The following is a 72,089-nucleotide window of genomic DNA, read 5'->3' as shown; positions in this document are numbered from 1 at the left end:
TACTGAAGTAGTATATTTACAGCTTGGAAAACAGGTACTTAATGAATCCATATTTCGTTCATCTTTGAGATATCAGTTGGAAGGCTACTAGCATTTGGCAATTAAGAAAAGGGTAAGAAAATTTCACCTTAGAGAACTAAGTTATGTGTCTGCAACATTCGGTGGTTAATTATGAGCAGTAATGTTACCGAATGTTGACCCTTGAGTTTTCAAGATGACCTAACCACAAAAGACATAGTATATTTTATTTATCTTGTTGCAAGGTAATTCATGCTCGAGCTAAGAGAATACTTGATTGAAGATTAAAGGGGAGAATTAATCAAGATCGAAGTAAAGATGTTCGAGAGCTGAAAAATCAAGCATGGAATGAAGATTAGAATACATTAGGGTATTTATTAATCTTCTTGTTAAGGTTGAGTAAAAGCTTAATTAAGTTCGTGGTGAATTCTCAAAGGAACTTGGTTCTGTTCCCATGAAAGGAACAGACCTGGCACTATAGGAAAAAGGTTAGGGAGTAAGACTTAAAGGTTAGGGAACAAGACTTAAAAACTAATTTAGGAACTCCTAAGTGACTATAATATTGTGCGCCTAAGTGAAATCTGTGCCCAATATAGTTGTTAGTGTTTTTAGGGATATTTTTACTAAGATCCACTATTTTAGGAATTTAGTTTGAGTTTGTTAGGAAAAGATTTTAAAAAGATTTTCTGATTTTAATTTAACTGATTTTCAAATATTATCCTTTTATATTTTATCTTTTATATTTTATTTAAAAGATTTAGTTTTCGAAAATTTAATATTTCCGGTTTTCAAATGTTTCGGATTTTAAAACTGTTTTTCCGGTTTTATAAAAGATATTTTGAAAAAGATATTTTTCCTAAAAACTAGCTAAAAGATTTAATTTATTTATTTCCTAAAAACTAGATTGCACGCCTAAACCTACTGCTACACGTTTTATGTAGTTAGTGGATTTAGTGGCTTATTTAATTATCCTCCAAGTATTTATTTAATTAAAATGAGTTTAATTATTCTTCAAGTTTTGTAAAAACCACGTAATGTGTTACTGCTTCTTTTATGAAGTGAAGAAGTGGATTAGTGGATGCTTTACATGACATGGAATAATTAATTTAATTAATTAATTAAACATCATGGAGATCATGTGATAATGGTTAATTAGTGGAGAACATGTCTTTTCTTAATTGTCTATAAATAGGCGCCTAATTAATTTGAGCAACATGTGTGTGACTTAGTTAATTTGTCTTAAACTTATCTAAAGTGTCAGTGCCTTTTCCTTAAGAGAATTCATACTTACATTAATCGAGTTTATAACTCTTCCATTATTTTACAAAGTGTATTTTTGAGAAAAAGGGTTTGAGTGAACTCTTGTAAGTGTGAGAAGCTTTGAGTGAAGCAGAGAAAGAGAAAGAGAAAGGAACTTCGAGTGAAGTTTCAGAGAAACGTCAGTTGTGAGAACTGTCGTTGGGAACTTGAGTTGAGTGACTTAAGTTGAGAATCGAGAGAAAAGTAATAGGTTGTAATAAGAGTTCTTTTGGCCTATTATAGTGGAATGTTGTTTAAATTCCATTATGGTCGAGGTTGTTTCTTCCTACTAGGCCTAGGATGTTTTTCCTCGCTAAATCTCTCGTGTTCCCATTGTTTGTTCCCAAGTTTACTTTTAATTCCGCAAAAAGTATAGCTTATTCTCTCACTATAATTCACCCCCCTCTTATAATGCTCATATTATACAACAATTGGTATCAGAGAAGGAACTCTAATAATCAGGCAACCCTGTTGAGTTCAAGATCTTGAAAAATATGAATACTAGAGAGAAGCTGGAAGAAGGGTACTCTACGCAGAGGCCACCTATGTTCAATGGTAAGTTTTACAATTACTGGAAGAACATAATGGAGATCTTTATCAAAGCCGACAATTACCAGGTATGGAGAGTCATAGAGGTAGGTGATTTTGAAGTCACTACCACTAATGACAAGAATGAGGTAATTCCTAAATCTATATCTGATTTTGACAAACACTAGTAGAAAAAGGGCGATTTGCGTCCCCCTATGTGCGTCGCACTAAAACGGAAACGACGCAAAAACAAAATTTGCGTCGCATGCTCACTGGGGTACACGCAAAAGACAACACACAAGCACCAGGTATGAGTGATGTGCGTCGCATCCTTCCTACCTACGACACATACGGACCATATGCGTCGCACCATCATGAAGTACGACGCACATCACTTGAAAATAAATGAGACCTATCTGCAATGTGCGTCGGATGGTATGTAGAGTGCGACGCGGATAATTGGGCCCAATAATATAGACACGCGGATGGTATGTACACTCCTTTTTATTTACAAACCCTACTTCATTATTTCCTCATATCAGCCGTCACTCTTCTTTTCTCTCTCTCTCCTTCTCTTTTTCCTTCCTCATTAGTTCATTTTCAGTAACTTCTCTCCTTCCTTAAACTTCTCTCTCCTTCTCATTTTATTTTTCATTTTATCATCCCACATTTGTTTTTCTTCGCCGAAAAATCTGCAAGTTCTTCAACTGATTCGTCAGATTTTTCAAGTTTTCTCAGTTCGTTTTCCGGCCATTCGAACGACCGAACGAAAGGAGACACTCGAAGAAGAGCAGCGAAGAAATCTGATTTTCAGGTTCGTTTTTTTTTCATTTTTCGATCTGATTCATTTTTTTCAACTACTTGATTTTTCAACTACACTCGAAATCTCGATTTTCGGCGACTACACAATCGCCATTAAACAACTCGATTCCAACTACTCGAAATCGCCATTTTTTTTCATTTTTTAGATTTGATTTTCGATTTTAATTTTCAGATCTAAAAATACGTTTTTTTCCAACTACTGATGACCTTTTGTTTTTTTTTCATTTTTTTCCGTTTAAAAAACACAAGCAGCATGTGCTTGGTGGTTCACGAAACAGAGCGGCAGCAGCCAGGAACATAATGTGGTTTGGTGGTTCATGAAACAGAGCAACGCGCACTAGTATAGAACACAGACTTGTACTTCTTGTTGTTTCGATTCACATTGTTTCGATTGTATTTCGTATTTCGTTGTTCGATTCAGATTAATGCAAATCAGTTAGTACTCCCATATTTTGTATATCGATTTTTGTTGTGGAGTTGTATTTCTGTAATTTTATTTAATTGATTTTCTGTAATTTATGTATTCTTTTTCTGTAATTTATTTTATTGTTGTGGAGTTGTATTCTTTTTTTTATATCGTTTTATCTGTTTATTATTGCGTTTCCAACAGAACGTATCCTTCATTGATTTTCCAGTCATGAACGTTTCAGTAATTAATTTTCTTTTCCCTCTCAAAAAAAAAATTTTTTTAAGAAAAAAATACCAATTTGCGTCGCACGTATCCCAAGGTGCGACGCAAATCACTCATCTGCGTCACACCCTAGGAGATGTGCGACGCACATTACAGCCCTATGTTGGCTGGGCAGACTCATCTGCGTCGCACCGTATATAACGTGCGATGCAAATAACTACTTAATTTGCGTCGTATGTCAAAACGATGCAGATCGTTTCTTAGTCATTTGCGTCGAGGGCTTTGGCGTCGTACCAGGGTCCGACGCAAATAGGCGCCTCACATCCGACGCAAATTGCCTTTTCTGTACTAGTGAAAGCTGATTTCGAAAAGATGGAAATTAATGCTCTTGCTATAAAACTGCTTCATTGTGGTCTTCAACCTCATGAACACAATCGTGTCATGGGATGTGAAAACGCAAAAGAAATTTGGGATCTTCTTGAAGTCACTCATGAAGGTACAAGTGAAGTTAAGAGATCAAAAATAGATCTTTTGATGAACCAATATGAACTTTTTCAAATGAAATCAAAAGAGTCTATCCAAGCATGTTTACACGCTTTACTAATATTATTAATGAGCTAACATCTCTTGGTAAAGTGATTACATCTGAGGAACAGGTACGAAAGGTCCTAAGGAGCCTTCCTAGGGATCGATGGATGGCTAAGGTAACTGCTTTACAGGAAACTAAGGACTTTACTAAGTTCAATTTGGAACAACTTGCTGGTTCCTTATGACTCATGAGTTGCAATTGGACAATGAGAATGGAGAATATGTCAAGCAAAAATCGATTGCCTTAAAAGCTGATGAAATGAAGACTCAGAAACTGATGAAGAAAATCGCTCTCATGGTCCGAAAATTCAAAAGAATGTTTAGGAACATGAAGAATGGAGATTACAAAGGTAAGAATAAGAAATATTCTAACAAACTTGTTTGTCATAAGTGTGGCAGTTCTGAGCACTTCATCAAGGATTGTCCCCAATGGGAACAAGAAAAAGGCAAAGGAAGGGAACGAAGCAGAGATAGGAACAAGGAATACAAAAACTCCTATACTCGATCTGACATGAAGAAAGCTATGGTTGCTGCATGGGGAGACTCTGACTCCGAAGAAGAAGATGATCCTCAACCAAATGAGGAGACTGCAAACTTCTGTCTTATGGCTCTTGACAATTCCGAATCTGATGAAGAGATTGAATCTCTTGAGGCAAGTCTAGACACCATCAAAACTCGTCTTAATTCTTTAAGTAAAGAAAAATTATTTGAGTTTATTGTTGACGCTGTAAATGATTGCAAAGATGAGACCATTAAACTAAAACAATGTCAACATGCTTTAATGTTGCAAAGGAACATACCTCTTGGCTTAAAAGTGTTCGAATTGATATTGAGAAAAGATTTTTCGATTGTTTGACAAAAATCTTAAATTAAAAGAGAGATTTCGAAAATCTTAAAAATGAGAACTACTTGTTAAGTCTTGAGTTATCACAATAAAAGAGTTTGTTCCTGAAGTAAGTTCATTTGACATTAAGTCAGTTCCCTTGCAAAGTTTCAAATCTGAAATAAACGAATTGAAAAATCATGTTTCATTTTTGGAAATTGAAAATAATGAACTTGTAGGGGAACTGCACCAAATGAGAAATGAAAAGAAAATGCTACCTATTCCAAACTGGATTAAGAACCCTCAAACAAAACGAACTGAAGGTCTTGGTTTTAATCACAAAAAGAAATTTGAAAAACCTAAAAAGAGAGTTGATTTACCAAGTGGTAAAGTTTGTATGTTTTGTGGGAACACTGGTCATTTAGGAACTCTTGTCCTAAAAGACTTGGTCGCATTAATGAGAACTTGGAAACAAGTAGAGTAATTTGGAAAAAGAAATCTATTGTTCCTGAAGGAAAGGAACCCAAGAAAGATTGGGTTCCTAACTCTAACAATTAGTTTTCTTGCAGGTTGGAGTGAGGGGGAACAACACATGGTACCTAGACAGTGGTTGTTCTAAGCATATGACTGGAGATAAATCAAGATTTCTCTCACTCTCAGCCTATAATGGTGGAAGTGTGACTTTTGGTGACAACAAGAAAGGTAACATAGTTGCCATGGGCAAAGTTGGTAAGTCATCATCACATTCCATAGATAATGTTTTCTAGTTGATGGATTAAAGCATAACTTGTTAAGTATTTCCCAATTCTGTGATAAAGGGAACTGTGTGAAGTTTAATAGTGAAAAATGTTTAATTGTCAACAATAGCACAAAGGATTCATTTTGGAAGGAACAAGAATAGGGAACACATATGTTGTGGATCTCAACCTTGTTCCCAAAAACAAGTTCACATGCCTTAGTGTTATTGATGATGATTCATTTTTATGGCACAAGCGTCTAGGTCATGCTCTTTTCTTTGCTTGACAAACTGCGTTCTAAAGAACTAGTCTTAGGTTTACCCTACTAAGTTTCATTTAGATCATGTTTGTGATGCATGCGCTAAAGGTAAGCATGTTAGGTCCTCTTTCAAGTCCAAGAATGTGGTAAGTACCACAAGACCATTAGAGTTAATTCATATGGATTTATGTGGACCTATGAGGATACAAGAGAGTGGAAAGAAATATGTGTGGTAATTGTAGATGACTTCTCTAGATTTACTTGGGTTATTTTTCTTTCTAGCAAGGACGAGACTTATGATGAGTTCCTTGTCTTTGCAAAGAAAGTTCAAAATTTGAGTGGTCATAAGTTACTACACCTTAGATCCGACCATGGCAAGGAATTTGAGAATTTTAAGTTTGATGACTTTAGTAGAGACAACGGATTAGATCACAATTTCTCCGCCCCTAGAACACCTCAACAAAATGGTGTTGTTGAAAGGAAGAAAAGAACACAAGAAGAAGAACTAGGTGATGATACACAAGTGAATGAATCCACTATTGTTGAACCTGGTTCCCAAGTACAGGGAAATGAAGATGATCAAGGAAACCAAGTCCATCCAGGATTTCCAACCAAAGCCTTGGAAAACTCATTGTTCCCATCCTGTGGAACTCATAATCAGTGACATAAACAAGGGAACTCAAACGAGATCTCAATTGAAAAACTTTTGTGCTTTTCATATTTTTCTTTCTATGTTGGAACCTAGGAACCATGAAGAAGCACTCACTGATGCTGATTGGATTTTAGCTATGCAGGATAAACTTCATGAATTTGAAAGGAACAAAGTTTGGCACCTTGAACCTAAACCTAAACATAACAATGTTATTGGTTTAAAGTGGGTGTTTAGAAACAGATTAGATGAGTTCGGAACTATAATAAGAAACAAGGCCAGGTTAGTTGTAAAAGGATACAATCAACAGGAAGACATTGATTATGAAGAAACTTTTTCTCCAGTTGCAAGACTGGAAGCAATTAGAATTTTCATAGCATTTGTTGCCTTCATGGGTTTTAAATTGTATCAAATGGATGTAAAATGTGCCTTTCTAAATGGTTATCTTAAGGAGGAGGTATTTGTAGAACAACCTCCAGGTTTTGAAAGTAAAGAATTTCCTATCATGTTTTAAGCTTGACAAAGCTCTTTATGGGTTAAAGCAAGCTCCAAGAGCTGGTATGAAAGACTTTCTAAGTTCCTTCTTGAAAATGAGTTTAAAGAGGAAAATTGGATCGAACCTTGTTTTTAAAATCTAAAGGAACATTTATTAGTTGTTCAAATATGTTGATGATATTATATTTGGTGCCACTAATGAATCTTTGTGCAAGGACTTTGCTGATCTCATGAGTAAAGAATTTGAAATGAGTATGATATGTGAGCTTAACTTCTTCTTGGGGTTGCAAATCAAGCAAACAGAAGAAGGAATCTACATCCATCAACAAAAGTACATAAAGGAACTATTGAAAAAGTATGGTTTGGAAACATCCAAAGTAAATCATACACCTATGGGAATTTCAACCAAATTGGATGAAGATTCTATAGGAACAAGTGTGGATCAAACCAAGTATCGAGGTATAATTGGCTCATTACTATATCTAACTGCAAGTCGTCCTAATATTGCTTTAAGTGTAGGGTTATGTGCGAGGTTTCAAGCCAATCCAAAGGAATCTCATCTCACAGCTGTGAAGAGAATCCTAAGATACCTCAAGGGAACAGATGATTTAAGCTATTCTATTCGAGAAGTGATACCTTTGAATTAAAAGGATTTGCGGATGCTGACTATGCAGGAGATCTGGTCAATAGGAAGAGTACATCAGGTATGGTTCAATTCCTTAGTCATAGTTTAGTTTCTTGGAGCACCAAGAAGCAAAACACAGTTGCTTTATCTACAGCTGAGGCTGAATATGTTGCAGCAGCATGTTGTTCCCAAATGCTATGGATAAAACAACAACTACGTGACTATGGAATTTACTTTGAATGTGTTCCCATCTATTGTGATAATACTAGTGCTATTAGTATTTCTAAAGATCCCGTGCAATATTCAAGAGTCAAACACATCCATATTATGCATCACTTTCTGAAAGATAATGTTGAAAAGGGTCTTATTAAAATGGAATTATTGCTCAATATGATCAAGTTTCAAGGGTGGGAGCATCTCTTTGTGAATTGTTATGGAAATAGTTTCATTCCTAAATTAATGGATGAATTTTGTGAAAACTTTTCCATAGATGAAGAAGGAAATTGTTCCACTTTGGTAAAGGGAACCCAAATAGATTTTAATGCTAAAATTTTGGGTAAATTGCTTGGTGTTCTCGTGAGAGGAACTGATGTTTATTTCAAGAAGCAACGTGGATCCTATGCATTTTCGGATATCTCTTTTGATCAATTGATTGTTAAATATTGTGGTTAAAAGGGAAAAACATTTCTTGATCATAATCTTCTTTCTCCCTACCACAAAATTTTATTTCACATCCTATAGAAAGCTTTATTGCCTCGTCTCTCTAAACGTGCTCAAGTTAGCATGTTGGACTTGATTTATATTCATTGTTTAGCCTCTCATAAGAACATAAACTTTCCCTCTTTAATGATTCAACATATGAGTCATTATATTGAAAATGGTTTTGTTGTTAGCTATGGAGCTTTAGTAACCGAAATCCTACTTAAGTTCAATGTGAAAATTTCGGGAACTCAAACCATTGGTGTATCCACGAGAAATATGTTCAATGTGTGTGCCTTGAATAATTTGAATGTTTGTGTTGTGAATGGAGAAGTAATCAAGGGAATGGCTAACCTTGATGATGATGAGGATGATGATGTGTATGATGAAGTGGACGAAGAAGAAGAAAAATAAGTTGAAGAGAAGAAAAATGAAAAAGTGGAAAAAGAAAAAGAAAAGAAAAATGAAAAAGAAAAGCAAATCGAAAAAGAAAAAGAAGATCGCTAAGAAGAAATGGAAGAAGGTGGTTGAAGAAGTGGTGAAACCGGTTGCCAAAAGCACTAGAGCTAGTTAAAGAGTTCAAAACATGAAAGTGCTTAATTTTCATGTGCTTGATGCAGATGAAAGTTTTGAGGAAGATGAAGTTAGGGTGATTGATAGGGAAGATTATGAATCTAACCTACCTCCTTCTAGGGAACCGACTCCTGTTCCCATGGAAACCAATCCTCCTTTTCCTCCATCTCCACATAAATCTGCCTCACCATCTACACTAGCACACAAAGATCCTATCCCTCCTCTACCTCAAACCCTCCTGTTCTGTTCCTAAAGCTAAGAAAACAGATGATTTTTCCATTCCAGAGGAACAACCTGCTGTTCACAAACCTAAGGAACAAACAGCTACACCAAATCCTTCTCAAAATACTCCCTCGTCTTCTCAAAATCCTACTATTGGTTCTACATATACTCTAGCTCATGCTAGAAGATTGGATTCTTTGTTCTCCTTGGTTATGGGTTATTCGGAAGCAATGATGGAGTTTGCTACGGAAGCTAAGGATTTAAATGGGTTGGTAAAAGGGGTAATGCACAAAGTTGACAAAGCCTTGGACGGACAACAAGAGATCATGGGTCGGCTTGGTGAACTTTCTTCATCCATTCAAGCAATGAACTCTAGGTTGTTGAAGTTGGAAGATATCGTGCTCAAGGGAAATGATACATTGGCCGAAAATCATCAAGAAGTGATGGCTAAGCTTCATGATGTGGTGGAAGAAGTCGAGCAACCTCCCTCTCCTAAATCATAAACCTAAATCATGGATTATGTTCTCATATTTCTACTTTACAAAATAAAATAACGAGTCTATAATACTTAATTTAACTTGGTTACATACTTTGTTAAAATTATTTTTATATGACTTATGTGTATTATTTTTAGTATATGCCTTTTGTTGCCATCTTCAAAAAGGGGGAAATTGTTGACCCTTGAGTTTTAAAATGACCTAACCACAAAAGACATAGTGTATTTTCTACCGTAGCACCATGAATAGCGCATAGCAGAGCGGCGCCCAATACACCGGCAACTCCCATCATATGAAATGGGTTCAGCGTCCAATTATGAAACCCTTGAAAAAAGAGAATGAATCGAAATATAGCTGCTACACCAAAACTAGGCGCAAAGAACCAACCAGACTGACCTAGTGGATAAATTAGGAATACAGAAACAAAAACAGCAATCATGGAATGAAGATTAGAATACATTAGGGTATTTATTAATCTTCTTGTTAAGGTTGAGTAAAAGCTTAATTAAGTTCGTGGTGAATTCTCAAAGGAACTTGGTTCTGTTCCCATGAAAGGAACAGACCTGGCACTATAGGAACAAGGTTAGGGAACAAGACTTAAAGGTTAGGGAACAAGACTTAAAAACTAATTTAGGAACTCCTAAGTGACTCTAATATTGTGCGCCTAAGTGAAATTTGTGCCCAATATAGTTGTTAGAGTTTTTAGGGATATTTTGACTAAGATCCACTATTTTAGGAATTTAGTTTGATTTTGTTAGGAAAAGATTTTAAAAAGATTTTATGATTTTAATTTAACTGATTTTCAAATATTATCCTTTTATATTTTATCTTTTATCTTTTATATTTTATTTAAAAGATTTAGTTTTCGAAAATTTAATATTTCCGATTTTCAAATGTTTCGGATTTTAAAACTGTTTTTCCGGTTTTATAAAAGATATTTTGAAAAAGATATTTTTCCTAAAAACTAGCTAAAAGATTTAATTTATTTATTTCCTAAAAACTAGATTGCACGCCTAAACCTACTGCTACACGTTTTATGTAGTTAGTTGATTTAGTGGCTTAGTTAATTATCGGCCTCCAAGTATTTATTTAATTAAAATGAGTTTAATTATTCTTCAAGTTTTGTAAAAACCACGTAATGTGTTACTGCTTCTTTTATGAAGTGAAGAAGTGGATTAGTGGATGCTTTACATGACATGGAATAATTAATTTAATTTAATTAATTAATTAAACATCATGGAGATCATGTGATAATGGTTAATTAGTGGAGAACATGTCTTGTCTTAATTGTCTATAAATAGGTGCCTAATTCATTTGAGCAAAATGTGTCTGACTTAGTTAATTTGTCTTAAGTTATCTAAAGTGTCAGTGCCTTTTCCTTAAGAGAATTCATACTTACATTAATCGAGTTTATAAATCTTCCTTTATTTTACAAAGTGTATTTTTGAGAAAAAGGGTTTGAGTGAACTCTTGTAAGTGTGAGAAGCTTTGAGTGAAGCAAGAGAAAGAGAAAGAGAAAGAGAAAGAGAAAGCAACTATGAATCAGTTATGCCTCTTGATGCTAGAGGTTTTGATGGAAAATTTCATGCACCCATTGGTTAGACGTCCCTTAAATATTTTGGTTGCTTGGCAATAGGTGCCTCTTAATATCTATCTCGAGTTACCAAAACATGAAATTATGGTTAGGGTTATTTGGTCTTGTGCATGATTTGATGGCTGCAATTGAATGTTGCTACTGCTGCAAAAATATTTATTTGTTTGCCGGGAACTTTGTGGCCTTTCTACTCACCCCCAGCTCTTAATCTAAGAAAAAGAAGGCATTCCTCCACAGATGTTCAAGACAATTATTGCCGCCGCTAGTTGATCATAATTCTCTACCATGAGACAACTGGTTTGTCCATTTTCATTTTGATGTGCATGATAAGCAGTTGCATTATTGGATGACTTTCTTTGATGATGTGTTGTTTTTTCTCTGAAAATAGCGCAGGGTCTCCCATGTTTTAAATGGGGTCATACAGTTGTAGAAATGAAATTTATTGAGAAATTTTATTAATTTAATTAGTATATATTTGTAAAAAGCCTACAATCAGTGTCATATGACATTTATGGTTTGTGGCCAATGATCAAGGTCAATTTAGTTTTTAAGTGTATCTTCTACTTATGGTTGCAAGTTTTAGCTGACTTATGTCTTACATGTTGGGAACATTTTTTGGGACAATAATTGAAAATTCGTTACGTTAAAAGGAAAACTTAACAAGAGACTCAACCTGAAATTCAAAACAGCACACCCCAATCATAGTTATATACATGCAACACCAGCCCCAACTAGCATTGGTCTACAACTCCTTTGTTTGTTAACTGAAGGATTTATGTCCTCGACTTAAATGCAATTACTAATATATAATGGATCGTATTATAGAGATAATAAGTTCGTTATATTGGGTCGTCTATACGTCTTGCTAGAGAAAGCTATAGAACTTCGGATTAGTAAATAAATAAACCCGAAGCCCAATGTAACGGATCCTACAAGGTCACACGTTAAACTTGGATCAACAAAAGAAACCTAGAGCCCAAGAGGGCCCTAGGGTGGCCGGCCAAGAGATAGGAAAAGGGAGAGAAATCTGACCTAAATACTATTATATATTTGGGTTAGGCAGAATGAAAACAATCAGTTTATTCTCTTATTATTTCTCTCTCCTATTCTCTCTCTTCAAAAGTCACGTTATACTCCAAGAAACAAAGAAGAAGTTTCTTCCTTTCCAACTAGCATTGGTGGAGTGTTGATCCGGGTTGGTGACTAAGTAGAGGAATCACATCTGAGATTCTCAATCCGGGTTATTCAAGCTTTGTGGAAATTACGCTACAAAGGTTATTTCTAAACTTGTATGTGATCCTTAATTGTATATGCATGTGATCCTGATTTAAGTGCTTATGAATTTGATTCATGAAATTCCGATTTATAGTACTTATATATTCCTACAGTGGTATCAGTTTTAGCCTCTTGCATATAGAATTTTGGTCATAAAGTTTAGTTTATGTATGATTAATTTTAATTTGATTAAGGGGAGGAATTAAATTATGGATTGAATAATTAATTGAAATTTGTTAAAAAGAGTTTTAATTACTTTCTTTCTCAATATTTAATAGCCGAATTTTTAACACTCCTAAACCCTAATTTTCGAAATTTATAAAATTCTGATTTTAGATCTCTAAATTTCGATAATAAATTCATATTATTAATAAAATTTTCATGCTTAAAATCGTTTATGTATGAAGATAAATTCATATAAAAGGTGTTTTGTATGAATTAGTGATTAATTATATGAATAATTGAAAATTAATTAAAATAGAGATTTTGAAATTTGATTTTCTGTATTAAGCATAAAGAGTTATGTTTAATTTAATCAAGATCACCTAATTAAATTTACAAGAGATTGTAATTTTAATTATCCTTCAAGAAAAGAAAAGAAAATTTGAAAACAGAAAAATTGAAGGAGGAAAGATAAGGAGCAGTGGCTGCTCCGGAATCCGGTGGTCTGCCGGCGAAATGTCGGGGAAGGAAGACGCAAGGCAGGCGACGCGTCGGAGGGAGAACATGGCGGCAGGCGACGCACGTTCGACGTGCAAGCAGTGTTGTTCGCTGCGTTTTAGGAGGTTCGTAGGCTGGCGCTGGTGGTCCTTCTGCCGGCGTCGACCCAGGTCGCGAAAACCGGCGAATTGCCGGTGGAGTCGTCTGAATGGGGTGGCCTGAAACGGTCGCCGGAATTTTGGCTGCAAGCTTCTCGGTGAGGCTTGCGTGAAAGCAGCCTTTGTGCTGCTGTGTTTCACGTGTGTTTTCAAAGTTTTAAAAAAAAATAAAAAAAATAAAAATTTTTTTAAGGAAAACATGCCTAAAAATCTGGGCAGCAGAATTTTTTTTTATTTTTATCTTTGGAATTTTATTTTGAAAACAGAATTGAGAAAGATAAATTTCAATTATGTTAATTATTGACTTGGTCATAAATTTCAATCCATAATCTGATTTTTTAATCTAATTAAAATTAATTAGGCTAGTTTTAAGGGATAGAATCTTTAGGTGATTAGTATTACTTAAAATTTTATCTTCTTGCTTTAATTAAGAATATTTGATATTTTAATTGATTGGCAAGTATAATATGTGATATTATTATGTGGCTTTTATATTATATTATGCTATGTATGACTAGTATGGCCCAAATTAAGATAGAAAATACGATCTGCGTATCGTGATGTATTCTTGTAATTTTAAATACGATCTGCGTATCGTTAAGTATTTTTGTAATTTATTTAATTTAGTTATTATGTAAATTATTTTGATACTTATGTAATCCAAAGAAGAGTCCATCAAGAGAAGGCCCATGGAAAAGTGGATGGAGATCCATGAAGAGTCCAAGAAGGAGCCATTGATGCTTAGTTCTTAGGATTAGGGGCCATACTAGATCATTTTATTTTCGCATTTTATTATTCTTTAAAATGCTTATAAGTTTATTGTATGTTGGTTGATGCGCTAGAGTTCACTAATTCATAACAACATAATAAACTTAGGCCCCGTAAATACTAAGGTTTGCTTTTTCAAACATAAAGTACAACCCTTAATTAATAGTAATAGGTCATGCCTCCGCAGGGTGTTATCATTAATTTTGGGATATAAGGTAAAATTGCGAATTTTACAACTTAGTTTGGTTGTCCTTAACAAAATTATCAAAAGCGTTTTGAATTTTGAAGCAAGAGATAGTTAAACATGCGATGTTTATCCATCTAAACAAGAGTTATAAAGTGTTATAATTAGTAAAAGAGTTTACTTACCTTGATAATGTAACGTTATGATAAGGCCTCCGTCTGCTTAGTGTTACATGTTGATAGGATCTTGTAAAACACTTATTCATAGGGGACTTTAATTTTGAATAGGTGGTCAACCTAGAAACCTTTACATGTTTTAGGTTGCTTTATAAACATAAAATTGAACTTTGCCTTATTTTTCTGTCTGTAGATATCATGTCTAATAACAACAACAACAACTCCGGTTTCAACATTCGTCCTTTTCTGGAAAAGGACAGACTGAATGGTGAAAATTTCCTTAATTGGGAAAGGACCTTAAGACTCGTTCTGAGGTTTGAGGGTCGAGAGGACGTCTTAGATACCCCGCTTCCTGTAATAACTGATGAATCAACTGACGCTGAAAAACGTCGTGCAAAACAGGCTAGTGATAAGTCTATACCAATCACTTGTTTGATGGTAGCAGCCATGGAGCCGAACCTCCAAAAGAGGTTCGAAACCAAGGATGCCTACACGATCATGCAAGAGCTGCGGGCCATGTTTAAAACTCAGGCCCGAGTTGAGCGGTATGAGACTAACAGGGAGATCCTTGAATGTCACTTGAAGCCGGGTCAAGCTGTTGGCCCCCATGTGTTCGAAATGATGGGTCTTTTCGAAAACATGGAAAGACTTGGGTTCCCTTATAGGCTCGAGTTGGCTACTGACATCATTCTCCACTCACTACCTGAAAGTTTTAATCAGTTCAGAATGACCTACAATATGAATGAGTCTGAAAAGACTTTGCAAGAGCTGCATGGATTGTTGGTCAATGCTGAAAGGAACATCCCTAAGGTTGAACCAAAGAAAGAGGTTCTGTTGGTTCAAAAGGGAAAGGGTTTCAAAAAGAAATGGGCAGGAAAGAAGGACAAAGGCAAGCAAGTTGCCACGTCGCTGAAAAACCTAAGCCAACCGCCAAGCCCAAGGTTGCTGCGGAAAGCAAGTGCTTCCACTGTCACAAGATTGGACACTGGAAGAGGAACTGCCCGATATACTTGGAGGAAATAAAGAAGTCTGGGGCTTCTACTTCAGGTATATATGTTATAGAAATCAATTTGACTTCTACTTCTTTATGGGTATTTGATACCGGTTGTGGTTCTCACATTGTTAATGATGTGCAGGGACTAAAAAGAAGTAGGAAGTTGGCAAAAGGCGAGGTAGAGCTACGCGTTGGAAATGGAGCACGAGTTGCTGCACTTGCCGTCGGGAGCTATAGTCTACACTTGCCATCTGGGCTTATTTTAGAATTAAATAATTGTTATTTCGTTCCTACAATAACTAAGAACATAATTTCGGTTTCAGTTTTGGATTCTGAAGGTTTTTGCTTTGAAATAAAGAACAAATGTTGTTCCATTTCTTACAATAATATGTTCTATGCCAGAGCTAATTTGATAAATGGTTTATATGTGCTTGATAAATCATTACAAGTCTATAACATAGATAGCAAGAAAAAGAAATCAAATGATTCTAACCTAACCTATATTTGGCATTGCCGAATGGGTCATATAAACCAAAAGCGCATTCACAAGTTACAAAAGGACGGTATAATTCCATCATTTGATTTCGAATCATTTGATGTATGTGAATCATGCTTAATGGTAGATGACAAAATCACCATTTACTGGAAAAGGTGAAAGGGCCAGCGATCTTTTAGGACTCATACATACAGATGTATGTGGTCCTATGAGCACAAAGGCAAGGGGAGGGTTTAATTACTTCATCACCTTCACTGATGATTTGAGTAGATATGGCTATATTTACTTGATGAAACATAAGTCGGAATCTTTTGATAGATTCAAAGAGTTCCAAAATGAAGTACAGAATCAACTTGGTAAGACAATAAAAGCACTACGATCCGATCGTGGTGGTGAATATTTGAGCCAAGAGTTTGATAACATCTAAAGGATTGTGGAATTCTTTCACAATTAACTCCACCAGGAACACCACAGTTAAATGGTGTATCTGAAAGGAGGAATCGAACATTACTAGATATGGTTCGATCTATGATGAGTCTTGCTGATCTACCGATTTCTTTTTGGGGATACGCTCTCGAAACTGCTGCACACACACTAAATAGGAGCCCGTCAAAGGCTGTAGAAAAGACTCCATATGAGTTATGGAATGGAAAACCTCCAAACTTGTCTTTTCTAAAATCTGGGGATGCGAGGTCTATGTAAAGCGGTTACTATCAGACAAACTCGCACCCAAGTCAGATAAATGTCTCTTTGTGGGATATCCAAAAGAGACAAGGGGTTATTACTTCTATAACCGTCAAGAGAACAAAGTGTTTGTTGCTCGTGATGGTGTCTTTCTTGAAAAGGAATTTGTTTCTAGAAAGACAAGTGGGAGTAAAATAACACTCGAAGAAATTCGAGATGAGCAACAACTGGACGTGGCTCACACCATGTCAGAGACGGCCCAACAAGACGAAAGTCATGTTGAGGAGATAACGTATTCAACGCATGAACCTCCTACCGTCCCATTCGAAGTTGAATCAAGCGAAAATCTTCAAACTGTTGAAGAGAAGTTTCTCTTGATGCTCAGACCCCGCGTAGGTCTAGTAGACCAAGGATTCCAAACAAAAGGTTGGTTGATTTCCTAATGACTGAGATTCTGAAATTATGATTTTGGAAAATTCAGAACCTACTACCTACAAACAAGCTTTGACGAGCCCAGACTCTGAGAAATGGCTTGAGGCCATGAAATCCGAGTTAGACTCCATGTCTGAGAATAAAGTTTGGACACTGTTGACTTGCCTGGTGGGGTTAACCCTATTGGATGCAAGTGGGTGTTCAAATTGAAAACAGACAAAGATGGAAATGTCTATGTCTACAAAGCAAGACTGGTTGCAAAAGGATTCAGACAAGTTCATGGTATAGACTATGATGAGACCTTTTCTCCAGTAGCAATGCTTAAATCAATTCGGATACTTTTAGCGATTGCTGCATTTTTCGATTACGAAATTTGGCAGATGGATGTCAAAACCGCATTCTTGAATGGGTTCTTGAATGAGGATGTGTACATGACACAACCTGAAGGTTTTGAAGATCCAGAAAATCCTAAAAGGGTTTGCAAGCTTCAGAGATCCATTTATGGATTGAAGCAGGCATCTCGGAGCTGGAATCTTCGGTTTGATGAGGCAATCAAACAATTTGGTTTCATCAAAAGCGAAGAAGAGTCTTGTGTTTACAAGAAGTTTAGTGGGAGCAGCTTAGTCTTCTTGGTTCTGTATGTAGATGACATACTAATCATGGGAAACGACATACCAATGCTTGAGTCAGTCAAGGAATGGTTAAAGATTGTTTCTCTATGAAGGACCTTGGAGAAGCTGAGTACATACTGGGAATTAAAATCCATAGAGATAGGTCTCGAAGGATGATTGGGCTGAGTCAAGAAACTTATATTGATAAGGTTCTTACAAGGTTCAACATGGAAAACTCGAAGAGAGGTTTCGTTCCCATGTCACATGGCATATCGCTTAGCAAGAGTCAGTGCCCGACTGAGCCTGATGAGTTAAAGCGAATGAGTAGCATTCCTTATGCTTCGGCTATAGGGTCTATTATGTATGCCATGATAAGTACTCGACCTGATGTTGCATATGCCTTGAGCATGTGTAGCAGGTTCCAAGCAAATCCAGGAGAAGCACACTGGACTGCAGCTAAGAGCATCCTTAAGTACTTAAGGAGGACTAAAGGCATGTTCTTAGTATATGGGGGACAAAGTGAGTTGGTTGTTGAAGGTTACACGGATGCAAGCTTCCAAACCGACAGAATGACTACGCTCTCAGTCAGGGTATGTCTTTCGTCTGAATGGAGGAGCAGTGAGCTGGAAGAGCTCAAAGCAAAGCACTGTAGCAGACTCTACGACAGAATCAGAATATTTAGCAGCAGTTGAAGCAGCTAAGGAAGCAGTTTGGATAAAGAAATTCTTGACAGAGCTGGATATCGTACCTAGTGTTCTGGAAGGAATTGAGTTGTTTTGTGACAACAATGGTGCTATTGCGCAAGCAAAAGAGCCAAGGTCACATAACAAGTCCAAGCATGTGATGAGGAAGTATCACCTCATTCGAGAGATAGTTGACAGGAAGGATGTCAGAATCTGCAAAGTTCATACGGATGAGAACGTGGCTGATCCGCTAACTAAACGCTACCTCAACCCAAGCATGAGTGTCACGCTAGGGCTATAGGCTTGAAGCAAATGTTAGAGTGGCTTTAGATTGTACTAGGTTTAGAGAAACTTATTACAATGTAAAGACATGGTTTTGCTATTTATGTTTATGATAATAAATTTTGTCTTATTTAATTTTGGTTTGGTATTAAATAAAATGTCCAAAATATATCTTGAATTCTATGGTTTTGTCAAATATGTGATTTGATGAATGAAACACCATAAGTGAACAGAATTCATAGAATATTAAAGTTCCTAATCTAAGTCATTAAACTGGACATAAATGACTTATTAAAGGGATTAGCATATAAGATTGATTGATAGCGCCGTTTCATGGGCTATGGAAACATAGAGATGTTTAATCAATCATATGGACATGTATAGTTGATACATAGTCGAACTTGACCTACTTAGAAGTTTTATAACTTCGAAATTATATTAGTAGATTCCTGAGACATGAGTAGAACATTACTTAGCCCAATGATTAGTATAGCTTTGATACTGTCAAACGTCATGCCGTAAAAGGGGACTATAAAGGCAGCATTCAGGTTGTGCTAAAAGTTGAGTGGGAGTATTGGTTACTACAAGATTGGAAAAGTCCTCCTATATGAGATAGGATAGGTGTCTTGGCCCCTTGAAGAGTGAAAAATTGAAAATGCATGGCCGTGCTCAAATGGATCATTCGATGATCATTTGTTTGACAATTTGAACTCGGATTTCAAGGAATAATTTGAAAGCTAGTATGGATGATATGAAATATGATCATACTATCACATAAAGACATTAAGAGATTAGAGGAATTAAAACATTGCGCACTCGTCTCGGATAAGTGGGAGATTGAAGGATTTATGTTCTCGACTTAAATGCAATTAATAATAATATTGGATCGTATTATAGAGATAATAAGTTCGTTATATTGGGTCGTCTATACGTCTTGCTAGAGAAAGCTATAGAACTTCGGATTAGTAAATAAATAAACCCGAAGCCCAATGTAACGGTCCTACAAGGTCACACTTAAACTTGGATCAACAAAAGAAACCTAGAGCCCAGAGGGCCCTAGGGTGGCCGGCCAAGAGATAGGAAAAGGGAGAAAATCTGACCTAAATACTTTATATATTTGGGTTAGGCAAAAGAAAACAATCAGTTTATTCTCTTATTATTTTCTCTCTCCTATTCTCTCTCTTCAAAAGTCACGTTATACTCCAAGAAAACAAAGAAGAAGTTTCTTCCTTTCCAATTGAATGTTGCTACTGCTGCAAAAATATTTATTTGTTTGCTGGGAACTTTGTGGCCTTTCTACTCACCCCCAGCTCTTAATCTAAGAAAAAGAAGGCATTCCTCCACAGATGTTCAAGACAATTATTGCCGCCGCTAGTTGATCATAATTCTCTACCATGAGACAACTGGTTTGTCCATTTTCATTTTGATTATGATAAGCAGTTGCATTATTGGATGACTTTCTTTGATGAGTGTTGTTTTTTCTCTGAAATAGCGCAGGGCTCCCATGTTTTAAATGGGTCATACAGTTGTAGAAATGAAATTTATTGAGAAATTTTATTAATTTAATTAGTATATATTGTAAAAAGCCTACAATCAGTGTCATATGACATTTATGGTTTGTGGCCAATGATCAAGGTCAATTTAGTTTTTAAGTGTATCTTCTACTTATGGTTGCAAGTTTTAGCTGACTTATGTCTTACATGTTGGGAACATTTTTTGGGACAATAATTGAAAATTCGTTACGTTAAAAGGAAAACTTAACAAGAGACTCAACCTGAAATTCAAAACAGCACACCCCAATCATAGTTATATACATGCAACACCAGCCCCAACTAGCATTGGTCTGTTGAAAAACAAACTTTAAATTTAGGATGTTATATTTAGCTTTCTTTAATTAGCATTTGTTTAATTTAAATAGTGGTTTGTGATGAGAACAATTATCATCCTTTAATTATTTAGAATTGTATAACTATATATATGTAACATTTCTAATCATGAAATAACAATATAAAAAAAAAAGCAGAAGCCTGAGAGAGTTTAACAGAAATAAAGAAAAGGAGATATAAGGAGAAGTTTTGCATTATAACATATATCTAAAATTATATTTTTCTTATCCTGGGTTGTAACTCATATTTGTTTCTCTTTCATATACTCCTATAATTATTTGAGTTAGCAATTCGTAAATTGTTATAACTCCTACATTTGGTATCAGAGCGGACGATCCCGGTCCAGGGTATGTGGCCCATTGAATGCAAGATGGAAGGTTTGATCTGTTTGGAGCACGTTGCCCAACAGAATTGTGTCCGAAGTAGGGGCGCCCCAAGTAGGGGATTGTTGACCTCATGTTGGAAGCCCAAGTAGGGCCAACGAGGTGTATGCGACCTATCCAATTGCAAGTTTAAAGGTGGCACACATGTGAGGGGGAGTGTTGAGAGTGTAATCCACATGTGTCCCACATTGGAAGAATTGAAAGTATATGATTAATATATAAGTAATGGGTTACTCCACCTATCACCATATGGTTTTAGGATGGAACCCCATTGGGCTTGTATGTGGTCATACTCTTCTCTTGTGTGGGCTTGTGCTGAGCCCACCGAGATCTGTCATGGTATCAGAGCCACGTGATCGTTTCAGTATCAATACCTGAAAAATGTCTACCAACTTTGTCCAACCACAAGTACCCCAATTGGCCAAAGACCAATATGAAGATTGGTGCATAAAAATGAAAGCTTTGTTTGGCTCCCAGGATTTATGGGAAGTTGTAAGTGATGGTTTCGAAAAACCATCTGATGAAACAAAGACTTCTTTAACCAAAGAACAAAAAGAAGAATTGAAAGAAAATCAGAAAAAAGATCAAAAGGCATTATTTTTAATCTATGCAGGTTTGGATCGTGAAACATTTGTGAAGATATCAAATACCTCCACAAGCAAAGAAGCTTGGGATACTCTTGCAACAATATTTAAAGGTGTCGAGAGGTTAGAAAAATCCGTCTACAAGCCCTGAGGTGAATTTGAAGAAATAAAAATGAAAGATACCGAGACTATTTCTGATTATTTTTCTCGGCTTCTCACGAATGTGACACAACAAAAACAAAATGGTGAGAAGATTGAAGATAAAAAAATTGTTGAGAAAGTTCTTCGATCATGCAATAAAAAATTCAATCATGTATTACCAGCGATAGAAGAATCGAAAGATATTGATACATTATCAATAGAAGAGCTAATGGGATCACTTCAAGTGCATGAACAAAGAATTCAGAAGAATGATGGACCAGCTGTAATCAATCAGGCACTTGAATTAAGATTCCAATCAAATGAACGAAGAGGTGGAAACCGACAAGGCAATGTTCGAGGACGCGGAGGTAGAGGTCGTGGTAATAACTACCAACCTCGCAACCAAAATAATGACACAGGTTTTGGTCGTGGTAGAGGGTTAAACAGAGGAGGAAGAGTTTTCAATGAACGTGGTAAGGGAAAAGACATTCAATGCTATAATTGTCAAAAATATGGACATTATGCATCTGAATGCTGGAGCAAACAAAAAGATCAGGGAAATCATTTAAATTTCGCTGAATCATCCAAAAATAATGAGGAAAGTCCTACATTGTTACTAGCGCATGAAGAGGCTAGTAATCAACAAAATATGTGGTTTTTCGATTCTGGTGCGAGTAATCACATGTGTGGCAAAAGAGAATATTTTATCAACCTTGATGAGAAGGTACAAGGCAATGTGAGCTTGGGAGATTCATCCAAGCTACAAGTTAAAGGTAAAGGGAAAATAAGAATATTTCAAAAGAATGGAAATGAAGAATACATTTCCAATGTTTATTATGTGCCGAATATGAAAAGCAATATCTTGAGTATTGGGCAACTGCTTGAAAAAGGGTATATTGTTCATATGGAGGGTAATAGTCTTCTCCTTAAAGATAAGAGTGGAAGACTTATTGCTCAATCAAAAATGGCGAAGAATCGCATGTTTCCGCTGCAACTCAACACCGAGATACAAAAGTGTTATTTTGGTGTTATAGAGAATGAGTCATGGAAATGGCATAAACATTTTGGTCATTTGCATTTTAATGGCCTAAAACTCTTGCAATTGAAGAATATGGTGCATGGTCTGCCTACAATTGAAGATCCTCACAGGTTGTGAGATATGCACGGCAGGAAAACAAGCAAGACTTCCATTTCAGAAGGGATTATCATGGAGAGCGAAAGCACCATTGAATTGGTACACACGATAATTGTGGACCATGGAACCGATATCTTTGGAGGTAATCGTTATTTTATTACCTTCATAGATGATTATAGCAGGAAATTGTGGGTGTATATGTTAAAGGAGAAATCAGCTGCATTTGATACATTTATGCAATTTAAAGCTCGGGTGGAGCTTGAAAGTGGGTATAAGTTGAAAACCCTAAGATCAGATCGAGGGGGTGAATACCGATCAAATATATTCAAAAATTATTGCAAAGCGAGTGGAATACGACAACAATTCACAGCCTCCTATACACCACAACAAAATGGAATTGCCGAAGAAGAATCGAACAATTCTAGACATGACACGAAGCATCTTGAAAGAAAGGGGATTGCCAAGCAATTCTGGGCAGAAGTTGTTGCTGGACAACTTATATTTAAATCGTTGTCCTACGAAAAGTGTGAAGAATATGACTCCGCAAGAAGCATGGAGTGGTGAAAACCAAATGTGGAACATTTGAGAGTATTTGGGTGCATTGCCTATGCTCAAATACCTGAAGCAAATAGAAAGAAGTTAGATGATCGTGGTGAAAAATGTATTTTTATTGGATACAGTACAGTCCAAGGCTTACAAATTATATAGTCCAATAACTGGAAAGTTAATTGAGAGTCGGGATGTAATATTCAGCGAAGGAGAATCTTGGAAATGGGATGACCAAGAAAAAGAGAAAGAGAAAATTGTGTTTGAAGGGTATGATGATGTTAAGGAGAGGAGTTCTGAACAAAATCCACCAAACACTCCACAAAATAATAATCAGTCATCATCACCACCATCGCCTTCAACTGGAGGATCAAGTTCATCACAAAAACACCTCTTAAGATGAGAAGCTTAAGAGACATCTATGAGAATACAACTGAAGTTGAAGAGGTAGATTTATTTTGCCTATATGCTATCATGAACCAATCAATTTTAAAGAAGCCGTGGAGAAAAAGAATGGATATCTGCTATGAAAGAGGAGATTCATTCAATAGAGAAAAATGATACATGGGAACTTGCTACATTGCCAAAGGGCCAAAAGGCTATTGGTGTGAAATGGGTATATAAGATCAAGAGAGGTGCTGATGGAAGCATTGACAGATACAAGGCAAGACTTGTAGCAAAAGGTTACAAGCAAAAATACGGGGTTGATTACGATGAAGTATTTGCTCCCGAGCTCGATTAGATACAGTGAGATTGTTAATTTCACTTGCAGCACATCATAAATGGAAGATATACCAGCTTGAGGTTAAATCTGCATTTTTAAATGGCGTTCTTGAAGAAGAAGTTTATGTAGAACAACCTGAAGGTTTTATTATCAAGGGACAAGAAAATAAATTGCTTCGGCTGAAAAAGGCACTTTATGGTCTAAAGCAAGCTCCACGAGCTTGGAACACACGTATTGATGGATACTTAATCCAGAATGGTTTTGTTAAGTGTCCGTATGAACATGCAGTCTACGTGAAGAAGAATGGTGATAATATACTCATAGTAAGCTTATATGTTGATGATCTATTGTTCACTGGGAACAATGAAAGAATGTTCGAAGATTTCAAAAGGGTCATGTTCAAAGAATTTGAAATGACCGACTGTGGGCTGATGAATTACTTTCTTGGGATAGAAGTACAACAAAATGAAGATGGAATTTTTATTTCACAAAAGAAATATGCAAAAGAGATTCTTGAAAAGTTTAAAATGACTACATGCAAACCCATGAGCACTCCTGTCTCAACAGGAATAAAGATGACGAAAGTTGGAGAAGGAAAATCAATTAATCCAACTTTGTACAAAAGTCTAGTTGGAAGCCTAAGGTACTTAACTATCACAAGGCCTGACATTGTATATGGAGTTGGGCTTGTCAGTAGATACATGGAAACACCAAAAGAATCACATTGGTGCACTGCAAAGAGATATGCATGGGTCATAAAGCTAGTTATAATCTAAATAAGCATTGACTGTTGTTTCCACACAGAAAAGAAGGAAGGAAAGAAAAAAGGATATTCATCTCCTGTGGTAGGCTGGTAGCAGTATTCTGACAAAAAAAAAAAAAGTTATTAAAAAATAATAAGGAAATCGGTTTTACTTAAAAGTAGTTTTCTATTTCTCACCAACTACTTTAATCAGTTAAATAGTTAAACTGAAGAAATCGGTTTTGGAGAATAACAGGTTTCATATATTTATGAAACAGGTTAGTGAAACCAATCGGTCTTTTATAGGTAGTTTCTTTGGCCAATCTAGTAGTAGTGTAAGGAACAATATGGAACTGTTAATATCTAATCAATTGACACTAATGGAAAAAACATAAAGTGCTAGTTAAAAACAACACAAATGCTCTGTATTTGACCCGTAACAGAGGTCATACGAGCACTTTGGCATTAATTATATGCTCCAATTGACAATCGAAGCATTTAGTTTGTTAAATGCTCCGGTTGTACAAAACAACGAAGCATTTCAAGGAATTCATTGCTCAAAATAAGTCAAATGCTTTGGTTTTTAGCAAAAAACAGAGTACTTGAAATCAAATGCTTCTTTGCCTAAGAACCGAAGCATTTGCTAATTTCTTCTAAAATTTTTTTTTATTGTTGTTATTGTATGCTTGCAGAAACCAGTACCTTGAGATAGTAATTGTGATTCCCTTTTTATTTCAATAAAAGGTATCAAATACACGTAGAAAGCTGAATAATTTTCGACATTAACAATTAGCATCAAAGAAAGTATATAAAAAATCAAACCAAAATAAAAAATAGTGACTCGATCAGGTGCTACTTCACCTTTTATACAAACATTTAGCAAATCAATGCCATTGGCTATTAAGATCCAAAGTAAATTATCATCTCTAAAGTAAGATCTGAATGAAAGTACCAAACTAAAACTCAATAGAATAATGATGTTAACAAACAAAGGAGTTGTAGACCATGTAGGAGTTATAACAATTTACGAATTGCTAACTCAAATAATTATAGGAGTATATGAAAGAGAAACAAATATGAGTTACAACCCAGGATAAGAAAAATATAATCATGTTCAAGTGAAACCTACGACAATACACGTCGACAATGTGTCTGCAATAAAACTTGCTAAAAATCCAGTTCAACATGGAAGGAGTAAACACATTGATACTCGTTTTCATTTCTTACGAGATCAACTGAAGCAAGGAACAATTGAGCTCAAGTATTGTAATACCACTGAGCAAGTTGCAGATATTTTTACAAAGCCCCTATCTCTGGAAACATTCAAAAGGTTGAGTGAATTACTTGGTATGAACATTAAAGTTTGAGGGGTGTGTTGAAAAACAAACTTTAAATTTAGGATGTTATATTTAGCTTTCTTTAATTAGCATTTGTTTAATTTAAATAGTGGTTTGTGATGAGAACAATTATCATCCTTTAATTATTTAGAATTGTATAACTATATATATGTAACATTTCTAATCATGAAATAACAATATAAAAAAAAAAAGCAGAAGCCTGAGAGAGTTTAACAGAAATAAAGAAAAGGAGATAAAGTAAGATTGGTTAAAGCACAATAATTACATATGTATTTCAAATTAGTGTATATGTTTCCAAACACTTCCTTATAAACTACATTTGTTGTACTTGTACGCACACCTTGTTTTTTATCAAACGAAAGGAATTTCATACCGTTTTTGTTGGTCTCTCTGAAAAAGGCAACATAAAATTAACGCTGGCTGAAAACGGGTCCCTCGTGCATGATGCATGTAAGTTTTTTAATTCATTAAGTAGTTTTTTTTTTCAAATCTATTAAATGCAATATTATTACAGTAAAAAAAGTAAAATTAATTCTGAATAATTTGAAATGGACTTATGGCCCGTAAGTGTTACAATTATGACTTCTCACTTTGTAATAATTAGTATTGATCGCATTGATTATGGTGAATTGGCTTACAACACGTGAGTTGAATAAGTATGACTTGTGACTTATGGCTTACAACCCGTCAGTTGCACTTGTAAAATTTAAATCCATAATTCATGATTACATTGAATGTTTTTTGTTTTATAATTTTAGATTTTAAGATGTTTCTCTTAAAAATGTGGTGTGATATTTGCTCATGATTCAATATTTTTTTTTACAGTCATAATGTATTAAAATGTTCAAAAAGTTGGAAAATCACTCCCGTGCTTTTAGTGACTAACGTAGTTGATATTATGGTGTAACATGTTGTCAACCTTTTTTTCAAAAAAAAGATTTCGAAAAATATAGTCATGTACATTTTTTTAAAATCTCGATCCTGATCTTATGATTCTACAGTCCAAAGTAGTACCCATGTCCTATTAACATTGGTTATGTGGGATCTTGATTGAGTCTTCTCATTGAATACTCTATTAAATTTCAATTGTTTTTATCTAAGGAGGTAATGAAAGATATCTAAGGTCAAAGAAGTGTCGTGGAAAATACGCACAATCAGAATAGGAAGAAAAACGAAACGGAAAAAAAATACTTACATATATTTTACAAAATTACCTTATAATCAGTCAAGATCATAATATATTTAATGCTAATAATAATTATGTATTAAAAAACTTTATTTAAAATATGATGTCATAGTAACCTATATTTACTTTTAAAAAATACAAAAGACATATTAAACAAAATATGAAGCAATTACAAAACATGCGTATGATTGTAAATTTCAACTATAATTGAATTATTATGGTTTGGCAATAAAAAAAAATATTGTAGGGAATTTGACCACAATAATCAAAACTATGATCGTCTAATTTAGTAATTACCACTATAAATTATTTTAGAAATATTTCAAATCATGGGAGATGTCTTCAAAAATTGATCCAATGACTTAAACAAACCTATTTTTTTTAAAAAAGATAAGAAACCTATTTAACGGCTCAAAAGACAATATGGCACTTAATTCGTTCTTTTAAATGATTTTATCCTTTCATTTTTCGTGAATCTCCTTTCCCACTTGCTCAGTTTTGACTCACCCTTTGCTTGGTTCGCACCTACTCCCTCCTATGCTCCCCTTCCTTTCTCGAAAAAGAACTTATGGAATATTACCATATGATGACTTCACGAAGCATCTATATTAGTAGTTTGGCTTAAAACCTTCATTTTGATGTTTTAGATTATCTTTAATATAAGGGTTAGTATTATCATAGATGGAGCGAGTATGCTGATTTATTAATGATAATTCCTCTATTTTGATGACAAAAATTCCTCAAAGAGTTTTTTCTGCTAAAATATGATACGCACTTTTAAGAATATGCTGAAATGCACACTAACATGCTGAAACAATTTTTACTTTGTGGCCGCCACATGACTTTGCATCCTCCCATATTTGCAACATGCCTTGAGCAATGCCTCATATGTATATACATCCTGCATGACTTAAAACCTCCCAGTAAGTAGTACATTTTGATTCTCGGATATTCTATTAACTATATGCTACATTTTAGTCATCATACAAATTATAACATAATTTTACATAATTTAAAGTCTCGGGTACTATAGGCAAGATATCGTGTACAATAATATAATTAAGATTATTATATTTTGTTAGATTTAGTTTATGATCATATAAGTAGAAAGTCATATTCTTTCCTAATGCCTAACATGAATTAAGGCCAATCTATTATCAATTTTGCTCCTAATATTAAAATATTATTACATTTTATTACTGAAAATATGATAAATATATTAAAATATCGTATAGAATGTACCAATTTAATTATACTCGATTGTTCATAAGTTATTTTATCATGACTTCAAAATAATTATTATGAGTTCATATGTAATACATATAATGTTACCCAAATGACCTCCTTATGTCTCTCCTATTTTATCTACATAATCTGTCAATCTTTATAATTATACAAAACACTTAAAATATCAAATAGTACTTATATTCCAAGGGAAGTATTATAAAATCTTAAATTTATATGAAATTTCTCGTAAAGTACTTGTATGAAATTTTTATATTTTGAAATCCTAAACTTATCGAAAAGTATTTATATGAAATAGCTAAATCATAGATTATATGTTACTCATGTTAAGTGTGGGTGTCAAATATCAAGTCATAATTTATTTTGTTAAAAAAAATGTTATAATAAGGAAAGTCACGGCTTAGTATTTTTAACCCATACAACTTAATATTAGTAATACTATTTGGGCTACACTTAGCACATACCATCATATAAATTGAAATTTTAACACATAATACTTCATATTGATAAAATAAAAATTTCCCATTCATTTTGCACGGATCCAAAAGCAAGCCACTTACTTATGTAAAATGATGGATTTTTATGTACTAACACTTGCAATTTCATATATATACAACATCTCCCTTTGTACATTATATAAAAAATGTATACATCTAATTGAGCACGATACACTTGCGAGTTACTTCTATTATACAATTGCGAATTACTTCTATTATACACTTGTCAATTGTGATTTAAGTACGATTGAGATTACCTGTTACTCGCACTACCCCATTACCCAAATAATAATAAGAGATAGATTTGAGTGTAAAATCACTACCCATTATCCACATTATTTTATTACTATTATATACAAATTAAACTTGGAATTTTCATCTGCACTTGTAAATTGTGATTTGTACACTGCGACCAGAACAATAGTTTTCAGTACTATGATTTTATCTAATTATAAGTGTTAACATTATTATTTGGCAATTAAAGTTCAACAACCACACTTACTCTCTCCATCTCATACTCTGCAAAACCATTATCACTTTCCTCTCTCATGATCACCCCTAAATTTTTGTCTTTATTTCCTCCAATCAAATGCAATGAAAGATGACAATTCTCTCTGTTTTCCTTGGTTTGGGATGCAAATTTTTTTTTTTAAATGAAAGATTTTAAGAAGCTTCTCCTAAAATCATGTAATGAATATTAATGGTGATTTCAAATATTATAATCATGTATTTAGAATATTTTAAAACTAACTTGTAACCCTTGTGGTCAGTGCCTAATGTAGTTAATGTTATGGCGGATCATGTGTCACACCTTTTTGTTCAAAAAGAGTTGATTGAAATAGCCTTTGCTCTATCTACTGCTTTGCTTATATTTTAAATTAAATTACAATTCGCACAAACACCGACACTAAGCCATATATTCGCTTTCGCTCCCACCTTTGACAGTCCTGTTCATCATCTTTCTTCCCTTCTTGCACTATTGCTGCACTATATTTGGCTGGCCACTACTCTAGCCATGCTTTTAATTTTAGACTCGTTCAAATTGCACATGGAATTTATTGTTTTATAAATTTAATATCATTTTATGTTATTTCTCCTAAAATCAAGGTTTAAATATTTAACCTATTGATCTATAAAAGTGATAATATAAAGTTAAGAATATAAGAAACAAATATATACACAAAAGTCCATATAAAGTAAATTTTAATTTTCTATTAACCATATATAGGTTTTATAAATCATAAGTTGTTAGCTATAGAAAATCAATGGTTGGATTCATAGATTATTTACTTATTTAAAGAAAAAATGACACACTATATTCTTCAATATTGTTATCTTTGCTTATTCAGAGTCTTGAATACACACATTTGATCATCAATTTTTTTTGTAATATATCATTAACAAATTTAATGGATTTAGGCATATCTTATACGATATTTTTAACACACACGGAGTATATTTCAAATTCCGGACCTTGAAATAAAAGTGAATGGACATTGTAGAGAAGGAAAATAGTTTATACATATTACCATCAATGTCATTGACTATAATCAATGCTTTTTGACTTGATAACTCTATGGAACAACTATATCGAAATTTGAAAATTAATAGCTTATAACTTACATTTTATGATCTTGTATTAATAATAATTAAAATTGGCTTATGACTCATACGTTGTACAACTATGATTTTCGTAAATTGGACTTGATATCTGAAATTATAGTTCAATAATTTTGAATTGGCAATTTGCAATACTTTTTACATATTACCATCAATATCATTAACTATAGTCAATGTTTTTATACTGTGAAAACTCCATAAGAACAATTCTATCTTTATTTCAAAACTAATAACTTGTGATTTAGATGTTATGGTCTTGTTTTGAGAAAAATTAGAATGGGCGTATTATAACTTGCATCTTGTACAATTATGATTTTCGTCTCCTCACGATAATTTTATTTTTTAAAAAAAAAGCGTTGTGACAAATTTGCATAAATAGTAGCTGCAAGTTTTGAAAATAGACAATATTAAGTATAGTCATATAACATCATATTCCGAAAATCATGTTTTGAAGACTTGAAGGACTTTATCTACACTAATATGCTTAAGATTTAAATAAACGGAAATAAATCAAGGATGACAACTTAGGAACACCAACTTTGACATAAACGTATATTATCTTAAAATTCCAAAAGGAGAAGATTGACTATAAATTCAGACATTAAATGAAATTTAAAAATAAAAAACGAATGGATGAAAATTTTAAATTTTTTAGACATAAAAGCAATTGGAATAGAAGAAAAGATGTGTGCAATTCATTACCCACAAATATATTTATATGTTTTCATTTATTAGAAACAAAAAAGAATGAAACAAAAAAATCCATAGATATAGTTAAATTACCCACAGAATAGTTTTATATGTATCCATTTACATCTTTGCTTAAATTATGGAGTTTTGGACGCAAGAAATAATAAGGCAACTTACATTTTTAGATTTATGTTATTGTTGAAGAAAAAAATATGCAATGTAGCTGCTAATTCATAAGTTATTCAAATCCTTGCATTGGACATGGCCACGTGGACATCACAACTACATAGGAGTCCTATGTTGGAACCTTCTTCTTGCAAATCATCCATGATCTTTATATATTTGTATTAGGTTTTATGGATAGCATGGTATTGCTTTAGGGCTACGGGAAGAAGTTGACATGATTGTGAAACTCGAAAATACGAAAATGAGTAGTGATGATGCATCACAAATCTTTACTATTTATACTAAAAAATGCTTGGTAAAATATATATTTATTTTCGAATACTTATGTTAATTGTCTAATTGATTGGCCGAAATTATGGTTGATTTCCAATTAACATAAATAACTCATGATTGATATACTAATTTCATTACCATATCTGAATTACTATAGATATATACGATTTCTTTTAAGAAATTCGAATAGTAAGTTTAATTGGTAAATCAAAATCCGGAATTATGATTTATTGGCAATTAACATTCACATAGACATAAATTAAGGATGATTGAGAAAATATTTTCATTACCATATTTGACTCATTAAGAAATCCGAAAATTAACCAATATGGGATTGATTTCCAATTAACATAAATCATGCATAATTGATATATTAATTTCATTACCATATATAAATTACAAAGGAAATCTGAAATTATTAATTGGAAATCAATCTTATTACTCCATCCGTCCCAAAATATAGTTCCCATTTCATTTTGCATAGTCTCCAAGACGTACCTTTGAGCTACAATATCTTCTATTTCTTATTAGTAAAAAATATAAAAAGTTGATATTACGAATTTACACATTGCGACGTATCTAACAAGACCCTCATGAATATGTTTTTTTCGTATACATTAGTAAGAATATTTGGTCAACGTTTTTAAATTTTACTTCCAAAAATAGAAATGGGAAGTATATTTTGGGACGGAGGGAGTACTTATTTGATTTCATTAAAAACTAAATATGAAAAAAATAAATTAAAAAGGATATAGATAAAAGAAATCGTAATGACAATTACATTATTCGAATGTAAATATAGTAAAAAAATGGAACAATCAAAAAATATATGAGTGATCAAACCGTTAATTACACCTCATATATTGCGCAAAAATTATAAATTAAAAAGGATCTAGATAATAAAAATGGTAATGACAACTACATTATTTGAATGTAAATATAGTAAAAAAAAAAATAATGACCTTAATTACTACGTTTTAATCAATTCATAGATAATCAACCAATACTTTGTTGTTAACGCTACAACATTTATTATTATTTAAATCAATATCTTCAAAATACTCATCATCAATCTTGTAAGCTCTTGATGGAATGCATTCTAGATCATATAACATCATGTTCGAAAAATAAAAAAATGGACGAAAACCATGTATGTTGTCTTAACGTCTTCAACATAAGCTCAAACCTCATCGCTTCTATTAAAATAATATGTGAACATACTGGACACATTGTGCAAACAAAGATGTCTTCCGCAAAAAAGTGTCAAAACCATAGATTCAACATCTAGGAATAATTAATATGATATGTTGTGATGTTTTTCTCTTATTTTTTTGTGGAGAACATAATAATGAGTTAGAGATGGGGGGAGAATTTGACATCAATATGAAAATTGAATAGACGAAAATGAGTTGTGATGTTCGATGAGAAAACTTCACTATTTATACTTAAAAATGTTATGTTTATTTCGCATATTTATGTTAATTAGCTAATTAGTACTCAAAATCATGGTTGATTGACAATTAACATAAAATATTAATTGATTGATAACTTAATTTTATTAATAATTGTTTAAGAATTTTGGATAGTATCAATTTAAATTAATTGATTGATTGACAAATACCATTAAGGGATGCAATAATTAAGATTGATTGATAATTTACATTAGTTCCCGTACACTAGTAGAATAAATGCTTATTGTTGCGGTCAAAAAGCAGCCTATTGTTGCGGTTTTGGGCGCGCAGCAATTAAGGAGGCAGCAATAGGTAATAATTATATTGGTGCGGTTTTAAACCTCAACAATATTGGTAAATATTGCTGCGGTTTTTAGGCCAAACCGCAGCAATATAAGTAGTTTATATTAAAAAAGTACAACATATTGCTGCGGTTTTGACTAGAAACTGCAGCAATATCTTAACATATTGCTGCGGTTATTGCCAAAAAGCGCAGCAATAGGTCCTAGTACAGGTCATTTTTTTTTTTGCATTTTGCAATTAAATTTGAAACATTAAAACTATTCACTAACTCATTTACCAAATTCGCACACAAACTGAAAAGTGAAATGACATATAAAAATAAAAAGCAATGTGAGTGGATAAAAAAAGTCCTCTAAAATGAATCACAAATGAAAAAAAAATAATACTATAAATCATACTCAACCCCAAATCAAAAACAAAAATAAAAAACAATAGTTATAACTAAATGATTAATTACAAAAAGATATAATATAAATACACCATATTAAAAAATTATGCAACTGAAAATAAAAAAAAATCCTAAAATAAAAAATTTACAGATCTAAAAACAAAAAAAATAAACAAAAAAAGGAAAATAAAAACAGATCTGGCCGGTGGTTTCATTTTCGCGTTAAGATGGATAAGCACCGGTGATTTTAGCCGCAACCACCGTGATGACAGAGATTGTTGTCGCGTCTCGGTAGTTTCGCAATTTCGTGGGTCACCGGTTTCGCGATTTCGTGGGTCATGAGCGACGAACTGGGATGACGAACTTGAACCGACGAATGACGAAGGACTGTACCGACGAAGGACTGTACAACATATTAGCCGCACGAACGACGAACTGTACCGACGAAGGACTGGACCGCCGACGAATGACGAACTGGAACGACGAAAACTGGGACGACGAACGAATGTGGTTTCGCTGGAACGGAACGACGATTACTCTACGAGAGGCGTGAAACTTTGGGTGGTTAAAGTTGAGAGGAGAAAGAGAGATGCATGAGAGGAGAGGAGAGGAGAGCAGAGAGATGCATGAGAGGAAAGAGAGATGCGTGAGACTGAGGAGATAGAGAGGCGTGAGATGAGTACGAGAGGTGAGGGAGGCGCCCGTTTTTTAGGGTTAAATGAGAGAGATGCAATCTTAAGTACTATTAAATAATATTGGGTTTTTATATTGATGCGGTTTTTTATAGAAACCGCAGCAATACATTAAAATATTAAATTTGAAAACCGCAGCAATATAGCTTGTCAAAGTAGTCAATTAAATTTGAAAAATTGTCCCGTTAACATCTATTGATGTGGTTTTGGTTGGGAACCGCAACAATAAGTTTATTTTCAATTTATTATTTTCTTTTTGCGTGTTATATTGCTACGTATAGGTAAAACCGCAGCAATATCACCGCAGCAATAAGCATTTATTCTACTAGTGGTATTTAGTTGGTTAGTAAAATTTTCGTACATAACCAATATGGCAATTAAAATTTTCGTCCAAACTGATATATATGACAAAATTTGAATTACGTAGTTGTAATCATAATTAACATCAATCACATTAATATATAAATGGAATATCCTTGATTTCCGGAAATATCATATGATATCATGAAATTACTTGCCTAACTTAAAAAATCAATCAACTTAAATTTCGATTTCCTTTGCATTTTTCATAAAATTTTTAGCTATTATATTCCGAAATGCCACGTGGACACTCTAATTGAGAGTTTTAGTTTGTGAATCTCTAGAATTGCTCGGTGATTGTGAGCTTGACACGTAGGATTTAGGATTTTACTTTAGATAATAGTATAGGTACTTCTAAACTTCTATTAGATAGTTGCAAACTGCTAAAACCTCAAACCACCAAAGTCTCAGATCTTGTTTGGTTGTATATGGGAAGTCATACTTCCTAGGAAGTTATTTTTTCCATGTATTTGAAATTCCTAGGAAGTGTAAAATTGTGTTTGGTTGATAATGGGAAGTAAAACTTCCTATGGGAAGCTCTACTTACCTAGGGGGACCTAGGTAAGTAACTTCCTCAATTTTGGAGGAAGTAGAACTTCCTAGAAATTGCAAATTCCCATGATTTTGTCAACCAAACAACTTCATATAATTCTACTTCCTAGGAATTTGCACTTCCCATGATTTGTTTTGTCAACCAAACAAGGCCTCAATAATGAAATCCATAATTACTTATCTTTGCCATCACAATTTCACCTCATTTCTCTCAAATCTCAATCCAATCTTAGAAGTTCGAAGTTGTCTTCCGAATTAATAGTCATTCTGGTTACAATTGGAACAAATTCACTCTACCGAGTCACCAACGAGCACTACGGAATCGTCATTTTTCCGCTGGAGTGAATCACCGGTGACCGCTAATGCCCAATACGTAGCAGTCGTCACGCCTACCTCTCTTAGGTTTGGTTAATCTCACCTCATCAATTTAGTGTTCCATTGTAGTCTAGAAAACTGAACTTTGGTGTAAATTAGGTTTTTGTGTGGATAACTAGTAGTTTCCATGAGAAGAGAATAAGGCATCTTTGTTTAAGGCTCGCTATAGTTACTGTTGAAGAAATGGCTTGGCTAAAAACCTGAAGAATATCTTAGATTGGTAGCCTAAAATCGAAATAGGGTGAGTTTCGTATGAGATACAAAGCAATTGGGCTCAAGTTTATTGATGTTTACTATCGCAAGGGAGTCTATAAGTCTCCAATGATGCCCTTCAATCCAGGTTGACTTTATAATTTTTTATGCTTACTTTCAATTTGAGAGACCTTTTCAACTAGTGTTCTTTTTTTTTTTTTTGACAACGGGTAAAATTTGCATTAAGTAAAATTGGAAGTACATCCTAGCGGTAGTACAACCGAACATAAAACAAAGCAAAATGAAGCTAGACGAGCTTCTTTTCGTACATATTCTAAGAAACAAACATAACTTGTTACATATCCAGACCTACTTAAATTTAGCACAAACAATGATAGGGGGAGTTGTGGACAAAGTCTTGAAGAAGACACGATATGACCGGAAACCTGCTGAGAGATGACACCCATACAATCTTCAGAAATAGCTTGCCGCAGTTCCTAAGGCGGCCCTTGAACATAAGCGGCTTCCTGGGATCGAACTTAATAAAGTAACAAAGAAGGTACATCCATTGGTAACTTCTGACCCTGCTTCGAAGGTAGCTAAAGTTTAGTCTCACGAGACTGAAACTCTAAAAGGGTGGAGGTCGAAACTTGCCCCAAATTGATTTGGAGGGCCTCCCACAAGATGCATTTTTTGAGTGTGATGACTTTCACTTTGAAAGTCATCACATGAACTTGGGATGAACTATAATAAAATAATTCACCCAAACTACGGATCCGAAGACCCCACCACGACAATTCTAATCTAGAAGATCGAATCATAACAAGATTAATGGAGCCATTGCCTCTCATTTTACCCAATACTTGAACCCTTACAACTTCATAACTGGATCTGAACAGATCTAAACTAAAGCTTAAACTAGGAACATAAATAAGACAAATGATATAATCCCAAAACATAATAATATGCCGATAATAACGTCGTTTAACGATCAGAAAATTGCAAGACAAACTTCACTGCGAGCCAGACAAACCAACAATTAACACTAGCGGGGGACGGGGAAGGGGACACTAACCTCTAAGTCTCACACTAGGGGGGGAACGGGGAGGGGGAGCTTATGACTTACAACTACCAGGACTAACAGGGGATCGGGAAAGGAAAACCTACAACCTAAAACTTCAAACACCACTTACCGGGGGACGGGGAGGGGAACTAACCCTAACGACTAAGACACTCTAACGACGCACGCAGAGAAGTAAACACCGACCATACCTTCGAGCTGTGAGGAGGGCGACGCGACGGCAAGGATGCTAAAGACCAAACCTATACGGCTAAAAACGAAACCAGGACAGTAATGGGGAAGGGGAAGCCCAGATCTAGCTTTAAATATCACGAAAAGAGGGGAGGGGGGAGGGGGGAAGGGGAAGTCCACAACTAGGACCAAAAGACTAAAGACGCAGAGAGACGAAAAAAAAACAATTGAAATGAAGAGGAACTCGCCAGAGAACCCGCCGGGATCCTTCGCGGCGCCGGAACTCCGGCGAGTTCCTAGGGTTATGGTGAGGAGTGCTGTTTTAGAGAGAAGGCAGAGAAAGTTTGAGAGCTTAGAGAAAGTTTTTTCGAAGATAACTAGTGTTCAATATCGAGTACATTTAGACAACCCCTTCACTAGTGCAATTTCAATGGCTTGGTCTTGTTGTTTATATCGTTCTAATTTATATTTCATATCTTTTGTCAAATGGCGTATGCCTTGATAAGAGCAAAATCTTTGTGGTCTTCTTATGTTGCAAGTTACTGAACATGTAAACATCAAATTTTCGATGTTATTAGTTCCTTTCTATCTGAGAATTTCTTTTATAACAAGGTCCCATATAATGTTCAATAAGAAGCATGATGAAGGAGTCAATTAAGTCTCACATCATGCTTAATTATGACCCTTAATCTTATGCTATTCAGGTTTGATACTTTTTCTAGAGGCAACTATGCCTTGAAGAATCAATTGATTTTCAAGTACTTATCAAATAAATCAAAATCCCTACTTTTTAACATCTATTCTCATTTTCTTAATCCATTCTATGTGCTATTTGCAAATCTTAACAACCTGTTCAGTTTGCTCCCGGTTTTCAAGTTCATCTTTACATTCTACAATTGCATCATAAAGAGGATCATAAATTTCAAGCCTAGATTTTCCATCTAAGTCTGCTTCAAGTGAGTGTTGTTTTACCTTAAGATATTCTTCATCTTCTTATATGCTAATATTTGCCACAAGGCAAATATTTGCAATTTCTTCATTTGCTTGGTCCTCTTCTTCCTCAGACACTAAATCTTCCCAAGATATTGTCATATCTTTTCGAGTGTTTGCTTTAGAGAAAGGAGCTTATGTTTCCTTGTTCCTCTCAGCAAAACGTTCTTCGTTCCTTTCTTTGTTCTTGTCATTTTTGCAAAGTGGAACTTTTGTTGATGAAGTTATCTGTATTACCACATTTAAGACAAGCAGCTATGTTAGAATTTTTTTTCTTTTACGTTTAAAATTCCCATTCTTCATGTTCCAGTACATCTTTCAAAATTTTCAGACATTAGAGCCCTCCATCTATCCTTAGGAAGACTCCTAAGAATTTTTCGAACATGTTCTTCTAAAGAAATTAACTTTTCAATAGAGGTTAACTCATTAATAATATTAGTAAAACGAGTAAAGATATCTCTTGTATTCTTTCCTAATCTTCATGGAGAATAATAGTTCTTATTGATTCATCAGTAAATAAATTTTGGATCTTTTCACTTCATGACACTAGTAGAAATGTTCATTGTTGCGGTAATAAAGTGGCATATTGCGGCGGGTTTGGCCTCGCAACAATTAAGGGCGCAACAATAGGTAATTAATTTATTATAACCGCAAGAATATATTAACATATTGCTGCGGTTCCAAGTAGAAACCGCATCAATATGCATTTTTTAATATTAAAAAGGTGCACATATTGCGGCAGTTTTGTGCCAAACCTGCAGTAATAGGTGCACTTTTTAAAAAAAAAATCTTTTTTGAAATTAAAATCTTCGATGTTAAAAGTACTTAAAATGTAATAAAACTAAAGGTAATTAAAACATCAGATCAGATCAACCAGCGAAAATACTACCTAGAGAAATCATTTGCCCTCCATAACAACATAAGCATAACCTAAACAAAGCTCATTTAAGGAAACTCGTATTTCAGCCAGAAGATGTATTTCCACAATATAAAATTCAAATTCATATAATATTAACCAGAGACACCTAAACATCATATCTAAATAAAAAATAAAAAACTGCAGAAAATAAAAAATACTGAAGTTATTAATAGATCTAAATCGAAAATGAAAATATAAAATGATGAAAAATAAAACTACACTTTGTCGGTCGTCTTCGTTTGGTGAATACGAACAACGAGAAGGAAACTCGTCGGAGGCGGCTTCTGCGAACGACTGATGACGACTTGTGGTCGAGGAAGAGAGAACGCGTGATGAATGACTCGCGGTCAAGGAAGAGAAAACGACAGACGAAAAGAGTACGGCCGACGAATGACTTGCGGTCGAGGAAGAGAGAACGACCGACGAAGGACTTGATGTCGACGAAAAGAGAACGTCCGATGAAGGACTTGCTGTCGACGAAAAGAGAACTGCCGATGAAGACTTGTTGTGGACGGAAGAAAGAAATGCGCTCGAGGAAGAAAGACTTAGAGTTTGAGACAATGAGAGGTTGAGAGAATGAGAGGATGAGAGGTTGAGAGTGACGGCGTGTGAGTGATAAAAGTGAGGCAGAAAAAACCCTAATTGATGACATGTTTGTTTTATACTTTATTTTAAAATATTTTTTAATGATATTGCTGTGTTTTCTAACAAGAACCGCAACAATGTATTAAAATATTATTTTTTAATATATTGTTGTGGTTTTTGACAAAAACCGCAACAATATGTCTGGTCAAATAGTCAACTTTTTTCAAAAAATTTCCTCTTGATACCATATTGCTGCGGTTTTCGTCCCAAACCATAGCAATATGGTTATTTTATATTTTTCTTTTTCTTTTTACGTGATATATTGTTGCGTATCGATAAAACCGCAGCAATAAACATTTATTCTACTAGTGTTAGTTTCTTCATGTGGGTTACCTCAAGTATATCCCATATTTACTTTTCGGATTTTGTTCCCATGATTCTATAATTTGCATGGGGTCCAAGTCCATAATGCAATAGTTAAACAGTCATCGCATTAACTTCTATTTTTTTAAAGTCACCATTGTCATATTTAGAGAATGTTTTAGGAATTACCTCATTTTTGTCATTAATGGCTCTGACTTCAAAATCATCAAATCAGTTTCAATGACCCTCAGTACTCGATAGTTCTCAACCTTGATAAATATCGCCATTTTGTTCTTCCAATAGGAATAGAATTTCTTATTTAAGATAGGAGGTCGTTGGGTAGTGTAACTTTTCTCAAGTTTCTTAGTAGTATTCATGTTTCCTGGATATTTTTCTCAATAAGATTTCCTATGCTTTGCGACTTCAAGCTCTGATACCAATTGTTATTTCAATAGTAATAGTATATGGGGTGAATTATACTTTTTGCGGAATTATCAAACTAAAACAAAAAAACAAGCTAAAACACGAGAGATTTTTACGAGGAAAAACTTCTTGGGCCCAACAAAAAGAAACAACCTCGACCACAAGGGATTTTTAACTCAACGCTTTCCGCAACTAGGTCAAACACTGTCAAAACCTAATTATACTTAGTGCCACAACTTGAGTTCCCAAACTCAAGTTCTTGAACAAATTTTTACCTTAACAATTGTTCCTCTCTACATAACTCGAAGTTATCTCACTTTAACTTGCTTCACTCAAAACTTTTCTTATACAAGACTTCACTCAAAATCCCCTTACCCCAAAACCAAAATTACAACGACTGTTGAACTTAGTGGAATAGAGTGAGGAGGTAAAGGAATAAATAATTTATAAGAGAATGAAGAAACTGACACTTTAATTAGTTAAACTCGCTTAATCACTTAGTCAAACACAAATTATAACTTAATTAGACTTGTATATTTATAGTATTCATCATTTGACACATGGCATTAAACATGTGTTGGTGGTTTAAGGATTTTTCCATTATGTTTTATAACTTGAGGATCATGTTTCATGAACTCCCACAAATACCATTTTCACTTAAAATGTGTGCAACAATCTGATAGGGGCGTCCTAAAATCTAGTAGTTAGTTGTTTATTATTTTCTTAAATCAGTTTTTACGTCAAAACCATTTTAATTAACAACATCAAAATTAAGTCATTTTATCAAATAATATCTAAAAACATTTCTTCAAAAACAAAGAGGATTTTACTTTCGAATAAAGATAAAATATTTTCCTTAACAACATTTTCCTGAAAATCAGATTTTAAACAAACAAAATCATTTACTAGACATTTCCTAAATTTTTGGCTTTAAAATCTCCACGCACTCCTTTTAACTGTTGCACATTATGTTACACGACTAGTTTCTTTGACTGCTACTAAGTTCCTTGAACTTAGAGTAATAGTACCAGCATATTTATTCCTTTGTAAGGAACAAACAAACATTCTCATTCACTATCCATTATTGCTTACCAAAACGTACTTATTCCTTACACAGGAACTAAAAGATAAAATTCCTACTTGTTTCTTTATCTCCAATGCAGCTCCAGTAAGTTCCTTGAGCATCTTCACTTAGTTTTGAACATCCTAAGTGATTTTTTACGTCGACATAGTATTCTCATTGATCAATGCAGTGATAGCTTGCAAATTCCATTTACTCAACAATTTGTTTTTTTATAACTTAGTTTGCATCTTTGGTCTTTTTCATGATCAAAACTAGTGTTTAACAGTTATATTAGCTCAAAAGCGCCTGAGAACCTCTTGTTATGTCAGCGTTTTCTATGTCTATATGTAGCTACTCTAGATGGACCTTATATATATGTATCTCGATGACTAATCAAATTTACATGAATAACAAAGAGAACTAGCTAATAGACCTAGACAATGTCTATGGTTTAAGGTTGGTGATAAACTTCACTGGGTCTAATACAGGCCCACAACGGAGGAGATTTTGACCACATACTAGTTTGCAGGGTTCCATTCTAAAAGCAATTGATGATAAGTAGAGTATCCCACCGATCAATACATTAGTTAATCTCTCTAATTCTTCAATTTGGGACTATTATTTCCGACCTCACATGTGAGTTAAACTCTTAGAACTCCCTCTCAAATGTAATGTTGGGCAATCTTTAGACCTCCAACATGAGGTCCATTGGGCCCATTCTTAAGGCCATCACATTTCTTTTAGGCTTACTTTGCCCCAAAAAACTTCAATACCTTCCATCTTTGCATTTCATAAGGGGCCACGATCGTTCGCTCTGATGCCATGATAAAATTCATTCGGACTAATAGAATCCAACATCGGAGGAGAGTTTGACCACATACAAGTGTGGAAGGGTTCCATCCTACAACTAATTGATGATAGGTGGAGTGACCCATCAATATATACATTAGTTAATCTCTCTCTAATTTTTCAATGTGCAATAATTATTTTCTACCTCACATGTGACTTATACTCTTAACACTCTCCCTAACATGTAAGGTTGAGCCCTCCTCAGACCTCCAACATGAGGTCAACTAAGCCCCTTCTTAGGGCCATCAGATTTATGTTGGGCTTACTTTGCCCCAAAGCAAATCTTGAATACCTTCCATCTTGGATTTCATAATGGGCCAGGATCGTCTGCTTTGATAGTACGATAAATTTCACTAGGTCTAATAAGTCGGAGGAGAGTTTGACCACATACAAGGTTGGTAGGGTTCCATCCTAAAACCAATCGGTGATAGGTGGAATAACCCACTAGTCTATGTGTTACTGGATATCTCTCCCTAATTATTCAATGTGCGACAATTATTTCCTACCTGACATGTGCTTATATACTCTTAATACTTGGCAATTAACATTTTACCACAGGTAGAAGCCGAAACTTGCTTGTTAGATAACTATTTTTGGTGATTCAAGATTTCTTTGTCTTGAAATATGTGTTGAATAATTGGCGCCAGGACTAGCCAAGCATGGGGTGCTACCTTGTCACCAAGTTAGAGTAACATCTCGATAATTTTCTTTTCCCCAAAAATACTTTTCAAACATAAAACTAGAAAATCATCAAAGCATTATCGCATGTATGATAACGTATCGACTTATTCAAAATTTTGTAGCGAAAAACATATAACTAGACATTAGAATTGAAATATAATAAATAAGAAAGTAACTTTAAAACCAAACATTTTTAACTTCAACTTCAAACCAAACTTGAATGTAATTGTATCTACTAAAACAATTAATAGATCAATATGCTATACAAGCTCTTCATTCCCAAAACCCCAAAGCACTAGAAAATCTGCACACCAAGAATGGATCATAACACGATCAATAAGGCAAATTCATGATCAACACATACAAACAAAGCACATAGTCAGCAAAGCTGAGTAGTACATAATAATAAATAAACATTCGTAACTTGATACTAATAAATATAAGCAAGGATAAATAACAACATAACAATCTAACAATCTACAGATAACTTTTACTAAACTAAACTTTAAAAATCTTTTTCTTACTTTAATGGAATAGTCATTACACCGAGTTGTATCATCTAAAAACCAGCCTTCACCTAGGAAGACGAAATACGGGCGCGACTCCATATTCCATAATGACCTACGATATCGAGGAGCCTTTTTAATTAAAAATAGGAACGGTGATCAATCCAATTTCCAGAAAAAAGCCATGACACAACCATCATGTACCCCAATTCTTGATTGTCCAACTTCAGACGTGCACCAGTCTAAAGTTTATTACTATCCAAATTTCACTTTACACAAGGAATACATATAATATATAATCAAACATTCACAACTTTATTTCTTTTATCTTAGGATTACATAAGTGATCATACAACTTACAACCCAAGATAATTCTTTCTTTATTCCAATCCTTCTTATTTGTTGAACCTAGCCAACAACCAGCTTACCTTTCAAAGGTATAAATTATCAACCTACCAAATACGGCCCACAATCCTCATAGAGTAGTGAAAATAATGGCATAAGGGAACACATGATTCAATCATGATCCAACTAATAAATATAGTACTTCCCCCATGTGAATTAATAAATAAAGTTCTCAACCAACATGCTTGCATCAATATTTCATACAAACATGATGTTAATCTCATAATTAAATCTCATACTTATCATGTTCGCATACAAGCATAAAACATGTAGAATTCAATTATAATAGCAATCATATATGAACTCACATAGTTCTTATACATGATATTACATAACCTTTTCCTCCTATAATCATGATACTACATCAAACAACACATATGTATATACATACATTATGTAGACAAATTGATAGGCCACTTTTAACAACTTTATAAGTCGCATGTAGAAAAGTCTCCGCCTAAAACAACCAATTGAATTTATAATCAATACTACGAATAAATTTCAGAAACTTTAAAATACTTTAAATTCCCTTTAAATATATCTAAAAGTTGTTTTCATCAATTAAACTTCACTTACTTATAATCTCTAGCATAGTACACTATACTAGTCATTAAAATTCACAAAACTCCATTAATAAAAACCTTTCTAAAATTCCAGCAACTTATAAATTATTAAAACACCCTTTAAATATACTTAAACATGCTTAAATTCATAAGTTAAATTAATTTTATAGTTCATAACATGCTACTATGATTTTCAATCTTTAACACCATAAAAATTCATGCTTTGATAATTAAAATCACAATTTAAACATAATAATAAAATTTGAATTTTTATTCTTTTAATACATAATTTATATAATTATAGTTTCATCATTAAAATAGTAAATTAAAGCTTCTAATCATAATTAGTACTAACACAAATCATAAAATATAATCTTTCATCAAAATATGAGGAAGAAGAAAAGTATCAAACCAATACAAGAAAGAGAACAAGGAAGAGGACGCCGGCAAAGGACCAGCAGTAGCGGTGCCGACAACTTAGTGGCGGTGGTCGGCGAAGAATAGTGGCGGTAGTGGAGTTGTGGTAATTCTTGGTGAAGAAGAAAATATTTCTTGAAAGAGAAGAAAGAAAGAAGAATGGGAAAAAACGTTGAAGAGGAGGAAGGAATAGTGCACCGGTTTTCTTGAGTGGGAAGAGAGAGAAAAAGTTTTTTATGGGTAAAATATTTGGGTTCAAGGTATTTATGGGTAAGTATTCCTTTTGGGCTTAGGAAAAGGAAATTGGATTTTAACTACGATTGAATAATGAATATGATTGATGAATAAACTCCTAACATTACTCGAAGTTTCTTTTCCTAGTCCAATTAGTATTTAGATTCCTCAAGCCCATTTAAAATCCTTTTTCAAATCAAAATAGTGTGTCAAATATTCTTCAAAGAATGCCTTAACAAAATATTTGAACTTCCTTAAATCTTTAAAATAATTCTTTTGACTTTCAAAATAGTCAACCTTTTAAAAAAATAAATTACTAAAATATATTTAAAAAATCCAAAAATTTACGGGGGATTACAATTAGGTTTCACGGTGAAGTGTGGGCTGCGCTACAACATGGATGTAGTTAACACATTATGAGTGAACGTATCTAAAACATTGTCAATGAGCCACATTGAAACCTCATAGCGCTGGTACTCTCTCTAATAAAGATAATAACGTCTTGCTTCTCTGCTAGTGGACTTACCTAACACATTGTTAATTAGTGGATCATGTTAAATCTTTTTGTTGGTCATCGTTAATTCTTTGCTCGTTAATTGGCTATTGAAGAACACATCACCTCTGTACCTAAGCATAATTATGTTGCTTAGATGGTATATTTGAGGAAAATCAAACAAAACTTAATTTGCAGGTGTGAATACATTCAATAGTGTTTAAACTCATTAGTCAATGACTTGATATTGGTTCCATGACCACTTTAAATTGCACATAGTATGGAAGGAGTGGAGCCAATTTACGCACAACAACATGAAAAGGGAGTTTGTCTTGCTTCTTGTTCTTTTTTGACAATTTGTCTTGCTTCTATGGCAGCTCTTGTTAACATTTTATGGAAAGCAACGAACCAAGTATTATAACTTATTGTGGAACTTTTTTTTATTCCTATGCCAATTTTTGTGTGCAAAGATATTCAAAAATATTATGTTTCTTTCGGTCTAAAATAAATAAAACACTTACCGTATTTAAACCGTTTCAAAATAAATGAAACATTACTATATATGGTATTTACGTATCTCTACCTCTATATCTCTCTTCATTACATGGGTCTCCCTTTTTCTTTCTCTCTATCTCTCTCTTCTGCTAAATTCTAGTGCCAAAACCGCGGATCAAAAGTGTGTCCAGTGGGTTCATTATAAGAATCCATTTCAGTGGTTTCATGCATGTATTATATATTGGGCTGGGATTGGGTGTTTTACATTCTTTGTATAGTTTGGACCTCAACCTTTAGTATGACAACATTAGCATGTATTTATTACACTGATAAGGAAAAGAAAACTAAACAGTTAAACCTAAATTCACAAAGAAGGTATACGTTAACGAATACGAGGAGTAATATATCCATTTTCAAAATAATTTAATGGAACGAAACCATACACATGCATGGTTAACGAAGAGGTGATAATCTCAAACGACAAGTTTTACATACTAAATACTCCTTCTGTTTTTCACTTATTATATTTTGACATTTTACACTATTCGTAAATTTTATTTTGACTGTTATTTGTGATTTATATGTAAATGAAGAACATGATCATGCATGATCTTGTTAGATTTGTTTTAATATATATTTTATTAATGCATCAATTTATAATTTTGGGAAATCCCCGCTAGTAACTCTGTACTATGGAACATTTGCAATGGTAAACCGTGTTTCTTTTTAGTTTCAAAAATAACCCTATACTTAATAATATTATACAACCGCGACATTAATGATGATTAGTTAAATTAAAAGATATTACTGACAATCATATATAGGAACTATAAAAGAAAACTATGTATATAACTTATGTTAATCATTGTACCTGTTCGGATAACCGCACCAATACACGCGGCCATAGAACATAACTGCCAAGGGCATCAGTCACTGACTGTACACCAACTTCTGCATTCGTTGCCATGGCAAGAAAATCTAGTGGACAGTGTCAAGGAAATAAGTTTGGAAAAGGTAAGGAGAAAGTGAGAGGACCTTCATCTGACTCTCAAGCTTTGAGAACGCAATCAATGGAGGAAATCCTTGGCATAGAGGCTTTGGATTTTGGTTTAGGCATTAGACAATCGATGACACCTGAAGCATCGATTCAGGATCTGAAAAAGCAATCTGAGATCAGACATACCTTCAATGAATGGTTACAATCCATTCATAGTTCCAAGAAGGATTATGTTGCACCTGTTTGTGAAAAGTCCCCTGTAAGAGGTAATTCTATTCCCATATTACAGCAATTCCATGATGTGGTAGATGATGATTGTGTTGTAGTCCATGGAAGTCAGAATGAGAATAGTATACAGAAGGATAATATGAATATGAGTCCTATTCATATTGATCTGGAAGACATTCGGGAGGAAGTAGATGATTGGAGTTCTGCTTTGTTATGCTATGTAGTAGGTGTAAACCCTCTCATTCAAGTTATGGAGGGGTTTTTGAGGAGAATTTGGAAGAATCAATAGGTGGATAAGGTTGCCTTAGTCAAGAAGGGTATGTTCTTAGTCAGATTTAAGGCTATGGATTCCAGAGATAGTGTACTAACTGGCCATTAATTTTTTGATAAGAAACCCCTTGTTATGAAGCAATGGAGTCCTGAGATGGATTTTGAGAAGGAAGACCTTAAGACTGTACCAATTTGGGTGCAGTTAAGATTGAACTTGAAATACTGGGGAGAAAAGTCATTGCATAAGATTGCTTCACAGATTGGTGATCCAATCAAGAGAGATGAAGCAACGAGAAATAAAGACAAGTTGCAGTATGCTAGAATCCTAATTGAAGTTAAGATTGAGCAGGAATGGCCTGATCATGTTAACTTCTGGAATGAATTAGGAGAACTCACTCATGTACCTATTGTGTTTGAGTGGAGGCCTACTCAGTGCCAGCAATGTAAGGGGATTGGTCACACAACCCAAGGTTGTAAAAGCAAAAAAGTGCAACAAATGTGGGCTCCTAAACAGGCTCAGATGGTTACAACATCTCTAGAGAAGAAAGTTTCACAGAACAAGGTATCTAGTGAAGTAGTGCTAGTAGTAGCAGAGGATGAGAATGTCAAGGAGATTGTGGACCCTGATGATTTTCAAAAGGCTTTGAAACCAATCAAAGTGAGGAATTCCAGGAGTGCTACAACAATCACCCTAAACCACTTTCAGCCTTTGCATCCAGATAATACTGAGAATGTTAATGAACAACAGGCAGATAAAATTCAAGGAGGGGGAGAACCTCCTTATCCTGATGGATAGGATATTATGTTGGAATGTAAGAGGCCTTAACAACACGAAGAAGCAGAATGATGTGAAACAATACATTCACAAGACTGCTGCAGGTGTTGTGGGTCTATTAGAGTCAAAGGTGAAGGCTCAAAATCTAGGGGGATTATATTAATGGGTGGTGCTTAACTTCTAATTCAAGTAAAATTGATAGAGGTAGAATCTTGTTGGCTTGTAAACCTAATAGTTTCCATCTCACAATATGTGAATGTACTAGACAATTCATTCATTGTCATCTACAACCTGTGAATGGTTAAAAACAGCTTCTACATCACATTCATCTATGCCTTTAATGAGAGAGATAGGAGAATGGAGTTATGGGAAGATCTGGTGAAAATTAGGGTTAATAAACCTTGGATCCTGTGTGGAGACTTTAATTGTGTAATGAGTACTGATGAGAGAATAGGAGCACCTGTTAGAGAAAGAGAAATGCATGACATGATTTGTTGCATGGACAAGTGTGGTATGCAAGACATCAAATATCCAGGTAATTATTTTACCTGGAATAACAAGCAGCAAGGCAGTAGTAGAGTCTTTTCCAAGCATGATAGAATGCTTGCCAATCAAGCTTGGAAGGATATATATCCAACTGTAGAGGTGTCTTTCCAAATGGAAGGTGATTTTGATCACTTCCCTGCCTTGTTAAAAGTGTATCATGTAGAGAGTAGAGGGAAAAAGCCATTCAAGTACTTTACTATGTGGAAGTCATCGGATAAATTTGAAGATATTATAAGGAATGCATGGAGGCAAGATATCCAAGGCACTAAAATGTACAAGATTATGATGAAAATGAAGTCGATAAAGGTTGCTTTGAAGGAACTGAATTAGGAGGGTTTTATGGATATACAAGCTAGAGACCTTCAAGCTTATGAGAAAATGATGGAAGCTCAGAAATTGATGCATATTCATCCTGGTGATACACAATTAGCAGATAATGAACTGGCTACAGTACAGGAGTATAGATCACATCATTTGGCTTATATTCAATTCTTGTCACAGAAATCAAAGGCAACTTGGATCAAAGATGGTGATGAAAATACATCTTTGTTCCATCAAAGCATTAAAGCAAGAAGGTTACAAATTAAAATCAGATTTATAGCATCTATGATGAACAAGGAGCATGGCATGATGAACTTGATTATGTCACTAAGGCATTCTTGTCTTATTATGAGAAGGTACTTGGAGGAAGATTAGAAAGGAGGACACCAATAGTGCAACAATTAGTGCATGCAGGGCCAATTCTCACTGAACAACACAAGCATGCCTTGAATGCACCATACACTGCTGAGGAGTTAAAGACAGCCTTATTTTCTATTCCAGGGTGTAAGGCCCCTGGAACAGATGGTTTTGGGACTTTCTTTTACAGAGATGCATGGGCAATTGTATGAGATGATGTAATTGAGGCTATTTTGGATGCATTGAATGGAGGCAGAATATTGAAAGAGGTAAATACAACTGTCATTACCTTGATTCGTAAAATAAAATGCCCTCAAAATGGTACTGAATTCAGACCTATATCCTTCTGTAACACCATTTATAAAGCCATTACTAAGGTGCTATGTAATAGGCTTAGATATGTGTTACCAGACTTGATAATGGAGAATCAAGGGGGTTTTGTACATGGTAGGTACATCATACACAATATTATGGTCATTCAAGACTTAGTTAACCACTATGGTAGGAAAATTACCTCACCTAGCTGTTTTCTAAAGATTGATATTCATAAAGCATATGATACAGTTGATTGGGAATTCCTCAAAGAAATGCTTGATGCTTTGGGTTTTCCTAAAGCCTTCACAGCTCTGATTATGGAATGTGTTAGTACCCCCATGTTTTCATTGATGATAAATGGAGTGATGAAATGCTTTTTTAAGTCTTCTAGAGGGCTAAGACAAGGGGATCATATCTCTCCTCTTCTCTTTGTATTGTGTATGGAATATCTATCAAGGATATTGAATAAACTTGGTGAATTGGAGCAGTTTCATTATCATCCTAGATGTAAAGAAGTTAAGCTAACACATATGTGTTTTACTGATGACTTAATCATGTGTTGCAAAGGGGACTTCCCATCTTGCTATCTTCTTTTAAGAGCTTTCAAGTTGTTTTCTGATACTACTGGACTACAAGCCAATGTGAAGAAATCTGTTGTGTATACATGTGGCATGAATGAAAGAGAAGTAAGGAGAATTGTAGATGCCTCTGGCTTCTCACACCAGAATCTCCCATTCAAGTACCTAGGGGTTCCTATTTGTGCAAAGAAAATTACAGTAGCTCAATGGGAAGCACTTGTGGAGAGAATGGTGGCCAGAATAAGGGTTTGGAGTTCCAGAAATATGTCCTATGCAGCCAGAACCCAGCTTATTAACTCAATCCTTTTAAGCCTCCATCAATATTGGGCTCAGGTATTTATTTTACCTAAGCAAGTTCAACATGAAATAAACAAAATATGTAGAGCCTTCCTGTGGAGTGGTGAATACTTTAGCCAAAATCCTGGGTTAGTTGCTTGGGAGAGAGTATGTACTCCTAAGAATGGTGGTGGGCTTGGTTTTAGAGATGTTATCACTTAGAATATGGCCAGCTTAGGCAAATATGTGTGGGCTATCACCAGTAAGCAAGATAGTGTTTGGATGAAGTGGATTCACTCTGTCTATCTTAGAGAAGCTGAATGGTGGGATTACAAGCCCAACTCAGGAGTAAGTTGGTATTGGAAGAAAATCTGCCAAGTTAAAGAGCAAATGAAGCAGTTTTATACACAAGATGAGCTCAGAACAATGAAGAAATATTCTGTGAAAAATGTTTATGAGAAGATGAAAGGTGAACAGCTCAAGGTACATTGGCACACAACAATTTGGAATAGATTAAATCTACCCAAACATAGATTTATCTTCTGGCTAGCAATACTGGACAAATTGAGAACTTCATAAAAATTGAGACAACTGGGATTGGACACTAATGGGCTATGTCTGATATGTGCAGCTCTTCCAGAAACACATCAACACCTATTTTTTCAATGTCACTTGAGTAGTGAGTGTTTACAACAGCTCAAAATATGGCTAGGCTGTAATGCAAGAACTAGTCATATTCAACATTTGGTGAAATATAAGTAAGAAGTCAAAGTTCAGAAAACAAGTAATGTTAGCTGGGTGTGCAGGTCTGATATACCTGATTTGGAATAGTAGGAATAATGCCTACTGGCATCATTGGGTCCCCAATCCTACTCAATCGATGAAGAAATTCAAAGCCATTGTTAGAGCAAGAATACAAAGTGTACTCCCTCAGAAAGTATCTAGAGAAGATCATGTATGGTTTGAAAACTTGTAATGTTGTGTCTTTAATTGTGTTTGAAGCTATAACTTTGTGCTAGTCTAACTTTTGATGGGGTCCAACCTAGTTGGTTCGCATCTTGTTAGATTGGTTTTAGTTGTAATATTTTGGGAGTTAATATAATACACTTACTTGCTTAGCAAAAAAAAAAACTTCTGCATTCGGCAGTGGAAGCGGTAATTCTTCGAAACCGGGCACAATGTCTGAAACGCTGACCACATAGTGAATATCAGCAACTGGCTGGTTGTGCAATCGTACCCGGTCCCTAGGGGGCTGTGCAGAGCCATAAGCAACGACAATGAAACTGCCATGACCATCTCCTTGAGCTAATAGCTCACATGGTGTCTCTTCCTTTAAAAAAAACTCTATTCATAGTTAGTCTATGAAACAACATATATATAGTAAGAAAATCATGCATTTAAGAACAATAGTTGTGATATTAAATGATTACCGTGAACTCCGGATCTGGATGAGGCTGCGTAGGAACAGGCTGCGTAGGAACACTGCCTTGCGAGAAAGCACCAAAAGTCGGTAAGCCCATCTACGCCAAAATGGCGTTGAAATTCGGAGTCATCTCCGCTCTGAGCTCCTCCCGAATTTGGGCTTTCATAGCCTCCACATCTATGGAAGCTGCTGAATTGACACTGGAGGCACTGGATTTTGACGTAGAGGTGTATTGATCACCATACACCTTTCTCACCCCGAGGCGGACACCTCCTACGCCCCTCACACGTCCATATTTGTCCCGTCCTAGAGTCTCGTGTAAGGTATCAACTTGTCCTATAGGAGCGAACTCACCAGTTGCCTCCTTTTCCTTCAAGCCAATCTCCATAAGGATAAGAGAGAAATACTCGTGAGCGCACAAGTTATATTATTATGTATACCTTATCAAAAACTTATAATATGTACTTACAATGGCATTAGCTATCTGTTTTGTTCCGGGATCAGGCAAGAGTCTCTGTCCCTTTGCATCAACCCCATGCATGGAACACCACCATTCGAGCGCTCAATCTGGTTGCCGAGGCTGTGCAAGTGTTGTTGTAGAGCTAGTGCCCGATGCCGTGGTCGACGCAATCGTGGGGTAATGGCTATACATCCACGATTCTCTCGCCTGACCATACGATTGAGCACCCAGATGGTGATAGTACTTCCTAGAATTTCCATTCGCGCTACTTTTCTCACGAGATGCCTAAAACACACAAATATTAACAAAGGTTAGATATGGTGTTATACAATAATATTGGATTTAAAAGTATTAAATCTTAGCTAGTAAAATATTCTTACAATTGCTTCCGGGGTTTTTTTTGTGCAACAAATGCATGCCACTCCTCAGGTGTGATATGCCTCCATATCTGATATGGAAACTTGGAGGGCGCCTCAAATGATGTGTCCGGTGAAGCCTCAGAAGAAGATGTGTTGCTCCCCCGTAGATTTTCTTCTTCTTTGTACCCCCGACTTTTCTCCGCTTCGTGATCCACCCCGACACTAGCTTGGCCTTGAAGTCTCTGAACCTCTGGGGAACCGCGGATAGAAACACATTCTTCTTGGCTTCATCATTTGCAATATTGAATGGATTCTACAATAACCCATTTCACAAATTAGTAAATATTACATAGTATATTTAACTAAAGTGTTAAGATTCTAAACGTTATTGTACGCGAAGCTTACCATAGTATCTTCCCAAATCATCTTTTTCAAAGACTCGGGCACCTCTTTCCATGAGTGAGAATGGGGAGCTTATGCATGCAAATCCCAACTTGCATGGCATACTTTTGATGCCATTTTCCACAAGGTTGCCCCAAATGATCGTACTCCAAAGTCATTAGGGTGGGTTTCCCTAGTGACTTTGTAGGTCCCCTTCCTTTCCTCTTTTTCGTCTCCAAGTTCTTACTTGGCCTTTGTAATCCTTTTTCTTCACGGCGAGCCTTAACCAATTGTCGCCGTTCCTTTTCGTAATCGAAACACTCATCCTCGGTAGTGTGTTTCGCACTCGTATTCGTATGCACCTCCGTCATGTCCCTGAAATTGTACAAACATACGCATTAATAAAAAAATTTAAAATTAAAAAAATTTGAAAGGGTACAAACATACGCAGTGGGGGTAGGGGGTTGTGTACAGCAGGGGGTTGGGGCAGTGGGGGTGGGCAGTGTGGGGTGGGCAGTGGGGCTGGGAAGGGGGGCAGTGCAGCAAGATGTGTGCAGGGGCAGTGGGGCTGGGAAGGGGGCATGGGGCAGGATGTGTGCAGGGCCAGTGGGTGTATGCAGGGGCAGCGGGGGAGAGGGATAGGAGGGGGCAGTGGGTGTGTGCATTAGGGGTGGGGTGGGGGTGGGGTGGGGTGGGGATGTCCTCAGCAGGGAGGGGGCAGGGGGATGGGGGGTGTGTGCAGGTTGTGTGAAGGGGCAGGGAGGGGAGGGGTGCAGTGTAGGGGAAGGGGGCTGCTGTGTGCAAGGAGGGGGACTGTTGTGTGCAGGGAGGGGAGGGGGGCAGCTGGGGGAAGGGGCAGCAGGGGGAGGGGGTGCAGCAGGGGGAGGGGAGGGGCAGGGGGAGGGGAGGGGTGCAGTGTAGGGAGGGAGGGGTGCAGTGCAGGGGAGGGGCTGTTGTGTGCAGGGAGGGGAGAGGGGCAGCAGGGGGTGGGGGTGCAGTAGGGGGAGGGGGGAAGTGGAAGGGGGGCAGCAGGGGACGAAGGCAGTGGGAGGGTGGGGGAGGGGTGCAATGGGAGCGAAAAGGCCAAAATAGGCCGAAAATGGCCTTTTTGTTCCCGAAATGCAAGCAACAACAAATTAAAGCCTAACAATCTACATACTAGTTATACTATACCTCATATAATTATGTTCAAAGAAAATTTGGGGTTAAATCACTTGATAAGTACATTTTGGAGCGAAAAGGCCAAAATAGGCCAGAAATGGCCTTTTCGTTCCCGAAATGCAACCAACAACAAATTAAAGCTTAATAATATACACACTAGTTATATTACACCTCATATAATGATGTTCAAAGAAAATTGGGGTTAAATCACTTGATAAGTACATTTTGGGAGCGAAAAGGCCAAAATAGGCCGGAAATGCCTTTTCGTTCCCGAAATGCAACCAACAACATAGCAAAGCCTAAAATCTACATACTAGTTATATTATGCCTCATATAATCATGTTCAAAGAGAATTTGGGGTTAAATACTTGATAAGTACATTTGGGAGCGAAAAGGCCAAAATAGGGGAAATGGCCTTTTCGTTCCCAAATGCAACCAAAACAAATTAAAGCCTAAGAATCTACACACTAGTTATATTATGCTCATATAATCAGTTTCAAAGAGAATTTGGGGTTAAATGACTCGATAAGTACTTTGGGAGCGAAAAGGCCAAAATAGTTACAAATTGGAGAAATTCACAGACCTGAGTTTATGTCTCATGATTTATTGAGCTTCCGCCTGTCTTAGGATCCTCAAGTACATGTATCCCTTCCGTGTGATCTACACGCATATAGTTCTCCGACATATTCACATCATCTTCCACACTAATTTAGGATAGGTAAAAGGGGGAGGTCCTCAAATGCATCATATTCTTCCTCATTATCAACATCACCAATACCGAGGATACTCCTTTTACCAGGTACAACAATTGACCACTTATGATCAGCAGGATCAGTTACAAAAAATACTTGCTTGACTTGTGATGCAATTACAAATGGCTCCTCAGTTTCACGTAGACGACTAAGGTCAAAAGAGTGAATCCGCAAGGATCATCGTTTCTTACACAACGTCGATTATCGTCAACCCACTTGCAACACAAGAGGCAAATATTAAAAGTAGTAGTCCAGCTCCCATATTTCTTGTATTCGCCCATAATAGTTGCTTTCAGCATGTACAGCGACTTATTTTCGAGCTTGCATATTGTGTAGACGACGCCACAAGTGAAACACCACTATTTTGTTGCGATCTTGACTTCAGATCTTGACGTTCAGTCCAAAACGTATACCCATTAATATCATAACCCTCATAAGAGCGTACAGTTCACGAGGACCAAATGCTAACCACTTGACTGTTTCAGGAACACTTTCATCCAAATCATTGAGTACTCGTTTATGAAACCAATCAATGAAAGTCTTGTTATGCATTTGCGTCAATGCCCTCACTCCTTTTCAGGATTGCTAACACGTAATTCCTCCATATGTTCATTAAATAAGGATGGACATCTGGTACGTGATGCAATACAAATAAGTGAGCTTGTTTACGCTTTTCTACGGAAGGTGTGATCAATTTTGAACCAATTGTACCCTTGCCCTCAAGTCTGCCCTCGTGTCGGGATGTCGGAAGTCCAACAGGATCAACACTACAAAATACTCAGCCACAAAATTACTGATCTCTTCACCCACAATCCCTTGAATTATACTACCTTCTGGTTGTGCAGGATTCCGAACTTTATCCTTCAAAGTTCCCATATATCTCTCAAAAGGATAGCACCACCTCAAAAACACTGGACCACACAGCTTAATTTCTCGAACTAGATGGACCATAATGTCAAAGAATGCGGGGGGGGGGAATGCATCTCAAAATGGCATAGAGTTTCAACTACTCTGGCCTGCAAGCGACGAGTCTAGGACTTTGCTGCAGATTGTATGAAAAAATGAACACAGTTCTGTAATGGTGTGCCTCACATGCTTTGGAAGTATCCCACGAATTGCAATCAGTAAGAATACTTGCATCATGACATGACAATCGTGCGATTTCATACTCGATAACTTCAACTCACCATTTAAGGTAACAAAGCGCTTCATATTTGATGAGTAGACAGTAGGGACCTTAATGCCATACAATGACTCGCAAAAAATCCGTTTCTCTGCACGCGACATCGTATAGCAAGCTGGTAGCAAATAATTCTTCTCCGAATCCTCCACCTTTTTGCTTTTTCTGAGTTTCATCATCAACCCTTTCCTCCCCTCTTTTCTTCTTCCTTCCGTCCCTTTTATGAGCCCACAACTCTGGTCGAATCCCCTCTTTTTCCATGTAAAATCGTGATGCCTTAACATCTTTTGTCTTACCCAAAATATTCATAAGTGTCGTGATAATAGCTTCACAAACATTCTTCTCTATGTGCATGACATCCAAACAATGTCTAACCTTTAGATCTTTCCAATATGGGAGTTTCCAAAAAATGGACTGTTTTTTTCCATAATCCTGTACGTCGATCAACCTCACTAGCAGGTTTACTAAAGACTGTTTCAATGCCCTTCACCTGATCATAAACTTCAGTACCAGTTAATGGTCTATGAGCAACTTCTTCTTCAACCGTCCCATTGAATGCATTCTTCTTAAACCGATAGGGATGGTCGCGGCTGAGGAGCCTTCGTGTGTGCATATACACATGTTTGCAGCCCTTAAGGTGTGTAGATTTCATGTCATCTAAACAAATCGGGCAAGGTTGTTTTCCTTTAGTCTTATACCCAGATAAGTTCCCATAAGCTGGATAATCGTTCCTAGTACAAAAAAGCATGGCACGCAGAGTGAACATCTCATTAGCATACGCATCAAATACTAACACTCCTTCGTTCCACATCTTCTGCAAATCTTTAACAAGCGGCCGAAGGTATACATCTATGTCATTTCCAGGTTGTTTTGGCCCCGATATAAGAAGCGGCAGCATCATGTACTTGTGTTTCATGCACAACCAAGGAGGCAAGTTGTAAACCACTAAAACTACTGGCCATGTACTATGCTGCGAGCTGAGATTGCCAAAAGGGTTCATGCCATCCGTACATAATCCAAGCCTCAGATTCCTATCCTCATTACCAAATGACGGCGCCAAATTTGGCGAGGCCTAAGTCGTATCGGCTAACGCGCAAATAAATCAATACTACCCTACACAAACGTAGTATAAGGAAGTAAGGTTCGAATCCACGGAGAAGGTAGGTTTGGTTTGACTAGACGTGTGCTAAGTAACAATAAAAGGGGGGTTTTGAGGAATGAAATTGAAACAAATAAAGCATAAACAACGAAAATCAGATAATAAACGAGAACTTGGCAATCAATCTTCACAACCAATTCAACCCTTGATCATTGACCAATTCAACACCTAAGTTACTTGAATGCCCTATTGCGAATCATAAGATTTAATCTCCCCTAACGTAGTGGTAAGACTAAGCGAGCGCTCTAATCTTACCCTTAATGGCATAACAACCTAGCCCTAGCGTTCTAGGTTTAATTAAGCAATTAGATAACAACTAGGGAGGTTCCAATAAGGTAATCTAGCATTCACACAAGCGGTCGAATACGAAATTATATGATGATTCTTCTTATACTCAATCATCCACGCTGCGCGAATTGGGCATAAACTACAACCCTAGATAATCTCAAAGCAGACAATTATCTAGATAGTAGAGATTGCAATAAGCAAGAAGTTAATTGATCAAGTTAACTTAAGCACAAAACAATCAAACATGAAGAACATGAAGAATCATCAACATTCAAGCAATTTAAAAGAAGAATTGAACTCACAAGTTGATTAAAATGGTTGATTCGATTGATACACCAAGTTGGGAGATTAGCTCTCCATAATATAAGGGATTACAATATTTTCTTTGAATTCTCCCTAAAAACAGATGAAAAACGATGCTAAACACAAAAGACGAAATGTTCTTTTAATCAGCAAAACAGGGGAAGACGAAAAGCCGAATTCCTCGTTACAGGGCTCCGCGACCGCGGAGAAAAGCACCGCAACCGCGGAGGGGGTCCGCGCCCACGGTGAGGTCGCGGAGATGCTCACGGCAGTTTTCCTTAATTTTGCTATGAAATTTGTCACGCCCGCGATCATTAGCTCAGCGACCGCGGAGCCTGCCCGTACAACTTCCTCCTTTCTTTCCTCGTGATGCTTCATCATTTGATTAATACTCACTTCCATCTTTGTTTCCTTGCCACTTAAATGCATACTTTGATGACTTATTCAACTTGCACACTTGAGTTTGTGACTTGGCATTTTCTTCAATAGAAAATTGTTCCAATTGGACCATCTCACCAACATACAAGAAATTAAAGAACCCAAATACAAATTGTTGAGAAAGAGTTCAAAATCATACCAAAACATGTTCAAGTCCACACAAAAATAGTGAATTAGGTACTAAAAAATGCCATATGAACATGGCATATCAAATTCCCCCATGCTTAGACCTTTACTCGTCCTCGAGTAAAATCCTAACTCCTTTCTATCTCCAAGGTCTATCAAGAAAAACATGGAGAAATTCACAGAAAATCCAAACCTAACACCACTACTCCAATCAAAAGATAATGAATGATGAATCGCAACAAGCTAAAGTTTGGGCGGAAGTAATCTCAACGCACCAAAACTCTAGCCATCTTATCACTACACAATCCACAAGGATCGGTAGTGAACTTGGGGTGGAAATGACCTCAACACACCCAAGCTAACTTATACAACAAACCAAAGAGCAAGGGAGCTAACATGTCCTAAATCCCCCAAGCTCAACTCACACACTACTCCGTCAAAACAAAGCCTTGGTTCGGAATACGGGTGTTAACGAGCTGAACCGAGAACCGAACATGTCCAGGCTTGACTCGGCTCGAAAATGTTTGAGATTGAGCTCGGCTCGAGCTCGAAGCTCGTCGAGCCTAAAAATCTAGGCTCGGCTCGAGTTCGAAAGACTCAAACCCAAGCTCGGCTCGAGCTCGAGCTCGGCTCGAAAATAAAAATTTTCAGATATAAAAAAGAAGTTCAGCAAAAATTTTATTCGTTAGGCTTTTAATAAAAATATAGCCCAACATACTTTTGCCAACATTAGACTAATATGAAAGTCAGGTCATGCCCATTTAATAAATAGGCCCAACTTTCATTGAAGTTTGTCACTCTTTATCCACATGCCCTTTTAATACAAAAGGTTCACTCTTTCCTTTCCTTCCTCACCAATGTGGGACTTCAGGAATTTCATATAACAAAGCTTGCCATCACACTTTCCACTGCACGGATGTGGGACAACTGAAATTTTGTACGTTGTAGGGTACTGTAATGTAGCATGCTATTTTTATTTTTATTTTTTTTAAACAGGCATGCAACTTTGTTTGTTTTTTTCTTTACTGCCACCTTTCTGTAATATCTCTTTTTTTAGATTTAATGTGTTCAATGTTTATATAAATATTTTAAAATAATTAAACTAGTTAATTAAAGACTTTATAAATAGTCCAATAATACAAATAAGACATAATTTAAAATGAAGTTTAGTGAAAGGTAGTAAGATTTTATAATGAAAATAAGGTTGGTGTTCACCTTCTATGACGATGTGGGACATAATATCTTATATAAAAAATATCTAAAATACTTTCGAGCTTGTTCACGAACTCTCGAGCCGAACTTAGGGAGGCTCAGGCTCAGGCTCGTTAAGGTCTCGAGCCGATCCCGAACTCGAGCCGAGCCCTCTCGAGCCGAGCTTTGACCAAGCTTTGACCGAGCCGAACTCGAATAGTTTGCGAACCACCCTGGCTCATTAACACCCACTACTACAAAAAAGGGCAAACATAACACTCCTAAATTAACTCTTATTTAAGCAACTGTTATGTAAAGTCTAAATTTAACGTTTTAACCGTATAACTGTTATCTTAGGTTGTATTGATAATATGTCACTTAACACTTATCTTAATATGTGTTATCTTTGCTATGAAAGTATTATGTGATGCTTAATTTTTTTTTTATGAGAATAATAAAAACTGTTATCTTTGCTTATTATTATTAATAATAAATCTGTTAAAAATAATTAAATTGAAAAAAAAACTGTCATAGCTAAAAATTTGGAGCACTTACTACGTAACCTTGAATTTGCTCTAAACCCGCCTTTTTCCCGTTCTAAGTTGCTGACTTGCTATAAACCCTTTTTCTTCCTTATGAATGGTAGAGTAGAGGTTATTTGGTGTACCCTTAGTTCCCCTCACGGTTTCTACCTCCGGTTCCCCCTCAAGGTCGTTTGGTTTCTACCTCCGGCACTCATCTCCGACGATGTGTCGCCCCTCACACCACAATTCCATTGCAGCAGACAATGACGAAATATTCATCAGATTCGCAATTTCAATCTACCTAGCAAATCGTTTTGGGAGAAACTGACTACTACATCACAATTCGCAATTTCATAACAGGTAATTGTTAATTTTCAAGTTTTAATTTTCGAGAGAGATGGCCAGGCACATTAGTATTTGAACCTTTTTCATAGTTGGGAAGAGGGAAAGAGTATAAATCAATTTTCTTGTTTCTTGGATTGGTAATTTAAGTTACTAATGTTTTTCACAGTATCCAGCCTTGCCATGGAGAAAATGATGGATTTCTTCTTGTCTTCTAGAAATCCTCTGTTAGAATTTTAAAAAAACATATATACTAAGTATTGGATATAGGTTAGCTTTGTTATATGATGCATTTACTGGAATTTTTTTGTACTGACGCGTGCTCATCATTATCTGTATCATTATACAGTAACTCTTGAATAGCTGGATGAAAGTGTTTGTGCTTCTGTAAATGGAAAGTAGACAGATTGGTCAGTCCCAGGTGCATTAATATTAAATTTTTGATTAAAAACATTAATGCCTGAAACCACCCTATATAGTCTTGGAAGAGTGTATGCTGCATGACTTTCATATTGGCCAGGTCTATCTTTGCTGCATAATGACAAACTCCATATTGGTATTTGATAAAATTGCTTTATGCTTTTTAGAATGCTGATCAAATTCTTACATTAGAAATTTCAATACTAAATGGAGAATGATCTATGTCTGACCTTCCTGCAATTTCTTGATATGTGCTTGTGATGATGAAATCTGTCGAGTTCATTGCAATGATATCTGTTGTGAACTGACATGAAAAATGGTACTTCGGATCCTTCTGTCTCCAGCTGACATCTGAATCTTCATACTTTGTCTTTTCTAAGGAATGTGCTATTTTGGCCTATCAAGACAAAAGGTTAACTTCAGAATAGAGATATACTTTATTCTTACGATGGTTGTTGATTTCTGAAATTATGTTACCAGTGTTACTCCAAGCTTGTTTGCCATGAGTGATGCAACTAGATTTCCGTCTGTATAATTTCCAATTATAATGTCCGGCTTTCCTTCCATAACCTCAGAGAGAGAACACATAAACTCTTTAACTCTTGCTGCGGTATCACCCCATCCTTTCTCAAAACCCCCACTCCTTGAATCTGTTAATATATTAGTATCTTCTTGCTAGGTGGTCATTGGTCACTATGCCATTCTTATTTTCTAGTACCCCAAAGTCAATATGTAAGCTATAGGTGGTCAGTGGTCACTATGCCAAAATTAGCAATGATCACTCAATTTATAAAGTTGTGAACTGGAAAGAGAACTTCTCGAAAGTGTCTTGAGATCATGCAGAGGTTTCGCGAAGTTTTACCGTCTCAAGGTGTGGGCTAGCAATCAAACATTTGATTCTTAATCATGAGATTAAAAAAACGATTTCTAAATGCTTTACTTAATATAGTAACTGTTGTTTTTAGGATTAAGTGACCAATATGACACTAACCATAACATGGGTGATCGAGCAACACCAACTAGAGTGGGGGATAAAGGGAAACATAAGCATTTTAGTGTTGGTGGCTTGGTGCACCCAATGACATTATTAAAAGTTTTGTCATTTCTTCACTTGTTCAGCCACTTTCAAAACCCTCCCATCTACTTTCTACTCTTCACCCGTGGCTAATCATTTGCCTAAAATTAGAAAAGTTCACCAGAACTTGTCAGAATTTTATTCATATGTCATTGGGTGCACCCCCTATACACCCACTTTTGTTGGTGTTACTCCCTGCGCTAAATCCATAGTTGTTCTATCGGCTAAGTTTTCCTTATCATGTAGATGCTTCAATTCAATTCATATCGTGAATGAAGATGCATCTTCATCACCACCAAGGGATGAGGGATATAAGTGATAATAATGAGAATCATCGGCCAAACACATAAATTTGTTAGTGAAGATACATGACTGAAGAACTTCACATGGACCATTTCATGTAATATTACAAACTTATTGTTGTCCTTTGATTTATAATCTAATGCCAAGAAAGCATTAGGCAATGTATGAACCTTTGATCTTGCACTTGTTATTACCATCTGGAACAGCCAGACAACAGATTTAGGACCTTTTTGAGCTTTCGCACTAACTCCTGATGGAAGTCTAACACTTGCCTACTGATGGCACTTATGTAAGCAAAGAGCAGGGTATTTTTGGACTTCTGTAGCAGTAAAGCTGCTGTTTCTTATATGATTTTTTACGAATACATTTTGATATACGTACCTCCAAGCGGGCAAGCACCATGTTAGTGTAATTTAAGGAGATGCAAAGTCTGCAAGCTATGAGAGAGTTCTCAAAATCTATAGATGTCGATTTCCCGTGATTGACAGAACATATAACTCCTCTTTTGATGTAGCGCATACCTTGAGATTACTCTGCTTTTGCTTGATGTCTATTTAGATGTTTAAAACAAACACTTATATTGTGAAATCAGGATCCAATTGAATCAGCTGTTTGCCATTTTCCTGGTGAATTTCTTTTAGTTCATAGGATAAGATCTGCTCTTTCACTGCTTTGGTCCTTTTCCTATTACTGTGAAGTTCATGCTCTTGGTCAGTCCTTGCTTCCTTTCTTATTTTCCGCATGAATAACTAAGTTATATACTTCCATAGATTTTGAGTACGTACAAGGATTTCACAGCAGATTCAGAAAAAGAAGGTATTTGTGAGAATTTACAGCAGACAGAGAACTGGCTTTATGAGGAGGAGATGATGAATCTGCAAAATGTTTACGCTGAGAGGCTGCAGGATCTTAAAAAGGTCAGTGGTAGTTTAATTATTAAGTATTATGGTGACACATCTTTAGTAATGTATTAAACTCTTCTGGTTTCTGTAGTTGGTGGATCCAATTGAAAGTCGATATAAAGATGAAGAGGCCCGGCTACAAGCAGCAAGGAATTTGTCAAACTTGATAAAGGAATGCCAGAGAGCTACACTACCAGCTAGTGAAAGAGAAACTGTATGGTCCTATGAGGACTTGCATAATATTACTTATGATATTAGTAATGAATCAAGCCAGGAGATATTGCTAAATTTCATCTCATATATATGTTTTTAATAGGTACTAGCTGAATGCGCTACATATGATAGATGGCTCCGAGAAAAAATTCAGGTCCAGGATTCACAGCCCAAAAATATTGATCGGAGATCAACACGAAGCACACATGATGAATGAGTTATAACTTTCCGCCTAATTTTTTTTTTATCTTAATCCACTTTTGGACATATATTATATTTTTGGATTTGGATATTGATATCATGTGGATGTGGCTATAGGCTAAATTTGATCTTGTTTATGATTTAGATTAATATTGATATGTATATATAGTAGTTGTTTTTTAGAAGTTTAGAATTATGAATATTAGTTGAATTATTTTGTGATATAAAGAATTTCGGAAGTTTGGAATATCATATTCAATTTATTGGTTGTAAGATCTTATGGGTTGAGTATTAATTATACAACAGATACATCACCTGTATTGTCCTGTAAAAAAAAAGGAATTGTACTGTACGACATTGTTGTGCTGCGTGCTTCAACGCCTACTGCCAATATATGTGTGAAATGATAATTTAATTATTAAAAAAAAATCATTGATAACAGTTATAGGTAATATATGTTATATATTTTATAGGAAAACATAACAGTTTTTCAAGATAAGTGTTAAATTTTTCTTCTTTTAATTTATCATATAAATAGCAAACATAACACTTATTTACAAAATGTGTTATCTAGCTGTATAACGTATATTATAGATGAATGTTATGTTTTCTCTGGCAAACATAACACTTCCGTCAGATGTTATGATTACTTTACATTACATTGACTTGGATAACACCTCAAAACTGTTATGTAAAGCCTTATTTAACAGTTATCTTTGTCCTTTTTTGTAGTAGTGACCCCTAGTTCGGAATAACACCATCAAACCAAGAGCTTACCTCTTTAGAGACCTCCGACTCCCCTTATGGCTCCAAGGTGAAAAACAAGAGGCTTTCTAACCTACCACCATCTAAACCACAACCTCCTTATTTCAACAATGAGTGACCTACCCAAACGCCGCTTCAAACACCCTTCATATGCCACCACTCTGAAAAATAAATGACACTAGAGTCCTCTCCTTTTGCCTAGGCCCCTTTCCAGGTTTTTACCTAGCCACTCATCATTTTTTATTTTTTTTCATCTCTCATTTTTTTTGTTGTTTTTTCATCATTTTTTTTTCTTTTTTTTCATTTCTTTTCATCTTTATTTTTCTGTTTTTTTATTAATTATTTTTTTTATTTTTACTGTAAACAAATATACACATGCTTGAAGGATACATTGTCCTCAATGTGTAAATATGAAAATAATTAGCAATAGGGAGACGAGAACCGCTAGTAACCACCATAAGCAATAGGCAACAAGAGCAAATCACACAATACAACTCCTTCCACACTACACAAGAAACTCCTCCAACTCCAAACTTAAAATTTCACCACAACAAGTTCTCAACACAATAATTAACCACAATCACAATAAGTGATTATCCACAACTCCCAATCACAACAAATCACCACAAGAATCATAAGCAACCAACCACAACTCTTAATCAAGGTAACTTTCAAATTAGAGTATGAAAAGTTCAAGTTTACCTCAAAGGAGGAAGAATAATGCGATTGATTGACTAACCAAGTAAGAACAACACCCCAAGTGCACTCCTTTGCTCCTTAATTACCCACCAACTCTAAGAATCAAAAACACCCCAAAATCTAAGTTTCAATTGATTTTGTGAAAAATGAAGCAAAAAGGATTTTTTTTTTGTAGATGAACGAATGGGTGAATGATTTGGGGATTTGAAAAAGATGAATTTGGGTATGAACTAAGATCGGTTTTATTGTGAGGAAGATGAGGAAATGGGAGAGAAGAGAGAGAGGGAGAGTCGGGTAGAAGAATGAGAGTGAGAGGAGAGAGAAAAGGGCGGAGGAACTTATACCTGCTGCGAATACACCTGTCCGCGCCCACGGAAGGCTGCAGCGCCCGTGGAAACCCTCTCGGCTGTTTTTTCCTCTTCTCTTTCAAATTCGAAGGGAGTGGTGATAAATCCCACCCCTTTCAGCTCTCTTGTTTTACTTCAAAGGTTCTCCTACAAAAACCAAAACACCAAAAACACACAAAAACAAAACATAACAACTTATCTCCAAATAAAATATATACAAAACACGGGTTGCCTCCCGAGAAGCGCTTAGTTTAAAGTCGAAAGCTCGACATCATGCAATCACAAAAGTTTCACCTCACATCGAATACATCATGAACACTAGGCTTAACCACATCAATAGAGTAGATAGAGTGAACCTCTTTACATCCCATGACATCATGCATTTTAAACTCAATGTTTTGACCATCAAACTGCATGGTCAAAGAACCGGTGCCACAATCAATCCTAGCGTTAGCCGTTTTCAAGAACAGCGTCCCTAAAAGAATAGGGGCGGAATGCCTATCATGCTCCATGTTAATTACATAAAAATCAGCAGGAAAACTCATCTTATCAACTTCCACTAGAACATCTTTCAAGACACCTCTACGAATGGAAGTGGACCGATCCGCTAATTGTATGACAACATTAGTAGGAAGCAATTCACCAAGTTCTACGGACTCATATAAGGAATAAGGAAGCACATTAATGGAGGCTCCCAAATCTAGCATAGCCCTATCAATCTTTGTGTCACCAAGGGTTATAGGTATAGTGAACATGCCCGGATCATTGCATTTTTTAGGCATTCTCTTTTGAAAAACAGTGGAAACATGTTCACTAACCTTCACCTTTTGCTTTCCTTTTAAACTTTTCTTTTTCTTGATGGAACAAATTTCCTTCAACCACTTAGCATACAAAGGCACATCTTTTATCAATTTTAACAAAGGAATATTTACGACACATTGATTTAATGTTTCATAAATATCCTTAGAAGATTCAAGTTTACGATTGTCTTTTAAGGCTTCGGGAAATGGGGGTACCGGCTTGTAATTCGAAAAATATTTTACCTCTTGGTGAGAGCTAGGACTCACCAATTTTTCAGCTTCTTTTGATGGGACTAGAACCTCCACCTCCTCTTCCTTTGTTACAATCTCCTCCACAACCTTACTCTTGCCAGGCTCTTGATCAACCAACTCTTTGCCACTCCGCAAAGTCATGGCACTCACATTCCTCTTGGGATTCACCTCGGTTTGAGATGGTAGCTTCCCCAAACTTTGGGCCTCAAGTTTATTCACGACACTAGACATTTGGCCCACTTGTGTTTCCAAATTTTGAATGCTAGACCTTGTCTCCTGTTGAAATTGCACCATGTTGGACTGCATAGTACTCACATTTTGAGCCAAGGCCTTGATCATATCCTCGGTAGACATTGAGTTGGAGCTAGAGGATTTCCCTTGAGCTTGATATGGTGGCATGAGAGGAGGAGGGTGATTACCTTGTTGCAAATTCTGATTTCCTTGGAGAGTTGGATTCCTTTGCTTGTAACTAAAAGCCGGATGATCTCTCCATCCGGGATTGTAAGAGTTTGAGAATGGATCATACTTCCTTTGCCCTTGATATCCCACGGCATTCACCTCTCGGGTTTCCTCTTGCAAAGTCGGACAAGAATCGGTCGGATGGCCGGTGTTGGAACAAATACCACAAGTCTTCACTTGTTGTTGATTGTCACTCACCAAAAATTTCCATAACATACCCTTAAGGTCGGACACCTCCGACTCCAAAGATGATTTAGAACTTGCCGCTTTAACTCTCCGAGTGGTATTTCTCTTAGAATAAGTGCGGGAACTCTCAGCAAACTCACTTATGAGCTCCATGGCTTGTTGTGGGGGTCTTGTTAATTTTACCCCCACAAGCAGCATTCACCATCCTACTCTCATCAGGAAGTAGTCCATCAACTAAGTATAACACAAGATCCTTCTCGGCAAAACCTCTCTAAGTAGTCATAAAGGATCTCATCATATCCTTGCTCAATGTTGCTAATGGCTCTCCAAGAAAGCTTGCTTCATCCCCCTCCATGTGTTGATACTGTTGGGGTTCAGATGATAGAACCAATCATTAGCCTTATCCTTCAATGAAAAAGGAAAGGCCCGCAGTATGATTTGATCCTCCGTAACAATCCTTGGCTGCATACTAGTACAAACATCATGGAATTCCCCAAGATGTTTGATTGGATCCTCCCCATTTAAACCATGGAAGCTTGGCAGTAAATGAACAAGACCCGACTTCAATTCCAAAGTAACATTCTCCCCAAACTCCGGATATTGGATGGCCAATGGTGTCTTGTCCAGATTAGGAGCAGAAAGCTCCCTCAATGTCGGGTCAGCTCTAAGCGGCATCTCTTCTCCCTCAACTTCAATGTAGAAAGGTAACTCATGGAAATGTCCCCAAATCTCCTTCCTCAACCTATAAAGTGTCCTTTCGATCTCTGAATCAAACAACAAAGATCCAATATGAGAAGCACGGTGAGGTCGCAGAGATGCTCACGACAGTTTTCCTTAATTTTGCTCCGAAATCTGTCGCGCCCGCGGTCATTAGCTCAGCGACCGCGGAGCCTGCCCGTACAGCTTCCTCTTTGTTTCCTTGTCACTTAAATGCATATTTTGATGACTTATTCCACTTGCACACTTGAGTTTGTGACTTGGCATTTTCTTCAATAGCAAATTGTTCCAATTGGACCCTCTCACCAACATAAAAGAAATTAAAGAACCCAAATACAAATTGTTGAGAAAGAGTTCAAAATCATACCAAAACATGTTCAAGTCCACACAAAAATAGTGAATTAGGTACTGAAAAATGCCATATGAACATGGCATATCACGTTTCATGCACAACCAAGGAGGCAAGTTGTGAACCACTAAAACTACTGGCCATGTACTATGCTGCGAGCTGAGATTGCCAAAAGGGTTCATGCCATCTGTACATAATCCAAGCCTCAGATTCATATCCTCATTACCAAATGACTTATGCACCCTATTGATAGTTTTCCACTCAGGCAAATCAGCCGGATGCTTGAGCAGTCCGTCTTTCTTCCTACGATCTGCATGCGACCTCAAATTCTTCGCATCTCCTTTAATTGAGAACATGGCTTAAATCTAGGTATTATGGGTAGATACCACAACACCTTGGCTGGTGGTCCTTCACTACCTCCAACTCCTTCACGCTTATACCTCGACAATCCACAACGTGGACACTCATGTAAATGCTCATACTCATTACGATAAAGCACATAATCGTTAAGACAAGCATGTATCCGCTCGTACTCTAAACCCAAAGGACACATCAGCTTCTTCGCATAATTGTATGACTTTAGCAGTTCATTTCCATCAGGGAGCATCTCAGCTAAAACTTCCAACAACGATGTGAAACTAGAGTCTGTCCAACAAGCGTTCGACTTAATGTTGAACAGTGTTACCACCGCGGAAAGTTTAATGTACTTTGTACAACCTGGATAAAGTGGCTATTCAGCAGCCTGAGACATAGACTCAAAAATACGAGGTCGTCTACACGACTGATCTTCAACCTCGTGTATCATCTCGTCTACCCGATCCCTATCGTCATCTCCAAATTCATCATCCAAATTCTCATCCCCTAACTCATCATCATCCTTTTTTTCTTCACATACATCATTCTTTACTCCAGAGCTTCCAATATACCTCCCCTGCTCACCATGCCAAACCCATACGTGGTATTGAGGCCTAAACCCACGGCGGCTCCCTAACCACATGTATACTACTAACCTTGCTCACATTTCTACAATCCAAACAAGGACAATAAAAGTCGACTGCTCCAGAGGATGTTTGATATTCTAATGCACTTCTACAGAATTCCGAGACCCCATTCACAAACTCAATCGATTCACGACTACCATACATCCAAGTACGATTCATCTCATTCAAGAAGACCACCTCTAATAATTAAACACAACATTCATTATAATGCATTTAAGTCATTATTAAAGTACATACACTCACATATTCAAATCACACACGTATACAACAAGCTAAGATAGTGACATGTTCAATTGTATGCATACAGTCGAAGGTCCTTATCACTCCAACCTAACCCATCCTTAGACGTCTAATCTCACTAGTGAATATATGCCAACTTTTCGATTCTTAGGAAAATCCGGCAGCATTTCCCTATAGTTCTCCAAGTACACAATGTAGATAATTGCTTATCTACATATGTACCCATAGAACAATGTAGAGAAACGATAAGCCAAGATTTTCCTCAGAATTGAAAAGAAGACACACATTAACCACTTAAGTGAGATCAAACATCCAAGAATAGTCCCAAACCGGGGACTATTCAAGACTTACTCCTAATGAGTAAGTCTTGAACGGGTATCTAGCCATATATGACGATGATTCAAATAACTTGTAGATTTCATATATAGCTAAATCACATTGCATTTTCATACAATCTCATATCAACAAATAATATATACATTATAAAAAATACATATACATTCAATAAATTATCAACTTTGTCCACATGTTAAAGTAGTTACCTCTTAACACCAACGACGAGCAATGAAGAGAAAACTTCCTTAGCCTCTTCTTCCTACAATTGACAAAACCCACATTGCACATTATTAATTCAATTAAGAAAAACAAAAGTAACTTAAAAACAAGATTAATTCATACCTAATTAACCACTCAAATGGTGGAGAAGAGAATAGAAGAGAAGAGAAGGGTAGTGGTGGGTGGCGCACAAGGTGGTGGAGCAGTAGAATTAGGTCGCGCAGAGTGTGGAGCAATGTGGGTGGCGTGCAACAGTGGCGTGGGCAGTAGTGGTGGTCGCGCAAAGTGGTGGACCAATGTGGGTGGTGGTGGTGCACTCGAAGTAGGTCTCGCAAGGTGGTGGTGGTGCACTCGATTTTTCGCTCGTAATTCTCTAAGAGGAAAGTGGGAAAAATAGAGTTGGAGTATTTGGGTTACTACTGTACATGCGCGCTTCAATAATAAAAAAAAAATTGAACGAAGGGTTGCGCCTTTTTAAAAAAGCGCAACCCTTCACTCTGAAAAGGGTTGCGCTTTTTGAAAAAGCGCAACCCTTAACTAAGTAGGGTTGCGCTTTTTCAAAAAGTGCAGCCATTCTCAAATTGAAGGGTTGCGCTTTTTTAAAAGCGCAACCCTTCTAATGTGAGAAGGGCTGCAATTTTATCAAAAGCGCAGCCCTTCCTACGCAGCCCTTCCTTTTCTTCCCCTAGTGATTTAGTTTATCAAATGTTCCGATTGTGGTTAAAACCGGAGCATTTAATGTATTTTAGATGCTTAGAATAGATCAAATGCTTCGGTTTATAGGAGAAAACCGGAGCATTTGTGGAAACAAATGCTCTGGTTTAAGCATACAACCGGAGCATTTGTATAATTTTATTAAAAAAAATAATCCACAGGCTTAAAGCATAGGCACCTTCTACAATACATTATATCTTGCATAGGCACCTTCTGCAATATCTTGCATAGGCACCTTCTGCAATACATTATATCTTGTAAAAAAAACCAAATCAGACCAGTACATCAGCAGATAACTCACTCAAGGGGCTCTAGCTAATTTCCTTGTAAAGCGACTAATTAACAGCCCAAAAGGGTAATATTGCAGGATGAGACTTTTCAATCATAAAAAAAAGACATGAACTGATAACACAATCAGCACACACTTCCCCACATAGGGTGACAGATATATCAAGTGCAACAGCAAAATCAATGAAATGAAACTCCCTATACCCTAAGATTAAAGTCACTCGTTAACATTTTCAGCCGTCAAAGATAATTTTCCTTGAAAGAGAGATACAGAGAAAAAGTATAAATAGTTATTGAGAGAAATAGTCGATAGATTGACAGGCCAATAACAGAAAATCAGAACAAGTATACTTCATCTTAGGCTACTGAAGAGACAACTTCTAATTCATATAGAGAAAAATAGTCCAAAGATATCAAAAAATTCACATTATAACCATTTTGGTACCTTGCAGTGTGAGAAAAAAATGTTGCCTAGAGCAAGCTCATGACCAAGTACAACGACAATGGCATTAATAAGACGACCAACTCCTTGCTGAAGATCCACCCATCCGATTTACTCAGACAATAAAATCTCCAGGCCAAGGTTAAGAGTTGCCTACAATTTGTGAAACTATTATCATTGCCATATTTATCAGACAGAGAGC

General features: G+C 35.9%; 5 protein-coding genes across 5 annotated transcripts; 2 read left to right on the top strand and 3 right to left on the bottom strand.

The window, feature by feature from the left end:
• Window positions 1-47,858: 47,858 nt before the first annotated feature.
• On the top strand, window positions 47,859-48,500 carry LOC104907647 (uncharacterized). Its single transcript, XM_010696604.1, has one exon. The coding sequence runs from the start codon at window positions 47,859-47,861 to the stop codon at window positions 48,498-48,500; it is 642 nt and encodes a 213-aa protein (XP_010694906.1).
• A 2,701-nt stretch (window positions 48,501-51,201) lies between these two features.
• On the bottom strand, window positions 51,202-52,606 carry LOC130591122 (uncharacterized). Its single transcript, XM_057394042.1, has 3 exons — window positions 52,303-52,606; window positions 51,984-52,202; window positions 51,202-51,243 (listed from the first exon to the last, which is right to left on the bottom strand). Exons 1-3 carry the CDS (start codon window positions 52,390-52,392, stop codon window positions 51,202-51,204), a joined length of 351 nt encoding a protein of 116 aa, XP_057250025.1. The 5' UTR covers window positions 52,393-52,606.
• An 8,077-nt stretch (window positions 52,607-60,683) lies between these two features.
• Window positions 60,684-64,346, top strand: LOC104907640 (heat shock 70 kDa protein 16). The gene is made up of 4 exons (XM_010696597.4): window positions 60,684-60,977; window positions 63,528-63,674; window positions 63,751-63,873; window positions 63,976-64,346. The coding sequence occupies exons 2-4, from the start codon at window positions 63,624-63,626 to the stop codon at window positions 64,087-64,089; spliced, it is 288 nt and encodes a 95-aa protein (XP_010694899.1). The 5' UTR covers window positions 60,684-60,977; window positions 63,528-63,623; the 3' UTR covers window positions 64,090-64,346.
• On the bottom strand, window positions 61,301-61,946 carry LOC125496610 (sucrose synthase 5-like). The gene is made up of 3 exons (XM_048642114.1): window positions 61,857-61,946; window positions 61,610-61,776; window positions 61,301-61,490 (listed from the first exon to the last, which is right to left on the bottom strand). The coding sequence occupies exons 1-3, from the start codon at window positions 61,944-61,946 to the stop codon at window positions 61,301-61,303; spliced, it is 447 nt and encodes a 148-aa protein (XP_048498071.1).
• Window positions 64,347-66,174: 1,828 nt separating the features above from the next.
• LOC104907646 (uncharacterized) lies at window positions 66,175-67,734 on the bottom strand. Its single transcript, XM_010696603.2, has one exon. The coding sequence runs from the start codon at window positions 67,732-67,734 to the stop codon at window positions 66,175-66,177; it is 1,560 nt and encodes a 519-aa protein (XP_010694905.2).
• Between the last annotated feature and the right edge of the window lie 4,355 nt (window positions 67,735-72,089).

Source organism: Beta vulgaris, chromosome 4 (genome assembly GCF_026745355.1).
Source record: "Beta vulgaris subsp. vulgaris cultivar EL10 chromosome 4, EL10.2, whole genome shotgun sequence".
Lineage (NCBI taxonomy): Eukaryota > Viridiplantae > Streptophyta > Magnoliopsida > Caryophyllales > Amaranthaceae > Beta > Beta vulgaris.
The sequence above is the reverse complement of the archived record's forward strand: the minus strand, read 5'-3'. Positions and strand labels throughout refer to the sequence as shown.

Excerpts from the sequence above, each read along its gene's own strand:
- LOC104907647 (XM_010696604.1), top strand. The coding sequence starts at position 47,859 with ATGGATTTTGAGAAGGAAGACCTTAAGACTGTACCAATTTGGGTGCAG.
- LOC130591122 (XM_057394042.1), bottom strand. The coding sequence starts at position 52,392 with ATGGGCTTACCGACTTTTGGTGCTTTCTCGCAAGGCAGTGTTCCTACG. Across the intron at positions 52,203-52,302 it reads ATCCAGATCCGGAGTTCACG|GAAGAGACACCATGTGAGCT; the intron begins GTAATCATTTAA and ends TTTTTTTTAAAG. Across the intron at positions 51,244-51,983 it reads TTTTTTTTTTTGCTAAGCAA|ATTTTCTTCCAATACCAACT; the intron begins GTAAGTGTATTA and ends TTAACTTGGCAG.
- LOC125496610 (XM_048642114.1), bottom strand. The coding sequence starts at position 61,946 with ATGGAAGGAAAGCCGGACATTATAATTGGAAATTATACAGACGGAAAT. Across the intron at positions 61,777-61,856 it reads ACAAGCTTGGAGTAACACTG|GCCAAAATAGCACATTCCTT; the intron begins GTAACATAATTT and ends TTGTCTTGATAG. Across the intron at positions 61,491-61,609 it reads TATCAAGAAATTGCAGGAAG|CAAAGATAGACCTGGCCAAT; the intron begins GTCAGACATAGA and ends GTCATTATGCAG.
- LOC104907640 (XM_010696597.4), top strand. The coding sequence starts at position 63,624 with ATGATGAATCTGCAAAATGTTTACGCTGAGAGGCTGCAGGATCTTAAA. Across the intron at positions 63,675-63,750 it reads GGCTGCAGGATCTTAAAAAG|TTGGTGGATCCAATTGAAAG; the intron begins GTCAGTGGTAGT and ends TGGTTTCTGTAG. Across the intron at positions 63,874-63,975 it reads CAGCTAGTGAAAGAGAAACT|GTACTAGCTGAATGCGCTAC; the intron begins GTATGGTCCTAT and ends TGTTTTTAATAG.
- LOC104907646 (XM_010696603.2), bottom strand. The coding sequence starts at position 67,734 with ATGGAGCTCATAAGTGAGTTTGCTGAGAGTTCCCGCACTTATTCTAAG.